This window comes from Gouania willdenowi, chromosome 24 (assembly GCF_900634775.1).
Source record: "Gouania willdenowi chromosome 24, fGouWil2.1, whole genome shotgun sequence".
Lineage (NCBI taxonomy): Eukaryota > Metazoa > Chordata > Actinopteri > Blenniiformes > Gobiesocidae > Gouania > Gouania willdenowi.
In genome coordinates, this window is record NC_041066.1 from 13,147,423 (window position 1) to 13,208,370 (window position 60,948).

General features: G+C 36.6%; 3 protein-coding genes across 4 annotated transcripts; 1 reads left to right on the forward strand and 2 right to left on the reverse strand.

Annotated features, from left to right (window-relative positions):
- Nucleotides 1–31,212: 31,212 nt before the first annotated feature.
- On the reverse strand, nucleotides 31,213–41,135 carry LOC114457956 (ethanolaminephosphotransferase 1-like). Its single transcript, XM_028440137.1, has 10 exons — nucleotides 40,952–41,135; nucleotides 39,034–39,102; nucleotides 38,648–38,756; nucleotides 37,761–37,835; nucleotides 36,069–36,331; nucleotides 34,943–35,051; nucleotides 34,808–34,856; nucleotides 34,545–34,725; nucleotides 32,952–33,131; nucleotides 31,213–31,743 (listed from the first exon to the last, which is right to left on the reverse strand). Exons 1-10 carry the CDS (start codon nucleotides 41,006–41,008, stop codon nucleotides 31,636–31,638), a joined length of 1,200 nt encoding a protein of 399 aa, XP_028295938.1. The 5' UTR covers nucleotides 41,009–41,135; the 3' UTR covers nucleotides 31,213–31,635.
- A 1,519-nt stretch (nucleotides 41,136–42,654) lies between these two features.
- On the forward strand, nucleotides 42,655–43,070 carry LOC114457859 (dolichyl-diphosphooligosaccharide--protein glycosyltransferase subunit 4). The gene is made up of 2 exons (XM_028439979.1): nucleotides 42,655–42,789; nucleotides 42,974–43,070. Exon 1 carries the CDS (start codon nucleotides 42,655–42,657, stop codon nucleotides 42,766–42,768), a length of 114 nt encoding a protein of 37 aa, XP_028295780.1. The 3' UTR covers nucleotides 42,769–42,789; nucleotides 42,974–43,070.
- A 303-nt stretch (nucleotides 43,071–43,373) lies between these two features.
- Nucleotides 43,374–59,854, reverse strand: agbl5 (AGBL carboxypeptidase 5). 2 transcript variants are annotated; one of them, XM_028440124.1, is made up of 17 exons: nucleotides 59,705–59,854; nucleotides 57,102–57,350; nucleotides 56,038–56,209; nucleotides 55,791–55,957; nucleotides 54,596–54,773; nucleotides 54,323–54,501; nucleotides 52,206–52,704; nucleotides 51,943–52,112; nucleotides 51,656–51,791; nucleotides 50,193–50,404; nucleotides 49,911–50,113; nucleotides 48,924–49,100; nucleotides 46,200–46,342; nucleotides 46,081–46,133; nucleotides 45,101–45,291; nucleotides 44,875–45,011; nucleotides 43,374–43,869 (listed from the first exon to the last, which is right to left on the reverse strand). In XM_028440124.1, exons 2-17 carry the CDS (start codon nucleotides 57,299–57,301, stop codon nucleotides 43,798–43,800), a joined length of 2,889 nt encoding a protein of 962 aa, XP_028295925.1. In that variant the 5' UTR covers nucleotides 57,302–57,350; nucleotides 59,705–59,854; the 3' UTR covers nucleotides 43,374–43,797. The 2 variants fall into 2 exon arrangements, with proteins under 2 accessions (XP_028295925.1, XP_028295924.1); XM_028440123.1 differs by having other exon boundaries at nucleotides 59,700–59,819.
- Nucleotides 59,855–60,948: the final 1,094 nt, after the last annotated feature.

Genomic DNA, 60,948 nt, shown 5'->3' on the forward strand with positions numbered 1-60,948 from the left:
TCGCATAAGGGGCAAGGATGTTTTAAAAAAAATGTTTATTGCGTGCTCACGTAAAAGTTACACGTGATCATTTGATACTTGTATTGCGTAAGCAAGCACGTAAAGGTAATCGTAAAATCCTAAGTACATATTGGATGACAAAAATAAATTAAGTTTAATCGGTCAAGATTTGGTCTCTTTTTAAGTTTATGCCATTTATTTATTATCGAAAATAAACATAGGAGGTGAAAGTAACAAGTAATTTTGATTTTGAGTACTATTTAGATGAGCTACTTTTTTACTTGTACTTGTGTATTATATGTATAACTTACTTAAGTAACTTCTAATTGAGTAGTATATTATCAGTACTCTTTACACCTCTGTATATTGCAGTGTGTTTGTGTTATTCCTTTTTATCAACTACTTTCCCCCTAAAATATGTTTTGTTATACATTTGATACATTATTAATAAGTTCACCATTCGTATTTTCACGTTAACAGTTGCTTTGAATCAACTGTTTCCTCAAAAGTGGTTAAAAAAAAAAAAAAAAAAAAAAAAGCGTCCTTCTTTGTTCGATTAAAAGTATTCAAAAAAAAAAAAAAAAAAAAGACTACATTGTATTCATTTTTAGATTTTCTTTCTTCCTTCTCAACCCCGTTCTGCCGATTCAAAGGGCCACAGAGACTTCATGGTAATGGAAAAGCATAATGGGAATCAGAGAAAGTGCAGAAATGTTGTGGCTGATATTGCTTTGGTTGATGTCCAACACAAGATGGGGTAATATATCAGAGAGGCTGTTGAAAGTCATTATAGGATTCATTATATGATGTCGATAAAAAACAGAGCGATCCACCCGAGAGTCCAAAAATCTGCTACAAACCAAGTTACAGATCAGACAGGAGTATCTAAGCACCGCTCTGTGTTGCTGTTTGTGCCTTCTGCCATATGCAACTCATCTCAATGTGTCCATCGCTTCCTCAATCTCTTTTTATCTCCCCTTTTCTTTTCCTCGTCTCTCTCTCTCTCTGGTCATTTTCAGCCTTTCTCAATGCCTCCACACACATAAAATGGAGGGCAGCGGTGAGGTTCCAATTCAGAACTCATTTGTGGCGCTGCCGGCCCCCTACCCGCTCAGCAGTTGCAGAGGGGACCCAGGGGAGCCCTATCACAGCTCTATATGCAAATGTGCTTGCACCTGGGCAACAGCGTGGGCATGCTGGGACCAGGAGCTTATTTATGCAAATCTCAGGGAGACAGTCACAGCACAACACAGAGATGGCCATAGACACTGGTGGCCGCATCTCACAGACAGCACCAAACGACTCGTGGAAAAAAAAAAAGAAACATGAAGGTTGTGGACTAAGTGGCATGGAAGTGACAGAGTAGGAGATTAGGAAACATGGAGGAGAAGTAAATAAACATTTTACGTTAGATTAAAATTACTTTACGTACATGTTAGAGCTGAGTTACTCGTGAAAACAAAACGAAAGCTGGAATGTTTTACAGCAAAGATCTTCTGGTTTTACAGTCCAAACAGCCTCGCTTAACGAACACACATTCGTTTATTATCACAGCATCACTGGCAAGAGGCAATAACGCCGAATGGTTTAACTTGCTCAACAGTGAAAAGAGAACAAAACCAATCTTTGCGTCTCAGCTGGTCACGTCTCCCCGACTGGGCCGCACCACCGTGCGAGACATCACACGAGAAAAACGCAGCCTTCCCGCTCACTACGGGTCACATTAATGTGCAAATGTATGCAAGAAAATTTGAGGAAAAAGCCCAAATTACTGAGCCAAATGAGGTAGCAGCACTCAAATTGTTGGGATTGTGAATAATTACTGCATGTTTTGGGAAAGTTTTCCTAATTTCCTGTGAAACAATTACTTGGGTGGTTTAATCAAGGAAATCCAAATGTGGTGTGAAGTTATTGTCTTTCAACAGTGAGGAGCGTCTGAGTTGCAGTTTTCTGAACTGAATGGGTGGACATTAAAATTTTACATACTAGTCATTAGTTTACTTTTTTCAAAATGTTATGAATGATATTCACAGTGACAGTTTCTTTTTTTTTTTTTTTTTTTTTTTAACTCATTATCTACAAAAACTCTGGCCAAGCAACTAGTTATTAATTATACAACAGAATGGCTTTTATTTAAGTAACGTAGTTAAAATCCTAATTTGGATAGTATCCATGCCAGTTTTGTCATTGTTGGGGTGGGACAATACCCTGAATTCATGATAGGATAGACTATAATGGGCTAGCAATAATAATACGATATTATTGGAAAGAAAAAAAACTAAAGAACAAAAAATTGCACTTACGCCGGGTAAAATCTTTTCAACTCAATACGAATATAAAAAAATCTATAAAAACCAACTATAACAATCTGGTGTGTAGTAGTAATCTGTTGATACATCTTATGATTTAACATTGTGATATATTGTCGCACATAATATTATCGGCCCACCTTTATTCTAAAGCAATGCTGTGGCACAAATGATCACATTTACATAAACATTGTAACAAATGCACAAAATACAAACTAAGAACTCTTCTCTTTATATAGAATGATGAACCAATCCAACTTTAGTCATAAAGCACTTTAAAAACCCAGGAAGAGGGGGACAAAGTGCTGTACAAAGTGACAAAAGAGCATACATACACTGTAAAACAAACAATAAAACAAAACAAAATATAAAACAGTGCACATAAAATCAATGCAATTTAAAAACCATACACCAAAGTAAAAAGATGCGTTTCTTTTTTTTTTTTTTTTTTTTTTAAATAAATTTAAAAACAGGCATAGATGAAGCCTCTCTGATATGAAGTGGCAGTGCGTTCAACAGCTTCCACAACACCTTGTCCAAGTAGAGATCATTACTATTTTGTAATTATTAAAAGTAGCTAAGTATGTGAAGTAGGCCATTATTACCAAATTGTAGACTAGTGTTTGCAAAAGATCATTACTTAATTATTCATGTTAGCAATCATTTTAGCATGCTAATCATGATAGTTGAATGCGCAACCAACTGTCGCTTAATAATTCTTTTTTTTTTCTTACTTGTCTGCACATGCTGTCAAAGGTCAACACTACAAGAAGAGCAATCTTTTTTTAGACAGCAATGCATTTTATTTTTTATTTTTTTGTTATTGCAATTAAATAAATTGCATTATTTTATTGCATAACTGTGACCATCACCAGCCCTCCCTATGGAAGCATAAGAAAGCTTAATAATCCTATTTCCAACACTCATAGGTCTATTTATCTAGTAGCAACATCGTAAATTTGAAGTAAGCACTGTAACCTTCGTGAGGTCCGAATGATAAACTGAGCCTTAGAGAAAACTAGCACATTTTGCTAATATTTACCAGTTTTGCCTCATGTCTTATCCATGTGGTAGTTCTAAAGGATCTAGATTGCAAGAGAATAAGTTACATTTATGAAGACAATTTGATTTGTTTGAAAAAAAAACCTGCTTTTCGATTCCTTGGTATTTTTTTTTTGTCTTGGATGAACCATTAAAAATGTCCTCAAGGAAAAGGTTTACCATCAGTGAGGTTTTGGAACAGCTCTTTCACAGTGAAAGTGACAGTACAGGAAAGGTAATATCACCACCACAACCAATACCAAATTATGCTAAAGGCAGGTGATACTAAAATCCGGAAACATGCGGAGACTTTTCGGAGACAGTGAATGTGTCCTCGTACTGTATTCACAGGCTGTAATATCATAAAGTTTATCATTGCAGTGGTTGTTAGAGCTACTCTCTTTACCGGGGAGCAAAAATGTATTTATGGTTATTTTTTCAGAGTTTTTTTAAGCTTTATTTACCGACAAACAGTTCCTCCTGCATTCCACCAGGTAGCGGCACTGCTAGGAAACGCTTGTTTTTTTAAATGTAATTGTTTTATTGAAATCATAGTGTATGGGGAGGACATTCATAACAAAGTATGATCAGAATCAGAATGCCTTTATTGTCATTATACAATTGTACAACAAGATTATTTGGCTTCACCTTAAAGAGCACACAGCTAAAAAGATAAACAGAAGACATATATAATAAAGTACTGTAACTCTAATTAAGGTATGATGGGCTAAGTATGGTAGGAGTTATTTACAGGTAGCAGCATAGTAATTATGAATAGATACTGCAGAAAATAAAAAAAATATATTTGCACAGTATGAAATGTAAAGCTGTTACAGGAATATGAAATATAATTATTGCACAGTATGAAGTAAACTATAGCAGGAATATAAAAGTGTAAATATGATAATAGCAACATTATAATTACAGACATATCTACTAATGCACATGATTGGAAAGCAGTAGGAAGTAACCGCCGGTAAATAAAGCTCAATAAAACTCCAGAAAACAATCGGAATAAATAATTGGGTTAGGGTTTTAGAATCATAAAGGCTACAAATAGTTACTGTACGAGCTACCTTTACCAAACATCACTATTAAATGTTTGTACCTACGACGACAACATATAATCCAATGCTAAATGTTCATATTTATGTTCTGATACACTAGCTGAAAACATTGTAATTGCTGAGGAGCTTTGAAGAAGTTAGCAGCTTATTGTGCACTTCACAAATGAACAAGGGGAAAAAGGAAGAAGAGATGGATAGGGGTATGGATGGAGGATGGAGGGATTACTATCCGGTCCAGAAGTGCCACGGCAATATCCGTCATTGTTGTGTATTTCTACATAACAAGTGTCCATCCACGAGGCAATCTCACCTCAAGAGAGTGATCTGTCTCCTCTCTCCCCTCACTAAGAGGCTGAGGCTTTATCAGTAAGGCCATGATGAATTCTCAGCCGACACCCACTCCGTATGGGCCCTGAGTGAGCATGCATTTAAATGAACCCTCTCTTCCTCTGCCTCACACTACACAAGGATGTCTAAACTCTCTCTCTTGTCAAGCACTACATCAAACACAATAACAACAGCCGTCCCAGCTCTCCCTCATCCCCTCCCTTCCATTTTCTAGCTTTTTTTCTTTAACTCATTTTCTTCTCTGACATTTTTCTTCTCTGGTCCACATCACCAGACTCCTTTCATCTGCTATTCATGATGGACTCATCTACATTTTTTTTTTTTAAAGCACCTTACGTCACATCCAAGTTTGTTACTGCTCTCAATCAAACCACAAAGAGGAGCCAGCCATCACTCTTAAACACCTCGTTTCTTGTTTATTTTTTTCTCTTCTCCAGAAGTTTGGAATCAGAAGGTGAGAGGCAGCGACTCGGTGATCAGAGCATCAAAGCTGCCAGTCAGGCCTCAGGCTGGTTCATCCGTCTCCAGGTGAATTAAAACACTGCATCATCTCACTGTTGAAAGCACAGAATGTCAACCTAGTTGACCAATAAATATAGGGCACAGCTGAAGGAATTGGATCCTTTAATCACTCATGTAATAGCACATGGTTGTGATCAAAGCCTATGATCAATGATGGAAAATCTGACTATTTTCAGTGAGTTTCAAGTCTCATCTTCTTAACTTAGTATCACATGGATCCTTCTATTTCAACCATTTGATTAACAATTAAAAATGGGTTTTATATATATATATATTTTTTTTTTTTTTTTTTTTCACAGATTGTGTATGACTAAAGAAACCTTAAAGCTGATATCTGGAGTTTCTGAGAAATCTATGTTTATGTATAATTCTTTTAAAATTCATAAAAATACCTAACTAGTCTTTTACTATGGTCTACTGCTGGTGGTCATTCATATACATTAATGTATGCAAGTCCCTCCTTTTTCCTATAGACCCCTATACAAATGGAAACGATTGCCGAGTGCGCCCAGCCAATAGGCTTCGACTTCCTGTTTTTGAGACTGTCAATCAAAGTGAATGTGAACTGTGGAGAGAAACAAGGCCGCAAGTCACAACAGCAAAAAGGTAAATATGATTTTGGCTCTTACCTGACCCATAGACCTATATCAATGTGACCCGAGGTGACCTTGTTATGTCCCGCGATGCGCGTGCAGAAAAGTAGAGGCGTGGCTTCTGGTAGATTGGCAGAGGCAGTGGGAGGAACTGGAGCTGTTGAGGGCGGGACATTGAGACGTCCTCTCAGAAACTCTGGATATCAGCTTTAAAGCAGGGGTCACCAACCTTTCTGAAACCATGAGCTACTTCAAAGTTACTGAATAATCTGAAGGGCCACCAGTTTGATACACACAGAAATACTACTACAACTTCCCAGTTTCACTTTAATTAAAGGGAAATATAATGAAGACATTGTATCTACTTAAAAAGTTAGGAAATACTAAAGTTTCAACATGCAACCCTTTCAAATTTCATTTTCAAATGACCACTTCTGAGACATTTCATTGTGAATCATCAGAATCAGAATTCCTTTATTAATCCCAGGGGGAAATTGATTTTGTTACAGCCACAGAACACATCACAAATAAAAGAATAAAAACGTTAGAGACAAAAGAGAGAATAAACAATGAATAAGTGTATAATTAAGTAAAATAATGTTAAAAATAGTCATGTTCCTATTTTACTAGCCACTAATTGCTCTTTTACTAACCAAAGTATATTTTATTTTTCTAGAAAAAAAAAAAAAACAAAATTTACAGTATCTTTAATGAAATCCAATCCAAATACTTGCTGTAAGAACAGGCCTGAGGGCACCTCACATGGTCCGTGGAGGCTACACAGGGCCTGCGGGCACCGAGTTGGTGACCCCTGCCTTAAAAGGACCTCCACTCTTTTACAAATGTGGCCCAAAACCTTTGAAATGTTAACCTCTAATTTTAAAACCTTCACCGTTAGTATTAACTGATTAATTGATATCAATTATTTAAATTCATATTTGATTTACATTTGGCACTTACCTCCTTGAACCAATTTCTAAATCAAACATGTGTCTTATTACCCACTAAATACTCTGCTATATTGAATAACCAGCCGACAGACTGCACTGTCAGTCCTATTGCGCAGGGTTGGTGAACTTACATGAAAACTATAACATTGAGTCATCTTGATTTCATATTTTGCAACATGTGCCAACTACTAATGTGGCAAATCTGCTTTATTGCTTTACTGCTTTGGAGAAGAAAAAAAAGTTGCTTTATGGAAGGAAACAGATGTTTTTCAGCTCAGCAGGGGCTGCACACCCAGAGCTACTGGCAATAACTGATGGTAATCAAGGGCAAATAAAAGATGACATTAAATAACGGGAGGAAATGATAAATCTTTTCAGGCAGTTATCTCGTTACTTTTCGTACCGATCTACTACAGTTTATTCTCTAAACACAGGTATTTAAAAAATCACCAAATGTTCTTTTGTATTGATCAGTTACTGATCGTTCTCTCTCATGTGATAATTATCTGTACTCTAAAACATCTTATAACAAATCACAATTATTTTCATACTGTGACATGCTTGAGTAGTGAATAAACTAAATGTAGTAATGCACCTGTTTTTATATTGGTATGAGAAGGGAAATAAAAGGAGCCGCAATAACATTGGGCTCAAAGACAAAAAAACAGTAGTAATGAAAGTCTTTCATGAATCTCAACTTTCAAGTTGTCATGAAATCAAAATAAGTGATGTATTTGTCTTTTCAGTGCATAAACAGTTTATCTCGTTTATAGTCAAGAGCTGTAAATTAATTCATGTTTAGATTTTGTTTCGTTTTTACAGAGGACGCTTAAAATTTGCAGCAAATACAAAGAGTTGCCGTTTCCATCTCACAGCTCATCATTGGTGACAGCAGATCTCTATGTTTCTGTGCCCAACTTGCATGTTCTCCCAAAGCGTGCATACAGTACATATTGATGTGGGAACTGTACATTTCCAGCAACACCAAAAACAATTGGTTGTGCCCAGTCTTTGGCCAATGTAGGACACCAGTAGTTTTGCAGTGTGTCTATAAAAGGATTGAGTCTGTGTGAAACGGAAAACATGTCATACATTTCAATATCATGCTACATTTATAATCTATAGGATAGAAAAAACCAGAACAATTGGATTAGCAGAATTAGGTAGAGGATTTTATTTATTATTTTTACTTCTTTTTTTTGTTTACGGTATTTAGTAATTGACATGTAGGATAGCTATGTGTATGTAAACGTGGGTGTGTGTCAGTGCAGTTTAAAAAAAAAACAACCAATATTTAGAAACAGTTGGGTTTACGTGTAATTATTTATTTTCATGATTGGTATACGTAACAGCATTATTAATTCGTTTGCTTCTTAGAAAATTCTTATAATGCAGTGATGCCTCCATCTGCCTATAAAACAGTTGTTAATACAGGTGCTAGTGAGGTTGTCTTTAGGCTGAATCAGCAGGCTGTGTTTCCTCTTGTTCCCGAGCTCCGGTAATTAGCTTCTGAACCTGAATCATGTTCTTGGTCCTCTGAAGAATCCTTGTAGTGCTTATCACAATAAAAATAAAAAAAATAAAACAGATGTATCTATTCTGACCTTCTATTGCTATTATCTAAAAGGTGCATAATGTGCCCACACTGAGTATTTGGCAATCTTCCATGTGCTCTATAAAAAAGGTGTCGATTCTTATGTATTTTTCCTATTTTAATGTAGGACATGGAGGGGCTAGCACGGCTGTGGTCATGGCGGCGGCAGTGGTTGTGAATAGGCAGCAATTAACGTTTTGCTAATGGCCTCCCTCTCATTATCGTTGAATCAACAGGCCTGTGCTAATAAACCTAGATTAGCAGGACAGCCTATATACCCTCTCCCACTGGGAGGAGCTTCAAGGTCCCTCTGGATCTACAACGCACTCAATGGCCTGCCAGAATCCACAAGTCCAAAGCAGTCCCTGCCAATGTCACTAAATGTTTTTCATGTTGGGCTAGTGTTTACGCATATTATAACATATTTATTCAGAAATAAATAGACGTAAACTCTACAGGACACCTCAAAGATACCATAAACTGATGTGCTGCACTCATTGTTAGAAATACGGTTTTTATAAAATATTTTTTAAACCAAAGATAGATGATAAAGGTGACAACCATACATTGTTATTTAGGGCCCTATAAAATCCACGTTAACTGAATTGCGGACGGAATCGACCAATGCGGAAACTAAACTAAACCAAGAAACGATTTCATATAGAGAAATGTTTCTGGGGACCTCTTATTAGGTGCACAGCCCACCCTCCTCCTATCCTGGTCACATTAAACACCGCCTAAACCACCTGAAACACCGTCTAAACTCACCGACTCCTAAATACAGAGCCACCAGTGCCCGCTTAACTTTGCTGTGCCTGTGAAACTCCGTTCGTTTTTCGTGTAGAGCAGTGGCGTTCCATGATAACATGAGTCAGCTTTAATCAGCTTCATCTGCTCAGCGTGTTTAAACAACATCTCATCAGAGCTACAGAGGATCTGTGGGAAAAGTTGTTCTGTTGATGTGCGTCATTGAATGATGTCATCAAGATAATCTAAATTCGGTTAATTTCAATAAAGTTGATCAAAACTTAATCAATAAACTTGATCAGATTCAGTAAACTATTGATTCCTAAGGGTAATTTGCAACTGGATGATATTAATGCTGTTCTCGTACATCTTCTTATGACATGAATAATTAAAAAGAAGTCAGAATAATTCATGTTACAATTTATATCTACCTTTTAATTGTATCTTACTTTATTTTTGACATACAATTGTGTTTAATTATACATTTTTTATTTATTAGTATTTATTTTGTTTCCTCACAGGAGTTAAAAACGAATATAATCATAAAAAAAAAAAAAACAATTTGGGAAAAAATAAAAATTGTATAGGGCCATATTTATTGCAATACACAGCTGCACAAAAATAATTGTTTTTTTAATTTAGTACTGTATGCACTCATTTCATAATACAGAGGCAAACTCTACAGTGTACCTAAACATTTTTTGAATTTATTCGTCATTAAATATTTCATGAGTAATATAGTTGTCTGTCACATTTTATTTGCATTAGTAAATAATTGTGCACATTTACAGATATTGTACATGATATTAGTGACAACACGTGTTATAAAGGCTATTTTGCACAATAGGTGTGCCTTCAGATTTTTACTTGTCCGTTGGTGTGCCTTGGGCACAAAAAGTTTGGGAACCACTGCCTTACACCCAGTGTTGTGCTAGTTATTGAAAAAAACCTACTTTATCGTTATTGATAAGGATTTACATTTCTTCCAAGCCTTTAAAGCGGGAACGTACCATGATCAGGATGATTGATCCAGATAACTGTCAACATCTGGCAAAGAGGACACTAGGCATTTGGCAGAGGTTTGTGCTCCGAGTGCTCGTTACCAATATTCCCTGTAATTCACCCTTGCGTTATATTCATTTTTACACTGCATTCTTTTGAACAATTGATTCCCAGGTCTATGAATCATGTTTCATGTTCTCCTTGAACTTGAGTGTGTTCTCCGCAGACACTCAGGCTTCCTCCCACTATCCAAAGAACATGTACATTAGGTCAAGTGGAGTATGAAAATTGCCAGTAGAAGTGAATGAGTGTGTCAGTGGTTGTCTATATGTGGCCTGTGATAGACTGGTGTACCTGCCTTATGCTCAACAGGTGCTTGTGAAGAACACAAAAAATCACATGTAGAGATTCCTTAAAAACAACACTGTTGCAACACATTACACTGCATTTAATATGCCGAGTGGTTTTCAAAAAGGACAAACTAAGAATGGTGAGGGTTGTAAACAAGAGATGGGCAACTTCTACCATGGTGGGATCCACAAAAATGTGATTTTATGATCTGTGGGCCAATATTCACATCAGCATTAGCACAGGAGTTTAGTCTGATTTTTTTGTTTTGGTGTTGCTCTGTGCATTTTTGGAGTCATTTTAGTATATGTCTGTTATTTTGTGTGTTTTCAAGCTACATTGTTGATCTTTGTTGTTGTGGTGAAAACATTTTGGTATTTTTGTATAAATATGTAGCCATTCTATGTGTTTTGGGAAATAACTGTGTGAATATTTGTGTAATATTCTACACATTTAGGGGTCTGTGTATTTTCTTTCATTTTGTGTTTATTTTAGGGTACATGGGCATGAACCAGTTGCCCATGTCTGGCCTAGACATTGAGTTTATAAATGAGTCAATGACCCATATATATCCTCAGTGGGTTTTCACTGCATGATAATTGTTCAAATACACTTCATTGCACCAAATTCGCAAGACCAACATGATGGAAACAAAAATTAGATATATTTTAGAGGACTACAAAACACTTGGGAAGTCACACCAACTTGAGTAGAAAAACAAATTTGAATAAATTTAAAGTGAAAATTCCTATATAGGAGAGGTACTACATGGATGATGTCTTTTATGCATTTAAACCTTTTTTTAACTGAAAGAAATTCAGTTGGACAGACAATTCAGTCACGTCGTCCACACATGTATGAAAAGGTATGAATATACTTTGAATATTTCAAAACGCGTTGGAAACCAGCCTTTGCACTCTGCAAAACAGCAGTCTTTAAACCCCCTTTGAATCTGAGTTACAGTAGCAATGCTGCATTTCTATTAAAGAAACATATAAACAGTATAAACAGCCCTGCACTATAAGCTGTACACCTTTCAAGAGGTATTTTACAGAGAGATCCATCATTAATCTTACAACAACCTCCCAACATTCCATTGCTCTGCAAACAAGTGTTTTACAATTGACACGGCAGGGTCCATTAATCAAATGCCACTTGTAAGCCGGCAGTCGCCCGTGGTTATCAAACGTGCTAAATACTTAGTGAAAAGCACAAGTTCCGACTCCATTGATAAAGGGACTAAAGGCTTTGCAGTGAGTCACTGAGGCGAACAAACACCGAAGAGATTTTTGGTGTTACTCCTCAGCGTGAGGCATAAAATTGGACCTGGGCATGTAAAGTAGACCCCCCACAACCCCCCTTTCTTTTTGCATCCACAACTTAAGCAAAGATCAGTGGCTAACACTCTTAATCCCAAGGGAGTGCTTTCTGAGCTGTAATTTAAAAATAGCGTTTTAATAACATACCACTGCTACAGTACATTAATCTCAGAATTAATTATCTACCCCACCCCCAGCCTATTTGCTTGAAAGAGGCTCTTTGCTGCATTTCTTGTGTTTTAGTTCTATTTATTCCACGAATGAGCGAGTAAAGAGATGCATGGGGAGTGTCGAGTGCAGTAATTATTAGGTTTCTGCTTTATTAACAGTACGTATATGGCTGGCAACCAGCAAGCAAATTAGAACTGTACCATGTCATCTCCATAAATGGTCAGTGAGGTGCGATGTTCTTTAAAATTGTCTTGAGTGTGCGACATAAACAGAAAATAATTCAATTAAAGAGTGGATTAAATCAGAATGAGACTAATCTATAGATATTGTCGCAAACAGCTGCCGTGTGGTGAATTACTTTGCGTTCGTTTCCATTTTTATGCAAGAAAATGTTTTAATCACACGTCACTCCCAGGCTCACAAAGTCAATTCCAAAGAGAAATTACAGAACATAATGTGACTGAGAGCCAGGCCTAAAGGCCCAGCAAATATTCAAAAACAATATTAAACCGCAATACATAAAATATGAACCTTCTTTAGCAATATAGCAAGGAAATGTCGGGGGACGGTGGCACTTAATGCAAGTTAATGAAACTCAAGAATCATGTTTAAAAGGTGCAGCAATTACTGAGCGTTTAGTCAAAAGGTGATGGTCGTGATGCCGAGCCCCTTTGGCAAAAGTTGGAGGCTGACAAGAGATCAAGTTGAACGCTGACAGTGATTATTAGCCTATATATGCCTCAAATGTTAATAAAGAAAAGGACAAATCTTTCCCTCTTTTCTCCTCACTTACCATTTTCCTGATTGACTGACCTCTATTGTCACAGCTCCACATCTGACTCTGATCTCCACATATGCATTACTTTGTGCGTTCTCGGATGAATACCAGCGACGTGCGCCAGCTCTGCATGAGGCAGGTGCCCCTGGGTCTGTGTATCACAGATAACCTTTCCAAGGAGGTGTAGTTCACACCTCCCGGCCTCCGCGCCTTCCCACTATCACATCAAAAAGATCTGGATGTAGTCGAATTCAGACGCGAGAGAGAGAGAGAGACAGTCGAGGCTTGGCATGCATGATTGATGTTGAGTTTGTAACATTAGGTATCATAAGGTGTAATATAGGCGATAGTGTGAAGAGGGAGATTGCGTCAGAGGGAGCTGGAGGAAATAGGAAAGTGTGACACCTCTTGGTGTTTTATGGTTTTTTTCTGCTGGTCTTTTTCCCACTCTGAATATCTGACCACGACCGTAAATACTTGGACTTCTTATTACTTTCTCTTATGCAGTGTGGTAACTCACACTTCGTTGTCTATACTTGACTCTTCCTTTTTCAACTGCTCCTATGACTTCTTCAGCCCTCGGTAACTGATGTTTCAATTAGGTGTGATTGAGTTGTGAAATAGACAAGTCTCGGAGCCAAACGATGAAAACCACAACATACATTTTCTCTTGTTTGTGACATGTATACTCACATCGCTCTGTCTCCTACGTGACATCCTATTCATGTTGTTTATATCAAGGCAGGTGGCCGTCACTAAAAGTCTTTTTTTCAATCTCTTTTTCCCGGACTGACTATTTTTCAAATGAAAAAATAAAGTTGCTAATTTTGACAGTGCTCTTTCTAGACACTGCAGGTTTAATTGCTAATTGTTAACTGGGAATGAATGCATTTGCATATTAATTAGGTAGCCCATTTGCATTTTTAATTTGCTGCCTTCAAAGGGGGTGAGATAAAAGGTCGCACAATTCTGAATAATTTAAATAATTTATGCTCCATTGGTGAAAAGAAGCTGAACAGAAGTGTTCTGCGGATATTAACCCCTGAGAGCTTTTACCGAATGAAGCACTCCAAAAATTGTTTTAACAAATCTAATTAAACGGGAAAAGGTCTGAACACACAACCACCCAGAGCACCAGGAGCTAGAGTGTGTCCTCGGGAACAAAAAAAAAAAAAAAAAAAAAAAAAAAACCATGCATGGGAGAGAGTGATGGAGGGCGTATGGATGTGGAGGACGAGACTTCCAGCCCTCTATCCGGATATGAAGGCCTCTCGTAGTCTTTTCATCATTCACATTGATCAAATACCCCTACAGGAATGCTGATGGAGTCAGCGCTTGGTAATAGTAATTCTGTCTGAAGTTAGGCTCCTCTTTGCTCGTTCTCTATAAGCAATCAAAGAGATGCATGTACTGTGGTAGATCCTTGAAAGTTAGCCAAGTGTAATTTTAACCACAAGTTAGTCATTTGAATAAATGGACACCATGAACAAGAATCCATTTATCAGATCAAAACAAGCAAAAAAAAAAAAAAACAACAAATGGAGAGCCCTGGCTATGCTGTTGGACTCAATTTAACTTTAATCTAAACTTTCTACTCTTCTGCCAACTACTCCAGTGTCCATAAAACAATTAAAGCACTTTGCCATTTTGGGGCGCACGGAGCTGATATTTTTACTCCCTCGTCTTCCACCAGGTCCTGACTGCATTGTGAAACTGTCTCCTCTCCTTTGTCCCTGTGATCTTAATTACAGGCCCTGGGCCTTGAGCAGAGAAGCTCATTTAAATCAGAACACATCCAGCTTCCATTATGGGCTTGGCATTTGGTCTTTGTGCGCATGCTCTTAAATTACATGCTGCCAATCCTAGTGGGCACGGGCAAGATGAGGAGCGGAGGATGGGTGAGGGGGTGAGGTGAAAAGGGCTGGTGGGGGGGGGGGGGGTCAGAGGCTGCACTTGTCGACAGAGAGCTCACCCCTCCCTCTCCTTTTCTGTCCTCTTTATCAACAGATAACTTATGTAAAGTAGCAGATGAAACCAGTCCTATTCACGTCGACCTGATTGTCAGAATACGCTTGCATTCCTTTGAAAAGTGATTGACCGCTTGAAAGAGTACAAATTAGGGGCCTGTTCGTCTTTTCTTCTTCGGTAGTGGGGTTTATTTGTGGCAGATTCACCCAGGCCCAAAATTAAGTGAACTCAGGCAGGGATGAATGGGCGAGCTCTGATTGAATAATTGATTTCTTTTGTGCGGCCTGTGTTTAAGAGGGATAACTAGACATCCTTTGGAATGTAATGATTGTAATTACTGCGATGACTGGTCATGTCAAATATGACACAGGAAAGGACTGTTATTAACCTTTATTCTCCACATCGGAAAAAAATAAGCCAATATGCTCTTGTCTCCATCTACATGTGTGTTTCACTTTCACCTCTGTGGAGCCTTGGCTGCTACATAGGTTGAATGCATGGATGAACTCGCTCCCTGTCTTCTGCTCCTGTCCCATGAAAAGCATGATGGGTAATTGACTGTGCAGTCGGAGTCACTAGTGTGTCAATGACTCAGGTGGCTAGCGAGCCTTGGGGTAACTCTCCCAGTACATACAAAGGTTTCAGAATTTAGGTGTAGAAGAAAGGAGTTATAGCCCCGTTCATGGCATCTGTCAGACTCTCATATGCTTTGTTCTCTCATGCAGTGCGGCCTGAAATAGGCTTTAATGTCCTCGACATATTCAAGCGCATCATTGAAACAGACATTCATCAGCCTGTGATCTGACACCGTCTGTTAAGGTTACTGGACACATGATCAATGGACTCCGCTACTGTCTGCCAGTGTTGGCTCAGCCGCCTCTTCTTTAAAAGTGTAGATGCACAAGGTTACAGAAGTCCTCCGATCGGAAAGGGTTAGCGCCGTAGATTATCAACACAGCTGCACGGGCCAGAGTTTTCTTAAAGTTTACATGACTCCGACAGGATAAATTCAGGTATTTTTTGTAGCCAAAAAAACTGACTTCATGATCTTTTATTGTCTGTCAAAGCTAACATTGCTAGTAAGTGTAAACGACTGCTTGCACAGGTGTTTCTGTGCTATAGGTGGACTACGCACTTGTATTTGGTCACAGAAGCCACAAGGAGGCCCTTAAGCTGAGTCCTAGGTGCTTTGAGATGACTCTGGTTGTAATTTGCGCTATATAAACTTGAACTGAATCGGAGGATAAATAAATGCTTTCATTATTGTAGCACTAGTGTGTCAATGACTCAGACAGAAAGAAAAAGTGATCATTAGCTGTGGCTAATGATTTTAAGGTACAATTAAGTCAAACTCGTTGGACTCAAAAGTTATGCTTGGTATCATGGGAATAATTTTCAGGAACTCATGGTAATTTTTCACCCATCTCCATTTGTTCAAAGAACCCCCAAAACATAGTATTTGAGGTTTATTTTCCCAAACTCGCCTGTTTTACAGAGTTTTAGCCTCTGAAAAGTCACTTTCTGAGCAACTCTACCCAAACAGGCTGATTTGCAGCACTTATGCATATTCATAAGTGGGCGTGTCTATAGACGGAACAGTGACTTAATCCTCCCGTACTGTGACGTAGGGCCAGAGGATGGCTCGCCCACCTCCCACCCATGCTGTAGCCAAGCTCAGGCTGCTTTAGACAGAGCGTGGGGGCGGGGCGTTCGCCTGTACATACATAGACTGTAGAAAATACATACATTGCACTGCGTGAAGGACACTGAAATGCTCGCCCTGCAGCAAGAAAGGAGCAACTCACCCACTAACGACTGAGGGAATCAATGAAAAAAATACTTTGGGCATGTGTATGAAGCCCAAATAGCACTTTTATGATGCTTAAAGCAAAGAAAAGTTGATTTAGCGTAACATGGGGGCTTTAATGGATTAGGAACACATCCATGTAGTAGCAACAAATGGCTCTGCTCAAAACAAACAAGATACAATTGAACTACTGGTATTCACTACCATGTTTCTGTCTCATAAACATTGCTAGTACAAAAAGGCTCTAAATGTATTTAAACATTGTTTATGAAAAAGTAACTCCTACAGGGAACTAAGAGACTTTGATCAGTCTAACATGCATGTTTTGACAATTTGGGAGGAAGCTGGAATAAGTAAATAAGCAAATAATTTATTTATAAAGCACTTTTTGCAGATAAAATCACAAAGTGCTGTACAGAGCTGTGGAGAACTTAATACAACAGGTGCAACATCATAATAAAATAATAAAACATGGGTGCATTTACATCATATACCTAGGGAGATCATCTTTACTTCATATTATTCCCCTCTTTGCTTTAAAAAAAAAAACTGACAAAGTCGTGTCGGAAAGTTTTCTAAAATACAGATAGTGGCAAGTCATATTGTTCGAAAGTGTGACTGAAGTTATTTTAGAGATTGTAGCGTCAAACAAAAGATTATTTGAAAAGTATCTTCTAATCTCAAACTTCTTACTTTCAAACACTAAGATGGCATCACTCACTGCTCAACAACTGTTCCACCTATTGGAGATCTATAGTTGATCTTTTTCAACATGTTTTCCTTTGAAATATAGTGAAGGATTGCACTGGCAGAGCCAGATGAAAATGTCAGAATAACCCTTTACCTGTTGCACAAATCAAATGTAAAACGTTATTGTAACTTCTATTACTGGTGTTTGGACAGTTCAAGAAAAAGTTCAAACTTTCATTTTATTGAAACGCACTCGGGAGTTAAAGAGCCAATCTGAGTTTGAGTGTAAATATAATCAATCATGAACAAAGAAAGTCCCTTTTTCTCCCATGAGTCCATTAATGAAGATACACATTTACTCTGGAGCTGCTTGCGACTGAGCCATCCTGCTATTTGTGTTCCTTAATGACTTTCTAATTCCTCATCAGTGGGTAGCTGGCCTCCACAGCAGGCAGAGCCACAGCAGTGGCAGGGTGCCATCCGGGAACAGGTGCTCCTCCATGCTGTGCTGATACTGTCCGTAGGCCTGAATTTAAACCCTTAAGGACGCTCTCACACTGGGAGGTTAAGAAGGTTCAGTCATTTTCAGACACTCTGACTGGGTTAAATGGTAAACTTCGTCTCCCCACCTGTACTTAACACTACATTTAATCTTCCCTGCATGGTGATGTACGACTTTTATCGTTGGCGCTAAATGCACAGAAATATTGTGTCTCTGTGAAATAACTCCTCTCGATGATAATGGCGGTATTTACTGTGCAATAATCCCTAAATCAGCAGCAATCAGTCATGATGAAAACTGACATCTGTCAACCAGAAACTCTACTTTTAATAATCAGTCAAACTCAATTCAACAACTTTGTCTGACACTAACATGGAACAGTGTGTGCTGAATGGATATTCATTAAAATCTTCAATGAACGGTGCTCTGTGCACCTGCTGGTAATTAACATTATCTTTATGAAGAAAAAAAAAAAAGTTTGCTGAGTAAGCGTTGCTGCTGTAGATTATTGTGTATGCAAAGCCAACGGTGATCAAATGAGCAGATCTCTATTGGTTCAACGTGCACCTGTTTAAATTATCAAGAACTATCAAACTATCAAAAACTACACAAGCTTAATGTTGACATTAAATAGTGCACACCTATGAGTTTACTGATTTGCAAATAATTATTATTTTAGTCTCCTATGACCAACGTTATTCCCCCACTTTCTTTAGCTTTAACTGTCTTTCGAGGTGAGAGTGAGACTTTATATTAAGTGTAAGTATTACTTTTTAAGAGAACCAGCACAAATAATTTCCAATTTGACAAAACTGAAGGCGGTTCAAGAGACTGTGGGTTAGTTTGAATATTAAAATAAAAATAAAAAAATAACACCAAATATAGTTTTTAAAGCACAGTTATTTTAAACTTTGAAATAGTAACTATTGCTAGCTAATGGTAATGCTAGGTAAATGTTATTGCTATGTTAAAGCTAATGCAAGATTAATGCTATTGCTAGGTTAGTGCTAATGTTAGCTTAATGCTAACGCAAGCCCAATTCTAATGCTAGGCTGATGGGTTATTGCTACTGCTATGTTAATGCTAGGTCCATGCTATTGCTAAGCTAATGCAAATGTAAGGTTATTGCTCATGAGAAGACAGAAAAAAGAATATATATATATATATATATATGTAAGTTTCTAAATGACTAAATAATTTCTTAAAACAGACATTTTTCTAAATATTACATATTCCCTGAAATGGCTTCCTGTATGTAGCACTTATGGTGCTGTCTCACACCCTTTTAGTATTTAGGTAAGGCAATGCAGTTCCCTTCAACTTGAATACCTGGACAGAAGGAACAATGGGCCAGATCCTAAACTTGAAGGAGCCTAGGGTGTGCAACAACATAGGACACGTACACAAAATTAGAAAAAGCAATTTGCATATACTTGTAACTTTTTAGGTTAAGTCTATAATGTGCACATAGTAAATTTCATCAAAAACTCTCGAGTGGTAAAATTTTATATGCGTAAAAATATCTCAAGCTGCAATTCTGAGTTTCTGAGAAACGTCTTGATGTCCCGCCCTAAACAGCCTCACCTCCTCCCACTGCCTCTATCAGAAGCCACGCCGAGGTTGCATTGATATAGATCTATGGGTCAGGTAAGAGCCAAAATCATATTCACCTGTTTGCTGTTGTTTCCGTGCACAGTTCCACATTCACTTTGATTGATAGTCTGAAAAACAGGAAGTCGAAGCCTATTGGTTGGGCGCACTCTGCGATCGTTGCCATTTGTATAGGGGTCTATAGGACGAAGGAGAGACTTATATACATTCATTTAATTTCATATGAATGACAACCGGCAGTATACCTTAGTAAAAGTCTAGTTAGGTATTTTTATGAACTTCAAAAGAATCATACATAAACATAGATTTCTCAGAAACTCCAGATATCAGCTTTAAAATCCTTTGAAACTCCAGGATTGCTTTAAAACAAGAATGTGTTTTAAAAAAAAAAATCCTGCAGGACACAAAATGACAAACAATCCTCTATCCAACACATGGTCAGATCAACAGTACAGTATGCATCTACCAGGCCTCCTCTGATCTCACCCAGGAAGCAGACAACTCTTTCATATCAATACCCTGTCATCTCACAATGTGACATCTTCCTCTCTTTGAAGAAACAGGAGCATTGCTTCAGTTACTCAGATATGAAACTCCAGCTTTTATCATTCTCTTTTTGGGCAAGGAGAGGAAAAGTGGGAGATGAAGGGATTTCTTTTTAACCTGGACCCCCAAAGTGGAAAGAAACAGTGTGTTGACAGTTATGAGAGAATAACACTGCAGGGTCAAATCTAGAAACCGGTGAGAAAGTCTGATAAATGCTTTGCAAGAAAGGAAAGCGGTCGGCAGGTGAAGCCTACGGTAGAACAGGTAACACTACTAAACACAAGTGTACACGATAAGACAGACGCCAAAGAGATGTTCTTCTTGTCCTGAATTATCATCCAGCTGTAACGTAGCCCCATCCCACAGCAGGAGGATCACTCCTCCCATTAGCCTTGGCACGGTGCCGGCTACAAATGTGAGGTCGGTGGTCGCCAGCAGGCCCGATGGGGACGGGACCCTCTGTCACTCACTGCGACACATGTCATAAACTCATTGTCTCACCATCAATCCAGGGACCTAAGCACCTCCACAACAGATGGAGGCCCAGCAGGAGGACAGGGGGGCCTTGCCCTGAGTCTGTGCTGCACACAGAGTGCACGTTGCAGCGGGAAAGGGGGTCACCACTATAGGGGAGCCCTTACCCTACACTGGAGCTCCCGTGGATACACCTCTGGATAAAGTCCTAATGTTGTCCATGATTAATTATAGACAAATGAAAGGAAGCCACACCAGCAGTAAAATGAGATTTTCTACTGGAAGACAAACAACTGCTCGGATAACTTTAGCTAAAGTGACAAAAGTTCTGTCCCTGCTTTCACCAACATGAATGTAAAGGTGTAAAGAGTACTGATATATCTACTCAAGTAGAAGTACTGTTACTTTATTGAAAATGTACTCAAGTACAAGTAAGTCATACATACAACACTCAAGTACATGTAAAAAGTAGCTCAATTAAATAGTAAAAAAAAAGTCAAAGTTACTAGTTACTTTCACCCCCCCATGGTTATCATTGGTAATAAATCTTGCCACGATTCCCTTAAATACAGTAAACATCTCGTGTATAAACTTAAAAAGGAAGAGACCAGATTCTGCACAATTGGAACTTCATTATTTTCCACAAAGGCATCTGTATAAAAGAAAAGGTTTGTTAAAATGTAAACTGCTTCTTTTAAAATGTACTTAAGATTTAGAAATATAGGCAAGGCAAATGTAATTTGTAGAGTGCATTTCATACACAAGGCAACTCAATGTGTTTACATGATCAAAAAGTGCAACAGAAAACATTCAACAGCTTAAAAACCAATAACATTAAAATCAGCAGCAAAAAACATTTAAAAATCATCAACAAACACATTACATCAACAACAACTTGACCAAAAATGTTCACATTGGATGCTGACTTCAGCATAACAACTAAAAGCAGCATCACCATGGTTACTATGAGCTCTGGGTTCCACTATCTGACCTGAATCCATAGATCTGAGAGACCTGTGGGGTTCATACCTGACTAACATCTAACTGATGTTAGATATACTGACTAAAAGAACAAGTATCCATAAAAGCAACTAAATTACAGTAGCGTAAGTACTTGTAATACGTTTTGTTGACAAAAAAAAAAAATGACGGTATACTTTTTGTCGACTATAATTTTCAAAGTTACAATAACCAGACTGTCACTGCATTTTCATAACCCTTTAAAAATGCGCAAAATCTTAATAGCGCAATAAAAACTGGTAATGGACACATCTGAATTAAAAAAATTAAAAAAAACACTCAAGTATGGCTAAAAAGCTTTCACGCTTTCATGACGAGGTTTTTCACACGTTTTGATATTGAACTGTATTGTGCCAAAGTTCTATGGAAACCATTTTCTCACGTGGCACGGTAAATGTGGACAGACATTTTTTTAGCACTAAACTTAAAAATGATTTTATATATATATATATATATTATATTTCAGAATCAGAAAAGTTTTTACTCGCCAATTACAGTTAAAAACACTACAAGAATTTTACTTGGTGGTTGGTGAAGAACAAAAAAAACTGAAACAATAATATTTATTATTATAATTCTAAAGGATAAATATATACATATATACAAATGCTGCAGGTAATGTGTGTATTTACAAACATAAATAACATCCAATATCAGGGTTTATATATATATATATTTTAGCCGCCTATATCTGAAACAGATTTAGTCGGCAAATCTTCGTCATTTAGCTGACTAAAAATAGACTATAACTGACATATTCCTGTTGACGAAATTATGACAAAAACAAAGTTGCATTTTATTCAAAAGACTATGACTAAAAGTAAATCAAAATGAACACTGTTGTCCTGATCTACTGACAGTAACCAAATCATTCACATTCCTTGGAAAGGATACAATTCCACCCTTGATTGAGAAGCCGTTCCTTGGCAACAACATATACACACACGCGTTGCCACATCTTGGGAACATTTGACCAGGTTTGTAATGTAAATATAAAAAGGGCCTCTTAAACATGATGCACACTGATTGTCAACAGACACAATGAGGAGCATGAACGTGGGCGTGTGGTATCACTTTACACCAAAACTCACGCTTCTTCAGTTCAAAAATGTCACTAATGATTACAGGTCATGTGATTATTGCGCCAATATCCATGAAATATAAATGTTAAGTGGTGTTTTTCAAATGAAACTACCATTTTAATTCACTCCGAAAAAATCTGGAGCTGAGTGTTTTATACAAGATCTTAAAAGGTCATAAAGTGATCAACAACAGTCTTTCCCTCAAGCTCTCAGAAGTCATTTCCCATTATGGGATAATGGGAAGAACCTGATGGCACAGGTGCATAAAAAGTGTCCATTTATTATAATTCATTAGCAAGCCCTGGCCACAACTGTGCAGTGTGGATCTTTGTGCAAAAAGTGTTACACTTGGTTTTGGTTTCCAATTCATCTCTATTTATATAATGCCAATACAACAAATCTTCTCAAGGCACTCATCACAAAATATTAAGTTATAAACTTGGACTCAAATTTGATCTCACGCAGACTAACTAAATAAAATTGTTTGTACTATAAAAAGGTTTCCTTTTTCTTTTTTTTAATACGGCAAATTCGTTTTTTTGTTTTGTTTTTTGTTTTGCAAACCATTTCTAACACTACTCAAAATTGGCTGAAAATTCTAACTTCTGAATAGTGCCATTTTTATTTATCTGATCAACAGGTCAGCTTATATTTTTATATTACGGGTTATGGTGATGTATGCAGAGTGCAAAGTATTAGTAATGTGGATATGGATCAAGTGTGTCAAATGTCATTCCTAATTCTTGGAGAGCATTTCAAATGAATAGGCTTTATTACACTGATGCATATGCATCATGTAAAGTTTATTAGATAGGTTTAGTTCAAAATAGTAAAAAAAATTAAATGGAACTTTGTCATGTAATTATTTCACATAAATCTTAAAAGTTAGGGTTAAATATTTCTAAGTGCACCTTAGTTTCATTGTATATGTTTTACAATGACAATAAAGGCTATATATATGTATGTGTGTGTGTGTGTGTGTGTGTGTGTGTGTCAATGAGTACTTCTTAAATTTGCAATTTTATAGCGTGGTCTAGTGTCTGGTTTACACATGTATCTATAAATATGCATAAAAAGATTTTTTTTCTAAATTACGGGTTTACTTTATGCATTTATTCAAGGCAATTTTAACACCGTAGGATCAGTGTTTATTTTTGTTACACATATGTCTGACATTCCCGTTTAGATTTTATGTGATAATTTTCATCCGACGAGCCCTAAAAACAAACAGCTACTGTATCATATTTATATTATAGTCATGCTTTTCGTCTTTTAACGTTTCACATTAATGTCTTTTTTTTTTTTTCCCTTCCTGTCACCACGTGACTAGTAACATAATCAGCACATGTCTGAGTGGCTTTCGTTTTTTCATGATGATTAAGCTGAAAGGCTTCACTGCCCTCTAGTGGTAACAACACGTTATCTCACCATGGTTCTCAAAGCATCTTAACATGCACAGTGAAAAACACAACTATAAAATAATAATACGAACAAATAAACACAGTTACACACGTTTTCATCAAGGAAAAAAAAAAGGGCAATGAACAAGCAATTTAGAACTAACTTCAATTAAAACTAATTTAATCTATTCAGTTGCTGACATTGCTAGGCTAATGCTAATACTACGCTAATGCTATTGCTAGGCCACTGCTAATAGTAGACAAATGTTAGCTTAATGCTAATCAAAACAGGAAAGTAGACACGAGCAGTTATGTGAAACTATTCTTCTGGCAGTATTAGACGATTCATATAGTCATGATTTTGAAAAACTTGAAAACATTCCGATGTCTAAATTGCAGCTTTTGTAAGAAAATTAAAAACCAAATGACCTGTACCCCTCTGCTATACGTAAGGGAGCGTAAAGTAGGGGTGTGCATTGCCATGAATCTGACAATACGATACATCCTGATACTAAACAATACGGTATACGTTGCGATAATCAGTACAAATGTCACCTTTACAACAAAAAAACAGGTATGAAATACAATTTTTTTTTTTTTTTTAAACTTACGAGAACACAAATGGTAACTGTAATTCAAGAACAAATATCAAAACAAGTGGTATATTTATCCAACAGATTCTGATTCTGTTAAATTATTACTTTATATTATTTTTTAATTCATTTATGAAAATAAAATGCAAAACAACTTCCAAGCTAAAATGCATTGAGGAGGTCTGATGTTGTTTAATGACACCTAGTGACAGGGCGTTTACGTGCTATGCATATGTTAACGCTATTAAATGGGGTTTTTTCAGTTAAAAACATAATTAAGCTCTGACTTTTTTTTTTTTTTTGATTGATACAATAATCGCACGGTGAAATATTGCTGAAACTATTTTTTTTCTTGCACCCTTATTATAAGGTGTTCATAGTTTTGGTTGGACCATGATGCAGAGGAATGAGTAGGTGGGAATAAAGCTATTTAAAACTCCAAAAAAATGTCCCAGAAAAACCGCAAATAAGAAATGTAAAAGTAAAAGAAACAAACCTTAGAAAAGTAGGAGCATGAGGAGGTCGAACATTGACAATAATCCATCAGCAAACACACTGTGACTAAACACTGGGAGTTAATTAGGACAATATAAATCACCTGTGTCAGCACAGAAAACACAGGGAGGAGAAACACATCCAGTCTGCACTTACACACAGACCAGACAGGGGGCGCCAAACATGATAAAACTCAACAGAAACACATGTAGTTTTGAGATACTTTCTATTAAGTAGCTGAGATTCCATACAGAGAGACATAATCAGACATAAATAATCAATCAATGTATTACAGGTGAACAGAGAATGAATCAACAACAATAAAATAAGACGTTTCACACTCTGGCTCTGGTCTTTCAACATGAGGTCAAAGGTCAAAAGGTATAAAGTCGCCATAGTTGGAGGTGTAAACAGCCATTTTATTCCCCGTTGGAGCATTGATTCTTGAAATGTGTTATCGGTCTCCGCAGGTGAAATGCCGAGTTAGCTGCTAAAGCTGATGCTGCACACGAGCTAAAAAAAATCACGTTTTTCATGGCTTTTGCACAGCAATCAATCAGCTAAACAGTGCTGTTTCACTGATCGGCCCGTCCGTCTAGTGCGCTTCCTTCAAATTTGTAAAATAATAGCTTCATAAAACTAATCATGGGCCTGGTTAGTGACCTCGTAAATGTACCTTTTCAAAGTGAGAACTCATACTGTCCTTTTCACACTCAGAAATCATCAATAACAATAATAACATTTTTATTCTATGTTGTTATCCAGTGTTTCTCCACATGGCTGTTACATGTATCTTCTTTTGTTATGATACGTAAAACATTTGTGATGTTTATTATATTTAGTTAAAGAAGACATTTACTGATGATTTAAAGCAATACATATTATTAGTTAAGATGTATTTATTGATTTATTATTTATTATTATTTATCATTTGGGGGCCTATTTTGTCTGCTTTATTTGATTTATTGGGTACATGTGTGTGAGTTGTTTCATGTACATATATTAAGTTTGATATTTAAAATAGAATTATTCTTGTTAATGATTTAGATTTCTGTGCATTTAGTTCAAACTCTCTTTTAAGTTGAAATCCGATGTTCCAAAGTAGTCTTTGTGAAAGTTGTCCTGAGGTATTGTACATTTAATTATAGTATGTTTAAAAAAAATAAACCATGAATAATAATCTATATTTAAAGTAGGAACATAAACATTAAAAAAAAAACCCAAAGCAGCAAAGGGAATAGCATGTTAAAGAGGAATCATTTCTTAAGTTTCTTTTTAAAAAGAAAGACAAACAGTTGAATAAGATCTTACGAGAAAATAAAAACCAGTGTCATATATAACATAGATACCACAACACATACACCAAATCTGCAACACTGTCACAATGTTTCAGTGAAAACAAACATGGTTAATTTGATACTAAAACTTTACCATGTGCAGCAGTATTTAACTATATCTCTCATATGCATATTTATCTTTGTGAGATAGAATCCTGTAAAATAAATCAGATTTTAGATGGAGCTCAATGGTGACTAGAACCTCTGAGGGCACCTCACATGGTCCAGGCGGGCTACTTGGGGCCCTCAGGCACCGTGTTGGTGACCCGTGCCCTATAGAGCATTTAAATCAGCCTCGAGAAGAAAGTGAAAATGAGAGAGAAAATATTCATCACTGTGTAACTTACCAAATCATTCAGTTATAGATATATCTCAGCCCCACCAAATTCATTAAAACTCCAGAATATTTCACATTTCTAGATTTTTCTAACATTTCTCATATATATTGTTGCTGGGTTGTTCTTTGTTTTTTTATTTTTTATTTTTGTTGTTTGTTTTGTGCACCAACTACCAAGACAAATTCCTTGTACTGTCCTTAAAACTGTACATGGCCATTAAAAACATTTCTGATTCCGATAAACAAGCTGACCAAATTGCCTTAAATTGCAGATAATCAAGTAAATTTGAAGTGCAGATCCCACAGAGACTGATATCTATCATTTATTGCTTATATATTGTCTGTGCCTTATACAAACTGTTTATACTAGTTATACGTGGAAGTGCAAACTAGGGCACAATCATTTTGAAATTGCTCTTTTACCCCCAAAGTCCTAGAAATATGTGGTCCTCTTATGATCACAAACTCCTGTAAATGAATTGAACTGCCTTGCTCTAAGGCAATATTGATCGCCATCTCTTGCACTGGTTTCTGAGGAGCCCCTTTGGAGTCCTGTTAAAGGCTGGGGTCCCCAACATGACCGACAAGACTGGCTAAAGTAAAAGCCAGAATGATTCAACTACAATGTGAGGCACATTACCGTGGCAACACAGCGGAACATAATGAAAACACTGATTTATACTCATGTGAAAGGGTTTTAACTTGACGAAATATGTTTTAACAGACCAGGGTTTTTTTTTTTTTATTTATTTATGATTATTTATGTAAAGCCATATATCAATACTTGGCAGTAATTTGATCCTGAAGTGTTCTTCAGTCCTCCAGTATCTAACTACTAATGCTGACACATACTTTTACTCTTTCTGAAGTTTCTGTTTGGTGTGTCTACATTAGAAAAAAAAATTAAAATAAGCCATATTTGCTTTTGTTCAGTCTAGATAATAATTGCCAATGCTTTGTTTTCAGCTCAGGCAGGAGAGAACTGGTCACCAATAAAACCCACAGCCTAGATCAGCAAACACCAGGTGGAGGCTCTGAGGTTTGTGATTTTAACTCATTACCACAGCGTACACTTTAATTCCCTCGGTGGCTGTGCTGGTGATAAATGAGCAGCACATTTGCATTGCATATGAGCGTCAGTCCTGCTTGGATGGAGGAGCTTCTAATGGAGCTATACGCTGCTGATGGTGGAGGTGGGAGATGTCATGTTTGTGCATCCGGAGGTGGCAAATGGTTGAAAATTATTAAGCAAAGCAACTTAAAAAAAATCTCAACTCACTTTGTTTTCATTTTAAACTGATCCTTACAGCAGGTGTGACGTGTTGTGGTTGTCAGAAGATTAATCATGTGTCTCTAATCTACGTTATAACACCAGTTACCTGTCGAAAAGAATGAAGTGCGTCATTCAAAATCGCAAGAAATGCAGATGTTTGGTTTTGGGCCCTTATCTGCAGTAAAGGGCAATCTTACTGTTTCTGCATGCCAAAGCATTTTGGACAATGTTATGTTTCCAACTTTGTTGGAACAGTTGGTTTTAATTATTCCAACAGTTTAAATTATTTCATTAAGAAAAATCAATTATGGATTTTTTTTTTTTTTTTTTTGGTTATTGTGTCAGTGTTTATACAACAGTAATAAATCATGTCTGATTATTACCTGAGGTTGTTTCAGTTCAGTTAAACATTGGGAAACTGGGCATTTTAAAACAACACGAACAAAGTATAAAAAGGTGGAGTGAAATACAAGGTTTAGTTGTTAATAAAAGTGGAGATCTTTTTGGGGCTCATCCATAAAATCAGTGATGGTCCATTGTTCTATGAATCTGTGATAACCACATTTATTTATCTGAAGAATATCCACTGTTATCCAGCAAGTTGATCATTAGTTGCGCCATAGTATATAGTGATCTCAAAGATGTCAATCAATCATTGATTTAATCAGAAATAAAAAAATTACAGAAATTGGTTAAAGTCGCAAATCATAGTGGCCAAAAACAGACAGAAAAAGTGCTAAAAAGGGTTGAAAGTGTCAATATTGGCTTAAAAGTGGCAGGTATGAGTGGTTGGGGGGGGGGGGGGGGGGGGGGGTAATATAATTTAATAAAAACAATTAGTTTAAACTGGCAAATAATGGGCATGACAAATTGCGAACATGGTTAAATTGGCAAAAATTAAGCGTGAAATATGGTGAAGAGGTTAAAAGATATATGCAACATTAGGTGGGAAAAGTGGTGGAAAGGATTCATAAAAATGTGTAGAAAAGGCGTTGAAATTTGATTCAGGAGTGGAAGTAATGTAACAAAAATGCAAAAAAAAGGCAAGAAAAAGTGATGAAAATAGGTTAAAATATGGCAAGTTTGGTAGTGTTGAAGAAAAAGGGTCAAAATAAGCAGAAAAAAGAGGCTCACTTATAGCCAATTTAAAAAAATAGCGGTGAAGACAAATAACATTAGTAAATAAAAGCCTGACTCATTCTGTTTTAACTCAATCAGTTTACTTCAATGGCACAGTTTGTTCCTATTTCTTCCAGTGGAACAATATATATATATTTTTTTAATAACACAACCATATTGTTTAGTATCATTTGCTGATAATCTTCATTCCTAAACCAAAATAATTAGATTTCATCAAAAAAAAAAAAAAAAAAAAAAAAGTTAATACAGAGCTCATCCAATCAACCAAAAAAGAAGCAACAAGCAAACATCCTGAGTTGTTGGGAGAGGGGGGGGGGGGACGATGACATAAAGTGTTGCATTTTGCTGACAGGTATAGCATGTTTGACAGATTCCCAACACCGAGTAACAATCATGATCACGTTAAACAAAGGGGAAAAACCAAAGCAGATATGAAGGGACACGTTATGTATTTACACAGATATTCACACATCAACAGTGCATAAACCCACCAAAGACGAGTCATTCTTTTAGTGGGAGGGAAATCTCATTCATAATTGTTTCCAACTCCAAAGCATTAAAAATTATTTTTTTTTTCTTTTTTTTTAAAAAGAGTCAACAAATACATTTCAACGACGACCGATAAATGTGTGAGATTTGCCAGGAAAGCTCTGCAAATCAGTTCATGGCAGTCACAGATGTTTAGTTCCCCCCCACACATACACACATGTGGAGGAAGACTACAAGGAGCCTGCCTGTAGTCAGAGGCTTCAGTGCCGCTGAAAAAAGCTGTATATAATTCCATTATCTGTATGTCATATTTCCTATAATGTACCTTTCAAGTTAACCACAGTTTAGTCCGTGAGTTGAATCTCACAGTGTCTGCACATCCACACACAACAAAAAAACAGACATTCAAAAAAAAAAGAGTTCAAGGTGTTCTGAATAGATAACGCTGTTGTTTGGTTTTTTACCCTTTTTTGTATTGATTACTGAAATTAAACCAAACTTATTTCACTCTGAATCCACTCAAAGTGAGCCATGATGTGCTCAAACTGTTCTGTTTTTTTTCCTTGTTTAGTCAAATCAATCCCATAAGAAGAAATAATGATCACAGATTGTTCACGTATCAACAGACAGACAAAAGGATTCCTCAGGGTCCTAATAACATACACACAAGACCCCATTCCCTTACATCTGACCGTGCTCACGAGAAATCACCGATGTTTCAGGTTAATAAGGCCCATCTTAGTTCATTCCATCTCATTCAGTTAGAAAACTGTGCGCCACATGATAATAATAATAATAATAATAATAATAACGTTTGTTCGATAGTTGTGATGTTTTACTAGACGTCAATGTGCACGGGCTTGTTCCTTCAGAGTTTGTCCTTTCCGCGCACGGCTTTTGGACACACTCTTCATTCAAGCCCACGCAACTTGACACACTACTGCCATGTCAACAGATCAAAAAAAAAAAAAAAAACTAACAATGTATGCATTAAAAACAATTAAAAAAAAAATGACAATCCGACACCTCAAAGGGAAAGTAGGCAGAGCAGGAGAGAGAGAGAGAAAGAGAGAAAGAGAGAAAGAGAGAGAGAGAGAGAGAGAGAGAGAGAGAGAGAGAGAGAGAGAGAGAGGTCTGTGTGGAAGAAAAAATGAAGGTAACCCTCAATAAATCTCGCCCTACACCATTCAAATGTGAAACTCATCAGGGCCACATGTATACAATGTTTTACAGGACTAAATTGCTCACAAAAGCTTCATTTTAGCTTGAAATGAGAACCACCCTAACTCATTTAACACAGTATAAATACACAGCTATTAACACCTATCACAGAGATATCCAACTAAAAATGATTTGACTTGGAAAAAAAAAAACCTGGACAGATTATGTAAAAAAAGGCCAGAGTTCAATGGACTGAACAACTCTGCGACACTACTGAAGCGCATTCCTGTTAATACAATAAAACTGAAATGGCATTCAAAGGCATATTATACATTCATATAACACAAGGCGAGTATAACTGTGTTTGTGTACGAGGCTGGTAGTGAGGATTTTATAAAATAGCTGCGTTAAAGCAGAAGATTATTGTGTGCGTACCGGTGTGCACGTCCATCTTTGTAGGAGGGAGTTCTCTCACACATTTAAAAAAAACACAAAAGAAAAGTTTAAACTTGGTTTTAGTAAAGCTGTCAGATTGTTATTTGGGCTCAGAGACAAAGAAAGGTCCATGAAAACCCTGACAAAGATAGCTGTGCACAGGAACGTGTCTCAGTCATGTGGTCAGATGGTGTGTGTGGGGTCCTGTCCTCACCACTGAAGCATATTTCCGTAGGAAATAGTTGCGCCTCATTGGCTCAACCGAGTAAGCCAATCACCAATGACGGAAGCCGGAGTCCCTTGGCCCCACCCCGTTGCTTTTGGTTGGCGAGTTAGGGTATGTAAATGTGTGTGTGTGTAAAGACAAGGCAAAAAAGAGGGCCATGGTCCGTTTCCACCTGCAGAGTCCTCGTAAACGGAGGGGGGAAGGGATGCGGTTTCCGTGGTGATGGTCGTGAAGTGTCGGTAAAGCCGAGGACGGAACGTTTAAACCTCAGCTTCGGTCAAGCCGATTCGTTCCTCCTCCTGTCAGTCACTGTTGGCCTTCTTTAGGGAGAACGCAAAGATGTTGAAGTGGTCGCTGAGCTGTTGTACCTGAGAAACATTGGAGGAAAAAAAACAACCCAACTGTAATAAACGAGCTGCAAAAAGTTGTTAAATTACACATTTTATTCTATTAAAAAGTACATATCAAATATTTTGACTAGGGCTGGGCTATATGGACCAAAACTCTTTCTCAAAATGGCGATAGACGATATTAATCTCAATATTTTTAACTCAATTAAGTCTTACCTGAAAGACAATAGTGGGCAGGGTTGGGCTCAATTATAATTGTAATCATGTAATTGATCATTAATTACAAAGTGTGGCATAACTATAATTGTAATTAAAATTATCTGTTGCTGTGGTACTCGTAATTGAATTGTAGTTGAGTTACTTTGTAATTGTAATGGAAATTCTTTAAAAACTGTCATTTACATTTTAACTCAAAGCAAAACTTCAAAAAAAATATGTTTCATGTCAAGTTTTCCCGCTACCTTAGACAATAATTATACTTTTTTTTTTTTTAATTGAAATCGAGGAGGTTTACCGTACTGAGAAAAAAAAAATTATTTATGGGTCAAAATTGATTCATTATCATAAGAGATGCTAACAGAAAACAAACAAGATGAAGGTTACATTATTTAATAAAGGCTCATTGATTGTGATTAATAGAATTTTAACTTTAGTAATTGAGAACATAATTGTAACTGACTTTCAGGGGAAAATAAAAATTGGAATTTTAATTATAATTGAGTTGTAATGGAACATGAATAATTGAAGATGTAAATTTTCTGATGAAAAATGCCACAAAAGCACATTTATTAACAAATGGTGCCACTTTTGGCTTTTCTCCTCTAAGGGACAGCACGTGTGTGTGAGTTATGTCGTGTGGCTCATTTAGGAGGAGGTCTGGGTTAGGACACACCCAGAAATCCATCTAACTGTGCTTTTCAAGCTGTTCTGAAAAGCGGCGAAAGCAGCGACTCCGAAAACAATTATTTAAATTTCAAAATAAGCTATAAAAACATATATATCTCAGAAATATAGAAAAACTGTAAAGGACACTGTTTGATTGTACTCTATGAATAATATTAAATTACTTGTATGATGTGATTTGTACTGTGTGATTGCATGGATAAAAACAAGTTATCGATAAAATATCGATAAAGGTCATTTTCTATATCGCCAAAATCGAAAACTCAATAATCTTGAATCTCGATATATTGCCCAGCCCTAATTTTGACTCATACATCTCTTACCACTGACACTCCATAGTGTATGTGTGCTAGTATTACAAATGTAGTCCACAAGTAAAGCAGGAGCGTTTCACTGATGGCGACTCCGCTCAAAGCCAGCACCACCACCCCGGCCATGGGCACCAACAGCCAGCTCAGCGCCTGGCAACGCGTGTTACTCATCTGACACACAATCAGCTTACACTGAAAAAAAAACACACACAGGGCACAAACATAAACAAAAGCACTAGGTCAGAAAGTGAGATTTATAAAAATGAAGAACACAAATCAATACTGGAACTAATGCTGTGCGATATAACAATATATATCGGATATAAAACTATATATAAAATGAATACTGTAGTATGCAGAGGCAAAACACTACTTTTTTTGGCCAGATTGGGTCCCTCGGCGTGACTGGAATCATCAATTAGTCTGGTTACAAACTGTGTCACTACAGCTAATATGACTATTCCAAGCAAAATTGCTGCAAACGTGTCTCACAAATGGAAGTGTTAATTTATCTCTTGTTGCTGTAGAAGTTTTTTTAAAGAATATAACGTAACAAAACACCTACTAAATTCACTACAGATACGGTGTAAAAAGACAGCAGTGGCCGTTATTGTTGGTTTTTGCGCCCCCTGGTGGCATTTCCACATAAAATTTAGCAAAGTCACAAATATTCCTTCATTGAGAAGATTCTTAAAGGAGAAGTACCATTTATTTTGGGAATGTTTTTATTGAATAATAAATATATATGTAGAACAATTTTCCATTAATTTCATTTATTTTAAGTGAGAAATACTTTATCGGGATACAGGGGTGGACTGCCCATCTGGACTACCGGGCATCGTCCCGGTGGGCCGTCTACCTAAAGTGGGCTGGTTCAGTCTGCTACGTTTTGGGGTTTTTTTGACGAGCGAGTGAAGGCAAACATGGCAACAGGTGGGTAAAAATGGCACAAAAAAAGAGTGAAAAGTGACTAAAATGAGCCAAAAGCAGTCAAGAGTGGCCAAAAATGGGCAAATAAAGAGGAATCAGTGGTTTGTAATGGCAAATGGTGGCTTAAATGGGCAAAATGTGGCAAACAGTAGTGAAAAAGGGCAAAATGTACAGAGAAAAAGGAAACAAGTGGTATTTAATGGTAAAAAGTTAATTTATTGGGACGAAAAGTTACCAAAAACCAATTTAGGAATTGACAAAAATTGGACAAAAGTGTCAAAAAAAACGCAGAAATGGACAAAAAAAATAGGGAAAAAAGGTATTTATTAGCAACAGTAGCTACAGTCTCAAAAGGTTTGAAAAGGGGCAAAAATGGGACAAAGGAAATTGAAAAATGGCCAAATAAAAATATAAAAGGGGTTTTCTGCGGAATAATTATTAAAATTAAAACATAAAGAGCCACATGTTGAGAATCACTGGCTTAATAACAGCTTCCACATGGTGTCACTGATAATGTAGTGGACTGGTCTGGACAGAAAATGCCAGGGCTGAATTATGATCCCAGTCCACCCCTGTTGGAATATATACATACTGTAGTTATCAGGATATAAATTTACCTATATCATGAAATGTTCTCCATATCACACATGCACTAACTGGAACACGTTCACTTACCGTGACGTTAGCAAACGCCGTCCCCACCATGAGGTAGAAAATCCGAGGCTGTTGCTCAAGGATGCCGGTTGGCGAGAAAACCACCCACAAAGTGGATAAAATAAAAAGAAGAACCGGAGAAAAGAAAGGAAGGAAAGCTTCGTACAGGCTGCTGTGCTTTAGAGTGTTACCACGATGAGCCCTGGAAACACACGGGGTGAAAAGGTCAGGAGGTGGGGTCAAAGGTCATTTAAGACCTATCAGGAGTCAGCGTGGGTTCTTACTTTAAGACATTGTAGAGGCTCATCGGTAAGGTAACCGTAAACGAACAGGCTGGAAATAAGCAAAGTGTTATTTGAGTACAGCCTTTACAGGCACTTTTCATGCATGTTTTATTGATAAGTGAATAAAGAGCTCACCAATGATCATAAAGGTGAAAAGGTCTCTGTACAGGAAGTGCCACAGGATTGGCTGGTACCAGGTTTCTACTCCTACCACAGCTGTGACCACGTAAACAACCGAGATCGTCTGAGAAGAAGATGAGAAAATATTTTAACAGGCACACTTTGAAAAACGGTTTGGGGCGCAGAACACATCAGGGTTGGGGTCAATTACATTTCTCAGTAACAAATACGTCTTCAATTATCAATGTTAAATCACAATTACATTATGATTAGACAGCACTTTTTTAAATTACAATTGTTTTTTATCCTCAGAAAGTCAATTACAATTATGTTTTCAATTACTAAAGTTCAATTACAATTAATCACAATTACTGAGTCTGAAATAAATAACCTAATAAAAGTTAACTTTCCTCTTGTGATACCTTTCTGTTAGCATCGCTAATGATAATGAGTCCTAAACCAGCTGTGAAATACATTAAAAACAATGATTTATCATCTAATTTCCTTTCCTTTCTATTGGTTACCTTGTTAAGCTAACTAATCAATAAAAATAAAGGTTTTAATCATTTTGGTGTGGACATCTGAGCCGTTTCTGTGTCAGTACACCCCTCAATTTCATTTTTCCTGTAAAGGTCAAATGTGGGAAAGCTTGATATGAAACATATTTTAATAATTGTTAACTACATATGTGTAGATAAGATAATTTACCATTTTTTATAGAATTTTCATGGCAATTACAATTATTGCCATTTCGGATGGTTGTCGGTTCGAGTCTCACCCAGGCCAATACTGTTGAGCAAGTCCCTTAACCCCCAACTGCTGCCCACTGCAGTTCCCAGCTATAGGATAAATAGTGTCTGGTGCTTCCCAGTCTGTCTCCTCTTCAAGAAGAAGCTAAGACTCCACCCACGTCTACTTAAGGCCGTATGAGGGCGCTAGTTCTCCCCACCCACCTAGGGTACTTCTGAGAGGAGTGATGACCCCAGAAATCACAAGCTTTGTAAAGCCACTACAACATGGAAATCACATGGTCGCTCGCCTGAGGGCCATAATTGTAATTAATGATCAACTACACGATTATTATTATTATAATTGACCCCAACTCTGCCACACACACACACGCACGCAGCGTGTTCTTTACCACTTGGCTGATATCGTATCCCCACGGTAGGAACAAGATGCCAGTGTTATATTTCTCCCAGTGAGACAGGATGAAGGAGAACAGCACCACCCACAGGATGTAGTACAGCGTGGCCACGCCCACGCCGCTTTCCCCTCGACCAAATATGGAGTAAACAGTGGCCACGAAGAAGAAGCACGCCCAGCTGTCGAGGCCGTGGTCAAAAAGCTCGCCGAGTGGTGTGGAGGAGTTAGTGCGCCGCGCCTGTTTCCCATCAACACCGTCTACAAAGAAAGGATGAACTGATTAACGATGTATTCATTTTGTGGTTCTTCTTTAAGGGTTCCCCACTTTGAACAAAGGTGAACTTTCAAGTTCCCTTTTCCCCCCAAATTATACTGACAAATAACACATTTTCAAATGTAAATCATATTTCAAAATGAATCAAAAATCAAAACAAAATTAAAATAATCACCTGCATAAATAACACAACAAGAAATAATGAAACATTGTTTACAATCTGTAACAAAAAGCTTAAAAAAAAAACAAAAAAAAAAATAAATTGTTTTTTGAAAGTTTGTTTGTTTTGTTTCGTTGTGAAGAACATGCTGCCGTAAATCATTATTTTTCAGAATAAGAAAAGTTTTATCACTAAGTAGAGCTGCACAATGAATTTAATTTTAATCATGATCATAATTTTGGTGGCCTAGTCGTCAGGAATATTTACATTTTTTGTTATTATTTTTAATTATGATTCTGATTTAAAGCGTCATTTTGCACTGTAAACTGTACACATATTGTTTGTTTAAAGTAGTGTAATAAAAACACAGATTTTTTTTCCTAACACGATAAATAATCGTGAATAAAATTTTGATTATAAATGTATCAAAAACAATTGTGATTATCATTTTGCCCATAATCGTGCAGCACTATTGCTAAGTAAAGTTTTTTAAAAATACAAGAAATGTGACTTGTTGAATGGTGCAAAGAAACAGAAACAGTAGGATAATAATATTCATAATTAGAATAATAATAATAATAATAGAGAATGACTTTGAATATGGACATATATATATATATATATGTAGTGCATTGTTATATATTTGCAGTAAATTCTGCTACATTTTTAGCTTAGAATCAATACACTTATCAACTCTTAATAGGACCTGAACCAACACCCTACAGAAGCAATTCTGCTGGTCAAAAATAAATATAAATACTTAATGTCTCTCATATTTGGACATATCTTTTATTTTGAAAGAAACTTTTCTTCCGACAAACACAAATCTGGTTGGTCCCAGGGTGAGGCCAGTTGAGAACCCCTGCCCTAAAGCAAGGCACAATAGCTATTACAAACACAGCCTCGAGGCTCACCTTTGTCAAACATGTTTAAGATTGAGTTACAAAAGCTGCTTTTCTTTGTTAAAGGGAGGGGCTCTTCTCTGCTGTCACTGCCTGAGAGACGTCTGTGCATTAGTAGATCTAACCCTTAATAATGTGGAGTCAATGGAGAAGAAAGCCTCTATATGTCTTATTGCATTGTTTGATTGTATTTTGTTAATTGTGATGAAAGACGTTTGTACAATTTTTTATCATTAAAAGAAGAAAACAAACAATAAAATAATGTGGGAAAAGAAGAAATGCATTATCTTTCATGTCCCATGATTGTACTGAGTAAAACTCATTAAATGGGTTACAGAAGTTCAAACTCACCCAGTGTGTAGGCCAAGAAGTTAAAGATCCCTGCAGACACCCAGACCCAACTAGGCACGTGTTCATGTCCTACAGCTGAGATACAAACAGTACATACTGATAGTGTAGCTTACCACACACAAGCACAGATCTTACACATTGTAAATTAACATAAAGACTAAGGAAAAAAATATAAAAATAAATCAACACACTAAACTATCATTTTAAGTCAGTTTTAATCTGTACAATTAATAATTAATGACTTATTTAATTTGAGGTTTTGTATAAATTTCAGCAAAGGGGGGGCGGGGCTTTTCCAAAAGGTCAATTATTATTTTAAAAATTTATTAAAATCTGCAATGCAATAAAAAAAAAAAAAAACTTGAACAAAACCCAAAATGTTACAACTGGTCAATAATGTAAAAAGATGCTGAGCTGAAAACATAAAAATGTTTTGCCTTTTTATATATATGAACTTTTTATATATATATACACAGTATATATACGTATACTGTATATATATGCACACGCATTGGTGTATGATACTACTCTCTACATTGAAGCAATAAGCCTTTTAATCTATAAATCATTGACTCACTCTATGATGTAATAAAATTATTATTACACTATTAGGAGGAAATGTTTTATTTGTCCCATAATGTAATAATGAGGGCAAAAAGTTTTACGTTTTGGGCTCAGGATTGTGTTAAATTATTGACCAGTTTTAACATTTTGGGGTTTATTACATATCGGACTCAGCACTTTTGTTACATTATTGACCAGTGATTACATTTTAGGATTTATTACATTTTTTTTAATAACAATTCAGGTCATTTTTACACATCAGGCTCCTCTACTGACAGCTAAGAATTTCACCAACACAACAACATAAAACAGTGAAAACTTACATGAAGCTGTGAAATCAAAGTCGTAAAAGGCCAACATGAGGAAGTTCCAGACAAGGAACATAAAGCCTGTAAATGTGATGAGGTTTGGAGCCAACCACGTTGGTAAAAACTGTTGAGGGGAAAAAAAAAACCACAAGAAAAGTGTTTTTAGCTTGAAATCAAAAGGTTAAATTTAAAGGCACTATATGATCAGAATACTAATAATAAATGATGGGCGGGGAAAATAAAAAAGATAATGCTTCTTCTTCTTCTTGGTGTTACATAAGAGACATTCAAGGATCATCACAGACAATTTAATTAGTTGAGTTACTACATCCCAGTGACGACTGGAAATCTCATTAATCATGCAGACACACATCGACACAGCATCCAAAGTCCTTTCTCACCTTCACTACCAGGTTCCAGAATGGATGCATGACATAGACAGACAGAGGATTGGAGTCCACTGCACTATACTGGGAGAAAAAAACAAAAAAAAAAACAGGGTTTTATAATATTAGAGACATTTCATTTGATTCTGCATTAATCAAAAAAAAGTTTTGGTTCTCACATGGGACAAAACAAACCGGAGCCTATAAAGTTTACATGTGAGAGAAGTAGTAATAATAAACTGACTTCATAAACTACTAATAAAAAAGAAGCCGCACTTAAAAAAGCAAAATAATGTCTCGTCAATAAATATCTCCAGAGTTTTGTAAAATAGGCAGCAATAACAAAATATATTATAAGAATAAATCATAGTATTAGTACTATTATAAATAGGGCTGGGATAAACGATTAATCTAGCGATTACTTTTTCGATGCATCGAATAATCTAACGATTCATTTTCCAGTTCAATTTGATTCGACTCGACTTGCTTATTGATTATCGCCCCATTAATTGACTAAAAGTAATTTATACATGTTGATTTACATATCTAAAATAAAATGTAAAAAAAACATGAATAACTTAACATTACAATATATGTTTATTGCCCTTCAACTCAAAATTCCAAAATAAAGTTCGAGTTAGAATATGAAAGTACAAAATAATGCCTTCAGAGTCAGAAGTAGCATTAAAATAAACTTCTAAAGGCAGCCCCACATCTGCACTCATCACTCATTGCTTGGATCTTGTTGGTGCCATACATACTTTATGTCTGATTTATATGTCGTGTAAAGTACAAACTTGAAAACCTTTATTCATGTACCCCCTATTACAATTTACCCCTGAGGGAACCCGTACCCCACTTTGGGAACCTAAGGGTTAAACCATAGAATATTAGCTAGGATATTCAATAAAATAGAAACAAATATTTTTATTTAACCATTTATTTCACAAATTTGCATGTTTTGTTTATGGATTTCAACACACATACTTGACTTGTTATGCAAATTTATTCAGAAACATTAGATCCTCAAGCTTTCACACATCTAATGGGAAAAGGTTTGTGAATATACTGAGGATACTCGTGCACAGTGATTTACTGAGGCCATTTTTTTTTTTTTTTTTAATTCAATGAACAAAATTTAGTTTTTCTTAAATAGCTGTTGAAAACACACACTTTTTTTTTTTTTTTTTTTTTTTTTAAACATAAATCTATATACTCTCCTGGGCAACGTGCAGGTCAAAAGACACGTCTATCATGTGTTAAGTAATTTATTAATTCATTTTAAGTATTTTTGTATTTTTTGACCAGCTGTCCTCGACCCACCAGTTGAGAATCACTGCTCTCGAACACCATAACACCAGCAAATTGTAAAGTGGAATTATGAATATGCTAATTGGGTTTTAAAATATCTTATCCCACATGAATACCTCCGGATTTCCTGTCATTTAAATATAATCTGTGATTGTATCTATAAATGATCATCCATTGCATTTATATTGTAATCTAAACCATAATAAAGTGAGTTTCATATTAAAAAAAAAAAAAAAGAAAAAAAAGTATTGTGGACGCTTGGAGAACTGGGTAAAGATCATTTGCTAAATAAACAGATCCATCAATGGCTATATGAGAGAATACAAACATCACTGATGCACGGCCTTTCAACACAGCAGACACTACCAGATTTACCTGTATGATTTTAACCACGATGACGTCAAATATTAAACACAATCGATTGTACCATGGAGTCAAAACAGATTTACGATTGCCACACAAAATTATACATTGGCATTTGAAAACTACTCCATAACTAGACTGTTTGGTATTGTCAGTACTGTTGTCTTCAAACATTGCTTGCACATCGTGTCAGCTGGCTGTTCACCTCACACATTCACACTGTGAGGCTAAATGCTAGCATGCTGTCTTAAAACCCCACCTTATACTTGTCAAAGCCCGCCAGCTGCTCCTTAGTGACATATTCGTAGAGAGCCATGGTGTCCAATCTGGCTCAAAGAACGAATAACTTTATATAGTTTCTTCTGGGGCGTAGAAATTCCAACATTAGCTGCCAGAAAGAAGCCGCATGTAGCCTAGCCACCTTCGGCCCTTCATCAGGTCACGTGACGTCGAACCATTAAGGCCACGCCCACAGGGCGGCACTGGCATTAAAAAAAAAAAAAAAAACAACCTCCTACCGCCCCCTACCGAGTGGAGAACCCGGATTAAAAACAAGAAAATACATGTATTATATTTAATTTTATTATCTAATATGGTTTATTACACTAAAATAATCAAGGGCGCACATTTATCTCGTATTATAGCATAAATATGCAGATCACACGTTAGATGTGGATAAAGAATCTTAAACGTGACGTGGCTTTCGTCGATCCTCAACCGGAAGTGCCTGAAGCTGCGTTAGCCCTTTCACTGCGGAGCTCAGAGAGGATCACAAAGTGAGAGAAAAGACAAACAAAAGGGGCATGTAAGTATAACAAACGTGGCATTATATTCTATTTCTTTATAATTAAATATATTATGTCAAAGCATGATTTGTAATGTGATGTATTTTGCTTATTTTAGTCATAGACGGTACGGAGTGGTTAGCTTTTTAGCCTGGGTGATGTTACCCAGAATAACATAACGGTAAAAATTAATATATATGTGGAATATTCTAGATATTCTTGCGGATATATGGGCTATGGGAATAATATTTTAGCGGTAATGCGTGATACAGACATACAGTCATGAATGTTTCACCTGGAGTTGAATAGTAGTAACGTAGGAGTGTTAAGCATTGGCAACCTAACCTTTAAAAACAAAACTGCAAAAATTATCAGTAGTAGAGTCTATTTAAAATAATGCAAAAAATACAAAATTGGATTCAGCTGTTTTTGTATATGATAATATATATTAGTAAGGGAAAATTTTGTCTGCAGAATTGATTAAAAAGGTTAGTTTGGGGGAAAAACACAAGGACTTTAAACAAGTTTGATCACAGTAAAGTAAACTGAACTAAAGTTGCACAAGTTAGTGGTAAACTCAGAGTTATGGGTCTGATAAATAATGACATTTTAATCAGAACTATCTTTAAACAGTGCTTTATAGTGTATTCACTGTGGAGTACAAGAAATGAATGAAATGTAGTCTCCATATTTCTAAGATCTCAACATAATCGTTTGTGAACTAACGGAAACAAATACTGAACCAAAGTGGCCCGATTTAGCATTTTCTGGGATTTAGATGAAATGTTAGTGTGTGCCAAATACTACTGCACACCTTCAGAGGTCTAGAAGTGTCTTTAAGCCTTTTTGGCCTGTTAAGACATAAGACTTGAGCTCTCAACCTAATCAGAATCAGAACTACTTTATTTATCCAAATGTCACATAGGCTCGAGAAATATTACAAATGAAAAGAATAAACACGAACAAAAGAAAGAAACTGTAAATAATCAAGTAAAAGAATGTTGATTAAATATACAAGTGTGCACATTACAGTAGAAAAAAATAAGATAAAAATGATAAGCAAGAATCAAAAAGACTAATGATGTAGTCCTACTGTTGCTATAATCCTGGAAAGAAGTAAAATGAGTTACATTTATATGTAATTAATTGTGCTTTTTATTCATTTTTGTTTTCCAGAATGGTTACGGACGTGCAGCTGGCTATTTTCGCCAACATGCTTGGAGTGTCATTGTTCCTTCTAGTGGTGTTGTACCACTATGTTGCTGTCAACAACCCTAAAAAACAGGAGTAGTGTTCCCCCAACATGATGGAAGTGAGTGCATTGGTTCAGTCCCCAGTCTGGTGTTTGTTAGTCCTGTAGATACTGTATAAACAACTGTAGTGTATTTTCATCATAACTCCTGTTCGGTGCTCACACCAGGCCATTAGTTTGTATCTAAAGGAGCTACTCTAATATGTCAATATTTAATTTAAATCTTTTTTTTCTTCCTGCACAGGTGGAACACTGCCACCCACCCTGTAAAGGACATTCCCGACAAATGATTTCTACGTTTGCACACACGTTTGTTTTCTAATAAAAATGTTCAACATTAATTCATGCTAATGTCTAACAAATTTCTTCTGAGACGCACACACACACACACCCGCACAGTTTTTGTGACATTAAAATGTTTATTATGAACTTTACAAAGTAAAGCTTAACAAAGGAGTCATGATGTATTTGGTAGAAGATCACAACATAAATTGTTCCATTAATTCATTTACAGTATTTCAATCACAATTTTTTTTTTTTTTCACTACTTCATTCCACCTTTAAAAGTGAACGGTACTTTTACCAAAAACACTAAACAGCTGCACTCTTGTTTCTACACCCAAAATAGATCGTACAGATGCTGTTCAGTCATTAATTTCACATTGGCTGGTTTCCAAAATGGTATACACACTAAATTATATTAGACAGTGCATTACAGATTTGGTTTGGAGTGCATATTATACATTTGTGACACTAACATGGCCAATATACAAATGTAAAGTACAGTAAGAAGGGTTTATGTATCACATATTTTCCAAATAATAATGGAAATTACAAAATAAAGTGACTATCGATGTCATTGAGCAAGGCACTTGACGCACCATTGGGAGAAAGTTTCTGTCATCGTCTGGGTGCTTCACAGCAGGTTGGGGGTGAAAGCAGTAATCGATGATTATAACTCTTATTGCACATCATTTCCAATATAATCCTCTATTAAATATTATTGGCTACTGCTGTTAAATGCTTAAAAACTGTCTTACTGTATACAAAAAAAAAGAAAGAAAGTCCCTAAACTTCTCCACACAGGGGCAGTGTTTCACACATGTTTACAGCTTCAGGAATCACTGGAGTTCCTTCAACCTTCACAAAAAACAAGAACAAATGGATAGCTAAATGCAAGTCAGGGTTTAGTGTTACTTCTTACTTAGGGTGCAAGAAAAAAAGTGATTCGGCGATATATCACAACATTTCACTGCACGATTAAAAAAAAAAAAATTTCATGATATATCACAATTGTTTGGGTGCCATTTTTTTTTTAATATTTAATCAATGCAATGGTTAATTGATGCACTTGAGTTTATGATGGCAGTGTGTAACACTGCATTTTCTTTTCTTCAGTGAAAATGTGCAAAAACACTAATAAATAATAAATAGGATGTTTTGAAGCAAATAGTTTTGACTCAATTTGTCCTCTGAATGATCAATATCTTCTGATGAACATATACAGCAACTTGATTTTTCATCTCTACATTTAATTTTGATATTAACTGGGTAGAATACCGTATCGTGACCCAAGTATCGCGATACGTATCGTATTGCAACATACTTGCCAATACTCACCCCTAACAATTATCATATTAAGCCAAAAAATGTCAAAATCTATTTTTTTAACCAAGTTTTTTAATGAAAAAAAACATTTGATTGCATAGCACGTAAACGCCCGGTCACTAGGTGTCAGTGAACCACATCAGACCTCGTTAAAGTACCTCCTCAATGTATTTTAGCTTGTAAGTTTATTACACTTTATTTTCATAAAACATCCTTTTAAATAATAATAATAATAATTGTAGAACTTCTGTTGTAGAAACAAAAGTTGAACTATTTTGAAAAATGTAATTTGACAGTTTGATAAACATCCCGCTTGTTTTTGATATAGGTAACTGAATTATAGTTAGTTACCATTTACTTATTCTTGCACGTTTAAAAAAAAAAAAAAAAATGAAATAAATTGTACTTCATATTATTTTGTACTATTTATTGATATTGTGATGTGTATTGGGATATACTGTATTGTGAATCGTATTGTTAGATTCATGGCAATGCACACCCCTACTACTTATATACACACTATTTTATTTTTCTCACCTGCTGTAGCTTTGCTTCGATCGCTGGGGCAGTTTCGATGATGGCGTCGTCTTTGTAGTGCAAACATATGTCGGAGCTCTTGTTTTTTAATACTTTGGAAGCCGGCTGAATAGTGCCATCTTTCTCAGGTACTCCTCCTGTTGGATCACATGAAACAGGGACTTTGTTGTGAGCTTTCCAGTTAGTAAAAAAATACACATTTTTTATGGTTAAATGGCCCACATGCCTGACAGTGACAGGTGTCTGTGGAGGCCAGGCCTGAGTAGCTTCCAGATCTTGGTTGTGGCCGACACCTCGTCTCCACATGATCGTGGTCCTTTAGTGGTGGGGGAAGTTTTAGTTTTGTGTGTTGGGGGAGTGTGGGTGGACACCACCCTCCGGACTGGGATGCGGCTCATGTGAGGTTGCAGCTCACACCTGATAAACAACAGTTGGTTAAAGATCCTCATTTTTCCCGACCATTATTGTTAAACAATTATTTATTTTAAAATGCGTGATGTACATCTTACATCTTTGCATCCTAATACTATAGGTGGATATAAGAAAGTACGGAAGATTAGGGCCACTGGAGAAAAAAAAACAACAAAAGACAGAACTTTTTATGGTTATCTTTTTTTTTGTATATATATTTTCTTATTTTTTTATCTTAATCTTTTCTCTTTTGTCTTGATTTTGTTTTTGGTGTTAACACTTTTTTCCAGTTCTGTTTTTTTTTTTTTTGTGTGTGTTTTGTTTCTTCCTCCAGCCACTCAGAAAACTGCTGCCTGCCTCCACCTGTGGTGTGTGTGGGAGGAGCTTAACATAATAAATAAATAAACAAAAAAAAAAAAATTAAGATTGAAAAAAAAAAAAAAGATCAAGATCGAAAAAAGAAAAGATTAAGCCTAAAAAACAAAATAAAAAACTGACAAAAAAAAAAAGGTAACCATAACATTTTGAAAAGTGTCCTACAATTTTTTTTTTCTTCCACTACTGGATTTTTTAATTCTATTTTTTTCTAGTGGTCCTAATCCTCTTCCGTAAAAAGAATTAAGTCAAAACTCAAAGAAAGTGAAGTTATAAGATGACTTTGCAGACAAAAACAGATTAATTTGAACTTTTGAGGTCCAAGATTTCCACAATAATGACTAAACTATGTAATCAATAGTCTTTAAATGTAATCTGAGTACTGAGTAAACAAGCACAGGATAGAAAAGTCGAACTTACTTGCTAAACTTGATGGAAGAAAGGATGTGTTCAGACCCCAGTCCTTTAGCAGCCTGTGACAGATGAAGCCATTAAAATGTCATAACTATATTTGAAAGTATCTGCCAAAATGAGCTCACCTCTTTACAGGCATTTGTTGGGAGGTGAGTGACTGGAAGACTTCTGCAGCCTCTCCCTGGCCGAACTGGACGCACTGGGAATGGCGTTCTGGACCAGCCAGAAGAACTTTGTCCACCAGCTTGAAAGTTGGGACAGCTGAGGCCTGTCAACCAGGTGAAAGCACATGAATACACAGCAGAACGTTTAAATGAAGTCAACTCATATTCAGGATCTTCTCGTCAATGTCTTTAATCGTGACTTTCAATTGATATATTTGCTAAAATAGAACAAGAAAGCAGAAGATTACACACAGGAAGAGTCAGAGGAGAGTAGAGGACCCACACAGACGTTTTTATTCCAGACGTTGAAGTAAAAGACAGCAGCACATTCAACATGCGCCATATTGGGGACGACATCAACAGAGACGAACATATAATCACAGTCAAGTATAGAAGATTAGCACCACATTGAAGAAAAAAAGCACAAATCTCATCAGGAGCACAGACAGTGTTTCAACCTGAAGCTGTTCATCATCTTCTTCTTTTTCACAGAACAATGAGACTCAGGACATCACAGATTACAGTGAGAAAGCACAGGACATTTAAAGTAGAGGCACAGATGTTTGCAGGGCACTGAGAGTGGATTACGTTCTACCCTCGGCTAATAGCAGCAGGCACAGAATATAGAGAATATAGTCGCATAAAAGCATCGAAATAGACTAATGTGCTGTGATCTCAAAGAAGATGTAACCAAGAAACACCAAAGAACAACTCTTAAACTGAATTCTAGTTCAATAAATAATTGAAAGAATACAGTAAATAATCTATATAATGTCAGTCATTGTGCCACCACAATGCTAAATGTATTATTTTCTGGAAAAAGTCTATAATAGTGGTAATAACTTATAATAAATGCCTAGATAATTGAGGAATTTTGCAGTTTCTAAATGTACCCAGTTTTCCATCAGGTTGTCATATTGTTGTGGGCAGAATTCCAGTATAAGTAAACAGACCTTTACACTGGAGCAAACATCAACCACTCACTTCTTAGAAGCCCCAGAACTGTTGTTCCATTTTAACCTGCATTTACAAATAAGTGCCTTTAAAGGATACTCAACATGGATCAATTTTGTGCACAATAAATGGCTCTCATCAAACCCCTGATAAATAAATCTTCATTTTTTTCATTTTATTTTTTTTAAAGACATTATGTTGAGTAGTTGAACAACTACTAAAGACTGCAACTGTAGCTATCAATGATCTGCAAGTTACAGTAGAAAACACGTTTATCTGCTCCAGTAAACGTAAATTGGTTTTCTCTTGAATAGAGCATTAATGGACCAAATTAAAAAAAAAACTTTAAATTAATTCAAAACAACTCAAGTAACTTACACTGTACTATTATCCAATCAGAGTGAGGGAAATGAAATTTAACAGCATTCATTTTGACCTTTAATTTAACTATTGTTTTCATACAATAAAAGTGGACAAAAATATCTGTTGGTTTTCACCACAAACTCAAAAGACAACAACTAATTTCTGTGATTCTGAATTATGTTTACCGTTAACTCAGAACAAACAGCTGCATATATGATCACAGGTACTCAACACCGAAAACCAGTTAGGTTAATCTTTTTTTGTTTTGTTTTATGATAGAAAGAAACAGCACAAAAGCCTGATTGAATGATGCTTTCGTTTCCAAACATTAAAGGGAATATATTCACTGGTCTCTAAATGCAATGCATATTGGGAATGAGTTAATATATATTGCAAATGATGTTAGTATTTAGAGTTGGGCTCGTAACGATATTACGAAACAAAATGCTGGAAGACCGCTTGGTTGTATTTGCCAAGTTTTGACCAATGATGAAGTACCATGTCCATACTAGTTTTCTATAGGCTGATTAAAGGCCAACAATTGATACTGGGAACAGTATCAAACATTTAAATTAAAGGTCTCCACCTGCACATGCTTGTTTCTACCATATTCCACTATGACACTGTGTTGTTACGGTGCTGCTGCTGATAGATTGGTGTGTGCACATTGAGAGAGAGAGAAGGGCTGCAGTAATATGCTTTTAACAGTGCATGTTATATTACTGTGATGTTGCTGTCAGGCTAACGTTAGCTTGTTAGCTCCTCTGAGGGAGGGACTTTGGAGGCAGGGCAAGAGAGCAACGGGGAGGGAGGGATCTGAAAGTTACAGACTGCACCTTTAACTGCTTCAGGAGCCCGGCCTATAAACAAGGCATTATTTAAATTTCGCACTAGTGGCATGTCAGCCAAAACCTTGCATTAAGTTACTCTTTATGCCTAGGTGCATGTATCCTGGTTGTAATAAAAAGCTAACGACTGGCTGGTAAAGCACATAGCGGTAAACACGTGATGTAAACAGGAATGTGAAGAATTTGTAAAGTGGTCGAGCTAGCACCAATGTTGTTTAAGACACAAAGGTACCACACACACCTAACTTATACAGATTTCTATGAAGAGATACTTTAATGTAAGTAAACAATTGTGTTGTTAAGCACGCACTGAGGACAGCTCCTCAGTGCACTCACACAAACACCATTAAACCAAGTGTTAGCGTTAGCTTCAGTCCGCTGTGGGCTCAGGTGTGTTGCTGCTGACCAATGGGCGGCTGTGAACAAGCAGGGCTCAGCTTGGAGAGCACCCCAGGGTGGGGCCGAGCCTGCAGAGAGGGGAGCAAGGCGGAGACGCCGGGGGACTGAAGGGAGTACAGACCTTTTATACTAACGGAGGCCGGGAGGGGACAGGAGCCCACTGCACACACTGAGGATGAGGAGGAGGAGGAAGAAGGAGGTGAGGGAGGTGGAGGGTGGGCAGGTGGGTGGCTGTTGGAGGGAGATCGAAGGATGGAACGATGGTGGGTGGGGCGTCTCTTCTCCTGAGGTTTAGTATCTACAAAGGGAACACGCACACACAAACGCACACAGGAAATGTGCTCACAAGTGATTGACAATTTAATTTGGAATAAGATAAATCAGAAACACCCATTGATGAAAAGTTAAGTGCTTTAAACATGCACAGACATTAGGAATCATGTAAATGGAGGGATGTAGAAAATACACCTGCAGGATAAATTATTTTATCAAGAGTGGAAATACTTCAAATAAAACGTACAATTTTGAGGGGCTGGAATGTCCACCAGATAGGATGTATATAGCATTTATTCTGAGAGAGTAGGTGGAGCTAAACTGGCCATATCTCAAGGCGTATTCATCCGATCAAACTAAATATTTACAGTGTGCCTATTGATTGATCACGGAACTATTGGAAAAAAATTCTGAATTTTTTGAGACGTCAGGGGCCATTTGTGGAAAAGGCTCACGTGCCCGAGAGCGTTCTTGAGACATTACAGGTTGCTTGTGTTTTATAAAAAGTTTTAAAAAAGTGATTTAACTTATAAATCTTTTCACAAAATTCCAATAAATTATTGAAACTGGGAATTGACCTCATGAGCTAAAAGTATTTGGCGCTGTGTTCCAATCACGTAGGTCTTTCGTACATTTTATAAGCCCTAGCACTACAGCAGAACCACAGACACAATATAAACACAAGCTGAAATGTGACACAATTACTCAACGGTTGCTTTAACCGTCATTAAATCATACGCAGTGAGAGAAAAAGGACAACACAAGACAAACAACTGATACCATGTATCAAAACCCAGCATCGCAGGCAGGCAGAACAACAGGAGGATCAACTTACCTCGAACTGGGCCCAGTATCTTATTGCTTCCACGTCCACTGGTATGTGTGCTGTTCTGCAGCGTGTGTGTTCGGGGCGGAGTGCAGCCGAAAGTGAAGCTCGGTGAGTTGTGCATCTTGGGGGAGGGTGTCTGGCTGCTGCTGCTGTGACTGTTGCAGCGAACGCGGTGGAAAGTGTTCTCCGACGCCGATCCGGTCAAACAGCTGCTTGGAAAAGCGACACAAACAGAAAACAACTCATGACACAACTGTGAAAAAGTAACGAGAAATGTGTTGAACTCACTTGTTGAAGCTCTTGGGAGGTGAAAGCTTGGTGCTATCGTGGTGTGTTCCTGGATGAGCGTTGATGTGCGCGTGCAAACCTTTGGTGTTGCGGACATGTTTGAGGATCCAGGCTCTGAGGTTGGTGAGGCAGTTGTGTTCGGACAGCACAAGTCGTGGCCAGGGGTTGCGCTCCGCCATGTCCAGGGCCGAAATAGCAACAGCTCGGCCCACCTGGAACACAACAGAACTGAGTTACTAAGGCAATATATTGCGATATTTCACCTCACGATTATTGTATCGATCCAAAAAATGTCCAAATCGATTTTTAACAAAAAAACTAATTAATTGTGCCAACATATGCATAGCACGTAAACGCTGAGTCAATAGGTGTCAGTGAACCACAGGGAACTACCTCACTCCTCAGTGTATTTAAGCTTGGAAGTTTATTACACTTCATTTTCAGAAAACATACTGGACACTTTAATAGATGTATGTAGTTACTTTTTTAAGAATTTAAGAACTTAACAGAATCAGAATCTGTTGTAGAAGGAAAAGTTGAACTTTTTTTGAAAAATTTTATTTGACAGTTTGATAAACATACCAATTGTTTTTGATTTTGGTACTTGAATTACAGTTAGTTACCATTTACTTGTTTAAAAATTTTTAATAAATTGTAATTTCATACCATTTGATACTTGTAAAGATGAAATGTGTAATTATTAATATTGCAATGTAAACCGTTTAGTATGGGGATATATCATATCGTGACTAAGGGTGTAAGAAAAAAATCAATTCTGAAATATATTTCTGTGATAATTGCATTGATCCAAAAAATGTCCAAATCGATTTTTTTTTAAACTTGTTTTTGTAATGAAAAAAACATTAAATTGTGCTAACAGAATCTGTTGTTGAATCAAAAGTTAAACTTTTTTATTTCATAAAAGATAATTTAACAGTTTGATAAACATACTTTTTTTTTTTATTGGTACTTGAATTACTGGTACAGTTAGTAATTACTTGATCCCGCAAGTTAAAAAAATGTAATAAATTGTATTTCATATCATATTGTACTTGTAAAGGTGAAATTCGTAATTTTTACTATTGTAATATACTGTATATCTTACTGTTTAGTATCCGGATATATGGGATTGTGAAATACAAAATTGTGAATCATATTATATCGTCAGATCCATGAGAATGCACACCCTAATGAGTTACTACTAACATACGCATTTTATTTATTTATTTTATTTTAATTTATCCGATTACATTATAATATACAAAATTCAAGTGCCTCACATTTGATAAAAATCTAATTTGGTGTAAAAATGTGATTCTTAAGATACATTTTATCAAAGTTTTAAAATAAATTACAGAATATTTGACAGTAACCAATAATCCAATAGTAAAAACTATGAAGCTAAAACTATAACCTATGTAGAAAGCGTTTGTCTAAAAATATTTTAATGCTTGGTGTCCCACCTGCTCAAATATTTCCGGAGTGTATTTTGGAGGGAATGACGATGGTGGGGGTGGGGTCGCCCGTCCGTTGTCGTGACAGGCTGGTGGGATGCTGTTCATGGTTTTACCTGTGTTGTAGTTGCACTCTAAAGTGTAACTAAAGGAGAAAAAAAAGCTCTTAGTTAATAAATCTTATATCAACATCATACTGTAAACTTTAAACCCTAATACTGGAATCTGATTTCTACATCTGATCTAACCCATCCATTGAACACTGCTTTACTGGTGCCAACGTGATGATTTCTGACCTATGAAGCAGCCCGATGGCTTTGTGAATGGCGACCCGCCCACTGCCTTCTTTTGACTGGCCGTCTCTCTTATCTCGAGCGTACATGTTTTTCTCAGTGAAGTTGCAGCCAATGAAGTCAAAATGTGCAGAGTTCACAGCGATCAGTTTGGGGTACAGCATGTTCTCCACCTGTAGAAACAGGAAATAGAAAAACATTGAAGACATTTCTGATGGCTGTCGTAGTTTACAAACCGACTGATTCCAGTGTGGTTTTGATTTTACCTGCTGGCTCTCATCAGGAAGATTATTCCCATACATGAAGCATCCCCGTTTGGAGGCATGGCCATGAAGGTCTACGTAATAAGCCACTCCCCCTTCCTTGGGAGGCACTGGTTTCGGCTCCTCCACCTGTGGTGCTGCTACATCTACAGGAACAGATGCTTTTTCCACATCTTTGGTCAGCCATGTGCTTTCCTCTGTTACCATGGGAACCAGTGGGAGCGCTGGATTCCCATCCTTCTCTGTATTCCGTTGGTTCAAGCTGACTTCGAGGGCGGTGAGGGCAGGAGCCGGATGCTGGTTGGAGGGTTTATTGTTTAAGGGGGAGGGCTGTGTGCATCCATGTGAAACACTGTTAGAGGAGCTGTTAGAGTGTGTTTGATTTAAGCGGTTGTGCACGTGATGGTAGAGTAGCAGTGTTTTGGCTGCATAAATGGAAGGATGCAGCTCAGGGTTGGGGTTTAGGTACTGTCTGTTCAGGTTCACTCCTCTGGAATCAGTTCTACAAGAGAATACAGGAAAAAAGAAACGTCAACACGATGAAGTTTAAACACAGGCGATGCATTTAGTGTCAATACTCCACATAAGCAGCATATTGGGATGCACATACAAAAAATAATGTCATTATCACAGTGTTTTTTAATCTTGCGGTCATGTGGGGTCACCTGGAATGTGTTCAAAATTATTACTAATTCAATATATGTTTAATTATTATTCCCTTTCAAATTAAAACACAACACACAAACGTAAACAACTGTATGCTATACATTCAGTTTCTGAAATCTAAATCGAGTTCAAATAAAATGCAGTATAAAGAGAAGAAAAAAAAAAAAAAACATACACATAAAAATGGGGTCACAATCCAAAAAAGGTTGGGAACCACTGCATTATTACCATTGCTACAGAGGTCATATTTTCACTTTATTTGTTTGACTGTTAGCAGGTTTACGTCAAAAGTACGTAACAAATTTTGACAAACTTTAACCAAAAAATAGACCTTAGACTATAAAAGATTGAAGGGGATCCTGGAAAAATATACTAATTCTGGATCAGTTTGAAAATCAAAAAACCTCCATCTTTCATCATTGGTGAAAATTCCTAAAAGTATATTTCTGTTCGTAATTGATTGATCTTTATGAAATTTGACTCAATTATGTCAGGCTTGTTTCTCAATGAACCCCCACATTTCATCTGTTCCATTTATTTCATTGTTCTTTTTTTATATACGTCACTACCACTGACACAGTGACATAAAGAAGTCAGTGCAAGTCATCTGACCCAGCTTTCTGACCTCCTCATGACCTGCAGAATATTGATGAGCATGAAGCCAGGTGGTAATGGAACACAGTGTTATGTGGTGAACACGCGCATCCTGGACTTAAAAGACCTGTTAGTGATGACTTGGTGCCAGATTTTACATATTGTTAAATGTGGTCATAATGACAGAATGACAATGGATAAATAATAAACATCCTAACTTTAATGATCCACAGCGATATGAGACCATCTCCATTACAAACAACACGTATCTACTATGAATAAAGTCAGTGTTAGACTCCATAAATAAAATAACATTAAAGATAACCAACATTACCAGAAAAATTAACAGCTTTAAGACAAACCCAGGTTAATATTAACAAGTATAATGTAACTTTTCTATTGTTTTTGGTCACTGAGTGTCCCATAGTGACTGAAAAACTTAGCCTGGGTAATATATATCGAGTTTTATATTTTTGCAATAAAGAAAATTACAATATCACCTATATATATATATATATAGGAGTCGCTGCTTTCACTACCTCTCAGAACAGCATGAAAAGCACAGTTAAATGGATTTCTAAACACATCCTAACCCAGACCTTCCCCTAAACAAGCCTCACTACAGAACTCACTCACACGTGCTGTTCCCTATAGGAGACAAAGCCAAAAGTGACACATATTATGCAGCTGTTTGTTAATAAATGTGCCTGTGTGGAATTTTGCATCAGCAAATTTAACATTGAATTGTCTTTCTGGTCAGACTTAATTTAAATTTAAATTTTTGAGATTTATATCGTATATCGCCATTTTGTGAAAAAAATATTGAAATATGAGTTCTGGTCCATATTGCCCAGCCCTACCTGTAGTGTCCACGAACAACTCCATCGGGGTTGAGCATTGGAATGAGCTTAAAAACAAACATGTCACGTAGTGCATGTGCTCGAGGGTCGTCTCTCCTGAGGATGAAGTTCAGGAAGCCATTGAACACAAAAGAAGATGGCGTTTCCCCGGGGTGAACTCGGCTGCTGAGAAAAAACACCTAAAGAAACACAAGAACCGACATTAAGACCAAGAGAAGCTTAACTGCTTTACAACAAAAAAAAAACAAAGGTAGGGCTGCTGGCTGCTTTTACCCTCTTGCATGAGAAGACATGAGGCCTGGGAGTGTTGGTGTCTGGAAATAGCTGCGGTAGACGGGCTTCTCTCTCCTCCTGCATCCCATTGCAGTTTGTCACAGTGATGAGGTCGACCCTGTTGCCATCCACAGAGTGGCACAGTAACTCTCTGTAGTAGTAGACTGTGTCTGGTGTGCTGGAGGGGAAATAATTTGAATTGTAAAAATGAAAAGAAACACCCCATCCTTGCATTAGCCAAGTCAGTGGTTCTAAACACTGGGGGGTCAGGACCCCATTTGGGGCCATGAGACACTGGGAGAGGATCGCCAGATGCCTTCAAAAAACTAAGAATAATTTCTGAACATTTTGAGCCCAATTTTGTTTATTTTTAACCTTTATCTGCAACTACTTACATATTTTAACCTATTTTCATCACTTATTCTTGCCATATTTTAGCTCCTTTTAATTTGTTGTTACACATCTCCAATTTTTCAGCACGTATAAACCCTTCACACCACTTTTCCCACCTAATGTCACATATGTTGACCCAATATTGTCACTTTTAACCTCTTTTCACCATATTTCATGCTTATTTTTTGCAAATTCAACCACATTCACCATTGTTCATGCCCATTATTTGCAAGTTTAAACTAATTATTCCTACTTTTTTTCTGCCACTTTTAACCCAATATTGACACTTTGAACCCTTTTTACCACTTTTTCTGTCGGTTTTTGGCCACTCTAGTTTGCAACTTTTAACCATTTTATGTGGTTTTTAAAATCCCATTTCACCACTTTTGGTGACTTTTAACCCATTTCATTTCTGATTAAATCAAGGATTTACATCTTTAAGATGACTATATACTATGGCGCAAATAATACTAAACTTCCTGAATAACAGTGGATATTATTCAGATAAATAAATAAATGTGGTTATCACAGATTCATAGAACAATGGACCATCATTTTGCTGATTTTATGGATGGACCCCAAAAAGCTCCCCCCTTTATTCCCCCTTATAGATGGTCCTGTCTCTACATGACTGTTCATGTCCGTGTTCAACCACCTTCAGGTACAGTGGGGGTCCCCGGTCTCTGGCACCTTTATTTTGGAGGTCACAGGCTAAAAAGGTTAAGTACTACTGATCTAGGTAATAATGCGTTACTTGCATTAATACCTAAAACTGCACATTAGCATTATGGTTGTTCCTCACCTGCTCGGACTGAGTTGAGCAGCATTAGGAAAGCTTCTATCCAACTGTTGCAACATTTCCTGACACTCGGTGTACGAGAAAGGGTAGCAGAAGGAGAAGTACGTAGTCGCCTTTCGCACCTCCGAAATTCGGTGAGTGAACGTAAGGACAAACTGGCTATCCACAATCTAAAAAAGAAGCAAAAAGAAGGGATAAGATAGTAGAACTCCTGACACCAGCAATCTTTTACTGGTTTGGCCGCGTGTACCTTAATTGTGGGTCTGTCCCGAATCCTTTCCCAACGATTTTTGCCTGGTACAGTGCGAACAAGTGGAGCCATGCCTTGGCTGTAGAGCTTCCTCTGATTGTTCATGTTCATCACATTGATCTTCATTAACTTTCCAGGTACTGCCCCTTGGACATTAAAGTAAAACCATGATCTAAAAAGAAAAGGGCAGCAAGTTTTAATTTGACAAAGTTACCACAATTGAGGCTGTGTTCGAAATAACATACTAACGTACTACTCATACAAAATCTGACGTCAAAATGAGTATGTAGCAAGTTCACATTAGATAGTTTGAAAAAATTGACTACATGAGAAATACCTGGATGTATACTACATCATAACATTTTTTTGAAGTATGCACGGTGGGCACACTAGGATACTTAAACGTCCCATGATGCATTGCTAGCAGAACGTAAAATTGTCCCAGGACCGGCTTCAAGCTAAAAATCAAACATTCCCTTTTTAAAATAAAAGCATCCCTTCTTGTCTTCCATTAGTTTTTAACTCTTTTATGAATTGTAGGGGTGCACCGATTGCAATTTTTTGGCCAATGACCGATTTTTTAAAAAGCCTGACCGGCCGATTCCGACTTTGGCCAATCCCTATTTTTTTTAATCATGGAGCATACACCTTGAATGTTCCAATTTTATTTTATTGTAAAACATTCAACTAAATCCACAAAATAATACATTTTTTTTTTGTTTTAACTACACATGAGGTAGTTATTTCAAATATAAATGAAAAGTTTAGAGCATTACTGTCCAAAATACTAAATTATATCAGTCCCTTAAGACTTTTGTGGAGGTAGAAAAGGTCAGCGGAAAAGAACGGTTTCATATGCAAGGATCCACCAAAATAAGGGAAAATGTGAAAGTATACTTGAGTGGGAACTGTCCATCCTAATCATACTAATAGTATATAGTAGACAGTATATACTCATTGAGTATGTAATATGTTAGTATGAGACTTTGAACACAGCCATATAGTAGAAGCCCTCGTCTTAGTATTTTCTTTGCTTAAAACACAAGTCACTGATGTCCAACTACCTGTTTCCATTCTCATGCTCTGTTCCAGCACAGTCTGGCTGTGTCCACACATTGAACTCATAATCGGAGGTGAGGCCTGACCCAGGAGAAGCTGTATCAGATGGAGGACTGGAGATGCCATTCTCCACCTTCTCCACCCGTGCCAAGTTCCCAGAGTCAAACTTCGAACTGAACACAATGTTACCAAAGCGAGCCTCCATGGCTCTGTTCTCTCTGAGCAGTAGAAGTCAGAACCCCAACGTCAACAGCCTGTCGTCAACAAAACACACAACATTTATCACTCACAATGTCTGATAGTCTATATAGTACTTCAATTTGTACACACATAAGCATTTGTGGTGAGTATTGGCAAGGATGTTGCAATACAATACATATCACGATACTTGGGTCACAATACGATATTATCGCGTTATTCTACCCAGTTGTCAATATCAAAATAAACATAGAGATGAAAACTCAAGTTGCTGTATATGTTCATCAGAAGATATTGATCATTCAGAGGACATATTGAATCAAAACTATTTGCTTCAAATCATCCTATTTATCATTTATTATTATTAGTGTTTTTGCACATTTTCACTGAAAAAAGGAAAATGCAGTGTTACACACTGCCATCATAAAATAAAATGCAACACGTTTCTTTTCACTGAAACTACTGTGTAGTAGTCTCAAAGTAACCATGACAACATAATGACTGCATTGTAACAACTGTAAGTGAGAACATTAATGATGAAATCACCCCGAGTTACTGATAATGTACAACAATAAGAAAAAATAATTTTTCCTATTGTGATCTAAACAGATTATATGAAAATAAAATTCCTGTGCATACATAAATATTGCAGGCATTACACACTGCCATCATAAAATCAAGTGCATCAAGTAACCATTGCAACACATTAAAAGCATTGTAAATAGAGGTGATATTGATATCGGTCCGATATCAGCCAGAAAACGAATATTGAATTTTATTGGACTGCGTCTAAAATTGCCGATAGAAGCGCGCCGATAAAATTTCCCGCTCCAGCACTTCTATACATAGGTGACTGTGGTTCACACTCCAACACAGTAATCTACTGTTGCTGACTATTGTTCTCTGTTTGACTAACATCACTTGATCAAGCCTTTTCTAACATTCCACGCTACAAAATAAGTAATAAAAGTATGTATGATTAGTGCTGATACCGTATCGGATCAATATCGGTATCGGCCGTTACGCAAGGCTGCAATATCGATATCATATCGGAAGTGAAAAAAGTTGTATCGGGACATCCCTAGTTGTAATCACTTAAATATTACACAAATACACAAAAATGTTGATTAAATATCCCAAAAAAATAAATTAATTTAAAATCGCCACCCAAAAAAATCGCGATATATTGTGAAATCAACTATTTTTTTTTCACATCCCTAATAAGCATAGAATAATACAATGTACATTAATTAGTTCAATACATTGCCAAAGCCATTGTCACAAACTATACAAAGAAATGAAGAGACCTTAAGCTTGGGAATTTTGGAAATAATCAAAAATATGAGCTTTACATGGGAACTATTTATTGAAATTAACCAGAAATTGGGATTCATTTTAAAGATCTGATCATATTTTAGATGACGCTAAAAAATATCTTCCTAATCCGAACGATAGAAAAAAAGACTGTAGAAATAATAATAATAATAATAATAATAAATCCATTATTTTTCATTGATTAGGAAGCAAAAACAAGGTAACCAAGATATAACAAACAAATTTAATGATAGATAATATGTTTTAGTGTATATTAGCTGATTTAAGACAGATATTTAAGGCAGTGACTATCCGAAAAGTTGTCCTTTCAATATACCAACATTCTATTCGTACGCTGCGCCCCTCATTGATCAGTTTAGGTCACGTGATGAGGTCAGTCATTTGCCAGTTTAGGTCACATGACTAAGACTAAACCTACCCCTAAAAATTGTTGAGATATAGGGTTATAACCTAACCCTAACCCTAAACCTAACCTTAAAACTAAGGTGCTATTGGTACTCCGGTAAACGTACCAATAGCACCGTCGGTTGTCCGTACGGCAACCGCACGAATAGACACTTTCTTTATTAAAAGCTGAGTAATTGCAATTGACTTTAAGGCGAAAAATAATAATTGTAATTGGTCATCATAAGCTTGATTAAGTTGTAACTGAACATGGATAATTGAAGGCGTAATTGTAATTGAAAAATGTAATTGACCCCCAACCCTGGTGTCATCAGCAGCCATAACAACAACAGCTGACCGTCTAACAAGAGAACTGTAGGAGGGAGGGAGGGTGTAGTGTAGTGTAGTAGCGACCCCAAGCTTTGCTCAGGCTTGACCCCCAGTATTGTATTAAAATGCTATAAGCTTGCCCAACACACACATAAAAAAAACTACACAGTGACAGACCACTGCGTCTGTTTTCTGTTGTTGTGTTATCGCTAAACACAGCTAGCATAACAGCTAACTAAACGACCGTACGAGCTGCCCGCTGTGGCACAAACAATGAAAAGAAAACACGATTTTTCAACCATATTTTACCACCGAATAACGTCTAAACCACACTACGACACGGGAATGTGTCTTACTTTACAGGTTAGAATCAATGTCCATCTGCGTTGTCTCCGTCCTTCTCATCCCTCAGTTGGTCCGTCGCTCTGCGTGCAGTGTTTGGAGTCAGGGTTGCCAGATTCAGCCTGCAAATCCCCGCCCACAAATGTTAGAAACTATCTATCTATCTATCTATCTATCTATCTATCTATCTATCTATCTATCTATCTATCTATCTATCTATCTATCTATCTATCTATCTATCTATCTATCTATATTTTTTGTTGTTGTTAATAGTAATAATTAGAGCTTCTTCTTCTTCTTTTCTTTTTCTTCTTCTTCTTCTTCTTCTTCTTCTTCTTCTTCTTCTTCTTCTTCTTCTTCTTCTTCTTCTTTTTCTTTTTCTTTTTCTTTTTCTTTTTCTTTTTCTTCTTCTTCTTCTTCTTCTTCTTTTTCTTTTTCTTTTTCTTCTTCTTCTTCTTCTTACCTAAGGGATCTTGTTTATATGGAACTCCACTCATCAAGTCTTTGATGATGTACCAAATGCTATGATGGACAAAGACGACCGGTCCTCACCACCCTGTACTTTACAAAGCCTCCAGCAGATGAAGCTGTAGATCTATAGATGTTTTTTTTTTTTTGTCTTCTTCTTCTCTCCATCTTGATTTTATTAGCCCCATTCCTACTGACTGAACAGCATTCAGCAGCAACTTTATGATCACCTGAAAAATATCGTGGACTTCAAACGATTTTGCTCACTTTACACTCAACCAACCATGTTGTGGAAAGTGCATGAGTGAATTTCACAATGTCATAAATAATACACTTTACGCTTTCACATGCAAATAAATGCATATAATGTATAAGGTCGTTTATTACTGGTTTAAACCATCGTTTGCCAGTCAGCTTTGATCAGTATTTTAGTTAGTTAGTTAGTTAGTTAGTTAGTTAGTTAGTTAGTTTAAAAAACATACTAGGAAAAGTATAACAATAATAACTAAAAAAATGTAGTTGAGATATCTCATCATTTTTAATTTATATATATATATACATACCATTTCTATTATATTTATTTATAATATGAAAGCGTGATATGTTATTATGTCATGTAGCTACATTTTTTCACTGTATATTTTATTGCATACAGGGTGACATTTCAACAAGTCCAAATACAAAAAAATATATTCTGGCTTTTTTCTATCTGGATATATTAGTGTACACTGTCCCTGTTAAATAAACCAATAAATAAATAAAATATACTAAGTCAAAATTACCATATACTATCTC

What these genes read in the sequence shown, in the direction of transcription:
- LOC114457859 (XM_028439979.1), top strand. Translation starts at nt 42,655, where the DNA reads ATGGTTACGGACGTGCAGCTGGCTATTTTCGCCAACATGCTTGGAGTG.
- agbl5 (XM_028440124.1), bottom strand. Translation starts at nt 57,301, where the DNA reads ATGGAGGCTCGCTTTGGTAACATTGTGTTCAGTTCGAAGTTTGACTCT. An exon ending in CCTCCCAAGAGCTTCAACAA is followed by an intron (nt 50,114 to 50,192) that starts GTGAGTTCAACA and finishes TTTTCCAAGCAG; the next exon opens with CTGTTTGACCGGATCGGCGT. An exon ending in TCTTCCATCAAGTTTAGCAA is followed by an intron (nt 45,292 to 46,080) that starts GTAAGTTCGACT and finishes GTTGTTTATCAG; the next exon opens with GTGTGAGCTGCAACCTCACA.